This window comes from Hydra vulgaris, chromosome 07 (assembly GCF_038396675.1).
Source record: "Hydra vulgaris chromosome 07, alternate assembly HydraT2T_AEP".
Lineage (NCBI taxonomy): Eukaryota > Metazoa > Cnidaria > Hydrozoa > Anthoathecata > Hydridae > Hydra > Hydra vulgaris.
In genome coordinates this window covers 5324532-5396620 of record NC_088926.1, presented here as the reverse complement: position 1 = coordinate 5396620, position 72089 = coordinate 5324532, and the positions used below count along the sequence as shown (strand labels likewise).

At 27.7% G+C, this 72089-nt stretch overlaps 3 protein-coding genes across 4 annotated transcripts in view; 2 read left to right on the top strand and 1 right to left on the bottom strand.

Moving 5' to 3' along the window:
• LOC100207118 (uncharacterized) overlaps positions 1-2466 on the bottom strand; it is a 10556-nt gene extending 8090 nt beyond the window's left edge. The window contains exons 1-3 of the mRNA XM_065800867.1: positions 2323-2466; positions 2157-2208; positions 1907-2077 (exon numbers count right to left, since the gene is read on the bottom strand). Of these exons, the coding sequence (XP_065656939.1) occupies positions 1907-2077; positions 2157-2208; positions 2323-2331 (232 nt within the window). The 5' untranslated portion in view covers positions 2332-2466. The remainder of the gene's footprint in view (positions 1-1906; positions 2078-2156; positions 2209-2322) is intronic.
• Positions 2467-25136: 22670 nt separating this feature from the next.
• On the top strand, positions 25137-25472 carry LOC124806199 (PAT complex subunit Asterix). Its single transcript, XM_065801931.1, has one exon. The coding sequence runs from the start codon at positions 25137-25139 to the stop codon at positions 25470-25472; it is 336 nt and encodes a 111-aa protein (XP_065658003.1).
• A 2559-nt stretch (positions 25473-28031) lies between these two features.
• Positions 28032-67722, top strand: LOC100201438 (protein SHQ1 homolog). Of its 2 annotated transcripts, none has more exons than XM_065800866.1 (15): positions 28032-28188; positions 30045-30112; positions 31683-31747; positions 40406-40534; positions 40958-41061; positions 41204-41275; positions 41429-41541; positions 41861-41963; positions 42248-42282; positions 48331-48365; positions 59301-59354; positions 59436-59536; positions 59612-59665; positions 61334-61457; positions 67118-67722. In XM_065800866.1, the coding sequence occupies exons 1-15, from the start codon at positions 28114-28116 to the stop codon at positions 67648-67650; spliced, it is 1665 nt and encodes a 554-aa protein (XP_065656938.1). In that variant the 5' UTR covers positions 28032-28113; the 3' UTR covers positions 67651-67722. The 2 variants fall into 2 exon arrangements, with proteins under 2 accessions (XP_065656938.1, XP_065656937.1); XM_065800865.1 differs by having other exon boundaries at positions 59301-59358; positions 59440-59536.
• Positions 67723-72089: the final 4367 nt, after the last annotated feature.

The following is a 72089-nucleotide window of genomic DNA, read 5'->3' as shown; positions in this document are numbered from 1 at the left end:
ATAAACTTTTTTATAAATTAGCAGTCTCAAATATGAAGATCAACTCATTGCCTAAGGCTCAACAACTCTAACTAAGAAAAGAAAAATGGGAGATTTGAACTAGATTTGGTGTTGACAAGATAAAAAGTGGAAAAGGTTTTCCGTTTTTTAAATATTGTTTAAAAGGGTATTGCTTTAAATAGAACACAAAATTTGCTTAACATCCTTCAAAAAGAACATTTTCTTTTTAAAAGAATTGCAAATACATAGAACTTACTTCCGATTGAAGTTGTAACAGTGAAATCCGTTAATTGTTTTAAAGGAGCTCTTAGTTGCTACCTGAGTAGCAATCAAGCAAAATTGCTGTCGCAATGTGCACAAAAACACGCTGGCTAGCTTTGTCCTGCACAACATTAATTGTAATTACTATTACTTTTTAATTATATATTTATTAAAGTGCTCTGAGAATACTTAACGGTCATATCACTGAGCCTCGCGGAAGAGTGAGGACCAAAATGTTATGCAAACCTATAACCATGGAAAGAACATAACTCTAACCCCTGCGTCACGGCTGCAGTGGTTAAAGTTCTGTCTCAATACAAAAAAGCTACTGTTTTTATTGAGATCCACGTTAATCTACTTTAAAATCTACCATTACTTGAGTTTCAGCGCTACCATTACTTGAGTTTGATGCGACTTAATCTATATTTTTAAATCAATACATTGTTTTCATATAGTTAATGATATATATCTACCAAGATTTATTAACTCCTTGTCTCCTGGCCACCATTCTAAAAAATGGCGTGAGCATGTTACAAACTGTCTTCCAAGACACTATCATTTGTATAATAGATCAGGAAAATACTGGAACAAACTACCTGAGCAAATAGCTTTCTACATCACTTCACTTTCTTTCAAAAGTAGACTAGACTCCTGGTTGCAGAAAAAATTTTCGAACAAATATTTATAAAACTAGTTGTTTATAGTGGGGTGCTTTCCCTGCTCGCTATATGTATACATTATATATAAAATTACGGCTACAACTATGATAAATAATAACAATAATTGATAATAAAAATATTTTTCCAAAATAAATTAGAAAATTTTTTAATTATTTAGGGCAAATAACAGCCCTTAAAATCTTTTATAAGTTTATTTTTAAAATTCAGTGTCATTTTATTGACAACACATTATGGGGTGCCTAAGCATTATTTAAATTTAACTAAACTTTTTTTAACTGATTTAGAAATGTTGTTTCCGACAGAATCAGAAATGTTGTTTTCAACATAATTTTTTTAACGAATTATATTGAAAACAACCAAAATGATTTTAATGAAAACTTTGAATTTATTTTTATATGATTATGTTATTTCATTAACAAAAATCAAATTATGATGAATATAGCTCAAGTATAAATAATCTTCATATTCATTTTTCATGTTTTTCTTTTTGTAATAGTTGTTTTTTTTTTCCAAAAGATACAAGAACTTTATTAAAAATGCTTATGACAGGAAAAAAAAAATTAATGGAAAGTTTATTTACTTTGGAAATTTGCTAGTGTTGAAAGAAGTTAAAACATATTGACTATTTTGAAAACGATAATAAAACTTGAACTCTAAATCAGTGTTGGTATTCTTTCCATGTTTCCGAATCAATGAGTATTCGGTTATGGCTTATTCTTGCAGAACATGTTATACTATAATAGTTATAATATTTGAATAGCAAAATATATTATCTATAGTATTCTTAAAATATTTATTTATAATTAGTATAAATAATATATCTATAATATTTATAACAAGTTAAAGTTATAGCATAATTATAGTTTTAACTGTAATATATTGATAACAGTTAAAATTATAACATAATTATATACTACTTCCGTCACTTGTTGAACAGTTTTCATAAGATATTATTTTATACTTACAAGTTTCAGGACAAGGAACGTTTTCACAATGTGTGTTTTGCAGATTTTGTAAGTTAGGATCACACGTATCATTCGCTCCAGTTGAGTTACAAACAGTATAGTTAACTGTTCTAGTGCCTTCTCCACAGCTCGTCGAACATGGAGTAACCTGGCACGGAACAATCCAGTTCCCTTTTTGATAAAAACACAACAATTTACAAATTATTTTAAAAGTAATGTAAAATTAAAACCACTTTTCTATTTGTTTTACCTGATTCACATCCAATAAAGTTAGATGCAAGCACAACAGCAGAAAAAAATACCTTAAAAAAAAAAAAAAATTTTATTTAACCCTAGATGTACTTTACAATTATTTTTCAATATATTTGTTTTATAAAATATATGACATAAAATAATAAATGTTTGATTTTTATTACCCAATTCATTTTTACAACTATTATGTGATTCTTCGAACAATAACAATTTTCTTTAAAAATATTAGCGCAAACCAAACTTGCACAAAAAAAACTTTAAAATATAATCCTAAGATTACTCATCGACCGATTATACAATTTATATAGAAGTATTTTTGAAGGTTTAACAAAATAATTATCATTAATTCCTATAATATAAAATAACCAATCAGAAATATGTTAGCAAAACAACTCGGTCTAACAAAAACTGTCGTAATGTATATTTATATAAATGATAAACATAGTTTATAAAATAAAAAAAATTACCAATATTTTACCAAAATGTCTGTAAAATCATTATTCAATATTTAATATTATATTATTCTTATATATTAAAATTTATTTTATAGAAACTTATTTACAAAACCTGTAGTTTCCGAAATTCTGATCAGAATTTACGGATCTTACAAAGCAAATCTATATTTTAAGCGATATAGTATCTATAAAGTAAAGCTATAGAGACTTCTCTATTAAATGATCGTCATCAAATTAATAAGTTCAGAAAAAAAAGAAAAAAAAAGCAACTACTCTTATACAATTTGCTGCTATGGGCAGGATACTAGAAATAATCTCAGACTTGATCTTTCTAAATTCATCTACAAAGGTCACAAATGATGACATAAAACATGAAAGAATAAAAAAATGTGCAAACTTTGATGCGAGGAAATTATTGCGAAAAAAGTTTTAAAATGTTAAGAAATGTCTCTGTAGGACGCATCAACTTAACTTTTTGTTTTAAGAGAATCTAAAGAGATGTTAACTTCTTTTTCAGAGCAGTTTCTTTTACCATAAATGGCAATGAAGATGAACACAACCCAGTTGGAGATAAAGTTGTTCGCCATAAGTGCAACAAAATACATGATAAATAGATATTATAATATGACAATTAAGTTGCGCATTTGTGAAACATAAATGCTTTAAGATGCTACGCAGAATACTGATGCAGAGATAATTCGATGTGGTTCATTTCTAGAGGAGTAAATGTATTATAATTAAATATTTTTTTTCGATCCATTTATACTTAGATATCTACCCCTCGTAAAGCTCATCTAATTATCTTTTCACTAGTTGCATCATTATGTTGTAGACATTTTATTGGTGGGACGCAAGACCCAAAATATTCAACTAGGAGAGGTCCATAGTTACTGTTATCTAACATAAACATAAAAGATTTCTTGGCTTTTTATTAGGAAATGTATTTAATCAAAGGAGCTAAATGGTTGAAGAATACCAAATTTTACTTCAAATTTAGCGATATTTTAAAGCCTTTTTTGTTTAGTTTTAGGAAGAGATTTATACTTTGACCCGAGCGTTATCACTGTAGACATCTTTAATTGGAATATCGTTAAAATATGTAAACTAAGAGTATTTGCTGTAATTAAAGAAAAGCCAGTGTCAGTGACGATTGGGAGCAATATAAAACAAATAATAGTACCAAATAACACCAAATAATAGCCCCCATGTCGTGGAGGGTATAAAACACTCACATGCTCAAGATAATAAGGATTCTGGACTATCAATGTTTGGCAAATATATAATAAGTAGCCTATACTTAGCAGTTTTTGAATGCTTTGACTGAATTTCAGCGGAATTCAATTTATGATGTTGAACTTGTTAAATATTTTATCAACCAAAATAATACATTTTCCGTTTTTTTCAAATGATCTGATGAATAACTGTAACTTTGCTTTATCGGATAACTATTAAATGTGATGTATTTTCGCATATCCTTTATAGAAAACTTTGGGAAATCATTTATATCTAATGCGTCAACTGGTTCAAATTGCAATTTACTTTAGCTTTTTGTATTCAAAATGTATGATTCCAGTTCATTTTTTTAATTAATTTTATTTTTCGTTAAAATTGCAATATCTTTATGTCTATATTTTTTGTCTTTTTTTTTTATCGGATATATATTTTAGATAAAAACAGTTAATCAAATAAGCAGCTATTATTACAACATTATTTGAGGAAGCATTGTACTTCTTATTTTTTCCAAAGAATTAAAAGATTGTTTGAATGTACCATTAACAGAAGAACAATTTTAAAAAGTTTAATAGATTTTACAGTTCTAAAATATTAAATCTGTTTATTAATTAAATCTAACAAACTTTACAACTTAAAACTAAAGATAGTACCTAGGCAAATATACCCATTTGCATTTTGTAAGAAACCTAGTATGGATAGCTGTTAAACTTATAAACTGACTTTTAGAACAAGTTGGCATCTTGGTAAATACTTTATGAGTAGTTTTAAATTTATCAATGATATTTTTGAAATCTCTTTATAAAACTAATAAATCCTTAGACTCAACTCTTAAATCGCTTTTTGTTTTTAAAACACTTAATATAGTTGCGTCATTAATAGTTGCCACAAAAGGTCCATAAACATCAACAATAAAACCATTTGCAGTGCATACTACAACAGGCTAAACTAAATGTCTTTTAATAACTTTTTGCCCACTAAGCAACCTTTTTGACAGAATAAATAACTAACTTCGGCTATAATTGCAAGCTGTTTTAAGTCAAACATATCTTTGATCATATCTGTGTTTAGCATCCAACTTTTTCGTGATGGTGATTTTGCTCATAAATTTTTGCCTACAAAATCACCATTAAGCAAGGCTCTTATCTGATGGCAATATTTCTGAACTTTAAGCCGACATAACAAACCAAAATAACAAGCATTTAAATTTTGATCAAGACCAATCTTTAACCAAACGAGATAAACTACAATAGCTTGTTATTTCGAGCGTTTGAAAGAAAAAAAAAATATGCTTAGTTTTTTTATTGTTTTTAATTCACTTAGCATATATAGAGTTTTCATTTTTTGGTAAAACTTGTATTTTGGAGACAAAACTCAGTTGTTACTTTATTTAGATCACTAAGTTGTGCAAATATCGATGCTTATCGATGCTTAGATGATGTGATGCTGTTTTTAATATATAAATATATATATATATATATATATATATATATATATATATATATATATATATATATATATATATATGTATATATATATATATATATATATATATATATACATATATATATATATATATATATATATATATATATATATATATATATATATATATATATATATATATATATATATATATATATATATATATATGTATATATATATATATATATGCTATTTTTAAAATCTAGACAAAAAGTTATTAAAAAGCTTATTATTATAATTATTATTTAAGTTTTTTTACAATTGATATATCTTAATATTCATCATTAAGCCACTTACTATCAGTCAAAAAAAAAACTGAAAACACCGACTATTAATTGGTATTGGTATGTTTGTTTTAATGAAAACAAACATATCAATACCAATTGATAGTCGGTGAAAAACTGAAAACACCGACTATCAATTGGTATTGGTATGTTTGTTTTAATAAAATCATCGATTATCTCTTTATTTGGTATTCTTCTAAACGAAGTCAAACCAGATTCACATTTACAAATAAAAAAGATACGATGTGAATTTGCAATTCTATTGATTTCTATATTGATCGCATTTTCTTCAATAGATTGATCGCAATAATCACCATCATCAACATAATTGTAATTTTTAGAACCATTATCAGTACTCGTAGAACAAAAATCTTCATAATTTTCAAGAACAACATTAGGATTTAATTTATTGTAAGAACTATCTTCAACAAATGAAGTTAGTTCTGTGATTTAAACCAAGCAATGAAAGGCTTTATTCAAAAATTTTAAATTGTTCTAACAAATGATCTGATCCTGTATAAGATTTAATCGATTGTGTTTAAAATATTCAACAACATATTTTCATTTTTAATTTCAACAACGTTTTTTGAACCTATACTATCACCTCTCTTTTGAGAAACACAACAATATCTTTTATTATTTATATTTGAAGATATAGATTATTTAAGTGGGCACGAGTACGTTCATTGTACGTACAAAAGATGTCCGGACGGAACGTACAATTTTTGTTCAGAATTGGTTCAGATTTCTGAATTGATCGTACTATGTACGTCCAAATTTGAACGCCTAATGTACGTCTAAATTTGATAACAGAATTTACAATGCTAAGAATACTTATTTTTTACTACGTAAGGGTAGTGAAGTTTTGTTTTTCTTCTGCTTCAATGCTCAATTAGCCAGCACCAGTTTTAAGAGCTATGATGCACATAGCAAAATTTTATTTTTTCTTTTACATAATTATAATTTCTTCATCAATCAATTTACCTTTCCTACTTACTTCGTCAATTTTTAACTGATCCTCATTTTCTTTCAACATTGAATTGTGCCTATTGTATGCTAACCTACAGCTTTTTAAGAGGTCACTGAGAAGCTCATACTGATGAATAACAATGTCATTGGAATTGACGTGGTCATAAACTATTCTTCGGGAAACAAGAGATCACTCTTGCAGAATTTCTATTAACAACTGCTTTTTAACACTGAATCCTCGTTCTATACCACATTGGTCATGAGATAACACAAAAATGATAGCACAGACTTTCTACAATGCTCAATACATTTGAGTTTTGTGCAAATAGAAACCAAGAAAATTATCAACAGAATCAGTTAGTTTATTAAAGGACTAATTTTTCTCTAAATCAAACACATTTTGCACCAACAAATTAATTGTACTGTTGTTTTGCATCATCTGCAACATCAGTTGAAAGCCATTTTAATGCACTTAATCTCTCAGCAAGGCCCTTGATTTTCGGAGTAGAAACTTTCTTGTTTTGATTCTTGTTTCATTCGGAGACAAAGATGAAGCATTCCTCACTAAAGAATACTTCAGTGGACATCTTTCTTGTAATTTTAAGAAGATCTGTCTAAATTCTAATTTCTCTTCTGGTTTACAATGAAGAGAATATAGCATCTGTTTCAGTGCTGTTCCTATGTCAATTCGGTCTACTTCTTGGTTTGACTTCTAGTTGATTTCTCTACTTCAATTTTTGTTAAAGTAAATGCTGTTGCAGCTTTATTTAAAATGTTTGGTTTGAGAATCGTTTTCATCAAATTTCGCAACATATTTTTTAAAATGTTCAATGAAAATGCCACCATAGGTCTGTCTGTTTGAAATAGAACTAGAAATTCTTTCAATTTTTAAGCAAAATCTTTAAGCAAATGCATTTGCAAAAGTACTAACTTGTCAAGATAATGATTTAAAAGAGCCTCAAAGCTCTTGTTTTTGGAACATCTGTTTTTGTACAGTGATTCCCAATATTTAGTAATAATTCCTCAAAAAACCACAAATTAATCTTCTACCCAGCGAGTTGCACCGAAACTGTAAAATAACAAAAAAAAAATTATTAAAGCTGAATTACTCTTAATTAATGTGTGTATGCATATATGCATGTATGTATGTATTTGTAAATATATATATATATATATATATATATATATATATATATATATATATATATATATATGTATATATATATATATATATATATATATATATATATATATATATATATATATATATATATATGTATATATATATATATATATATATATATATATATATATATATATATATACAAATAAATAAATATATATATATGTATATATATATATATATACAAATTTTTATATATATATATATATATATATATATATATATATATATATATATATATATATATATATATTTTATATATACATATATATATATATATATATATATAATTGATTTTTTGACGAGATTAAATAAAAATAACTACATGATTTTTACTACTAAAAGTTTCATGCGTTTAGCAATCATCAGATAAAAAATGCATTGTTTTTTTCGTTAAAAAATATACTTAATAAACATCGTGGCGTTCAAAAACAATTATAAAACTATAACTATTTGCGAGCGTGGTTTGGTTTTTTAATCTTTGGGCTCGTGGTTGTCAAGCAAGAACTTGTTTTCGTGACGGCACTTAGAAATAATTTCTGTTTTTTTATTTAATAATTTTTGCGTACCTTTGTATGATATTATGCAAAGTTTTTCATGAAGGCAAAGCAAGCATTTTTTTGTTACGTTGCTGTAGGCGGGGACTTGTTTAATTATTGACCAAGTTAATTTTGGTGTTATTTTTAAGTTTTCTTTTATCTGCCATATATACTTTGAAAGGGTGGTTGAATTTTTCATCTTTTTGTTTGTGAATGAGTGTTTGTGGTTAGCCCATCTTTTCTTCCATTCACCTTCTGCTAGGCCAACATATACTTTTTCTGGGGTGTTAGGGGGGGATACTATACATTTACAAATAACATTAGAGGCTCTACATTTTCCTATTATAGGGCAGTTTTCTTTTTTTATGCAATTGCAGGGTGGGTATTCTTTTGGTCTTTCTGAACTAATTTTCTTGTTGTGGCTTTTTATTATACTTTCGATGGTGCAGCTGTAACTCAATTTGATGGTGTTTCAATTGAATAGTTTACTTAGGGGGTGGGATGTTGGAAAGTGTTTGTCGATTAAGTTCAGGAAGATATTTCCGACATTGTTAGAGACGCTTTTATTGTAAACCATATTATATTTCTTTTTCTTGTCTTTTTTTCTCTTTTTTGGGGGTTATACTTTAAATTAAAATTAGTGAAGCCATTTCTTCTTAGTTCATCTTCGTATTCTGGTATAGATAAACTAAATGTTTATTCATTCGAGGAATTTTGTGATAACCTGTTGTTGATAGAGATGGGGATTTGCTTTATTATTTGCGGAGGGTGGTTGGAATCAGAGTGGATGTAACGAAGATATTCATTTGGTTTTTTGAAAGGTTGGTAGGAGCTTTTTTCTAAGTTAAAGGATACATCTAAGAAGTTGACTACGGGTAGGTTTGTTTGGATCTCTATTTTAAAACCGATCGTTTTTATAACTCTAATTATGTTTTTTCGTATTCTATCAATTTGTGATCCAGTTTTTTTACGAAGTATCATCAGACCATCGTCACGATATAGTCCAACGTCTTCTTTATTTATTATTTTAGATAGTGAGTCTAATATATATAGGCCCACCAGTTCACAAACTTCTGCACCGTCAAAGCAATCCATTGTGACATCAAAGCAGTCGTGTGCTAAGTTTTTCTTCCATGTTTCGTTTTTAAAAAATAGCAAGGACTTTCTGCAATGTTTAATGACTCTGATGTTCTCTTCGCTAATACTTGTGTATTTTTTTGCAAACAGTATTGCATTACTTAGTATTTCTGATGTAATAGTGGGGTAAAAATGTCAAATTGAATAAAAACGCAATGTTGTGTGCTTGATGAAGTTTTCTGTTTTTTCTATCAGCTGCAGTTTAAAACTGGTTTCGTCTGGTACTGGTATATTTTTTAACGAGTAGTTAAAATTAATTTTCTCCATGATGACTTTTTGAAGCGGAAATAAAAAACTCTAATGGAATTGAAGAAAGGATAAACAAATAAAGAGGTTTCGAAAATTTTTGATATTCCACCAAACACTCTTTCAACATGGAAAAGAATAAAGATTAAATCTTTGACGCATTTTGTCAAGAAAATTTGACTAAACGGGTGAAAGTTGATTCGTATTACCTAGTAAACAAAGTTGTACCTATATGGTTCAAACGAATGAGAGCTGACAATGTACCAATTAGTGGCTTGCTGGTAAAATAAAAAGCTTTTTATTTTGCGATAGAGTTATACTTCAAAAATTTTCAAGCTTCGGAAGGATGGCTTGACTAATTTAAGAAAAAGCAAACTAATTTGGAGACAATTTGACAAAGGCTCTTAAAGATATAAATTGTGTCTTTGACATGAATTTACAAGCTCAAATCTACAATTACTGACTTTTTTTTTTAATTTAAAAGTTTAAAACACATAATATATATTGCTTTTAGGCCAAAGAATTACTATTTGTTTGATTTCTATTCGTTACTTTGAAAAAAATATTCAAAAAAAAGTCAACTTTCTATATTTGAAAAATCTAGAGAGATTGTACTGTATACATTTATATATATATATATATATATATATATATATATATATATATATATATATATATATATATATATATATATATATATATATATATATATATATATATATATATATATATATATATATATATATAATATTGGCAATAAATTTCCGACCTCAAACTGTTAGAGGTCGGCATCAAGCCGGCAAAAAAAAATTGAAATAAAGAGGTTACCATAAAACATAAAAACAAGCTCGGCAATTTTTTTCCAACCTCAAACACTTTTAGGTTACACAGTTTGGTCGGCATTGCCAAATACCAACCCTAATTTTAAGGGCTGCACACATGTATGTATAACCTTTGGTGTAACCTTAAGCTTTTGTCAAGTAAAAATTGCTTATGACTATCATGAGTCGTCCGTTGGTATTAACGGTACCATTAATTTTTCTATTGCAGTTTTCACAGAATAAATTATTTTTTAATTTATAAGATTTATAACTTATAAATCACAATATATAAACATAAGCCTTGCAATCCATCTATTAATTTCGTAAAACTTAAACTAAAGATGGAGGCCGATTAATCAAATATTTGGAATTCCATCATGGTATTTTCTATATGAGGAATGCGCTCTTCTGTTTTTATCACTATAACTAAAATGTTAACTAATTTTTAAAGTGGACAACCAAAAAATCGGTTTAACATAAATAGGTAACAATATCGTATATAAAAATAAAAAATTATTTGTGCCAAAAAAAATTAGCTATTTTAGTAACTTTATTACCTAACTTTTTATATTTGCAAGGGAGAAATTCTTTTATGCAAATACTAAGAATAGTTGTTGGTGAAGAATTCTTTCTTTTTTCCAAAAAAACTGTATTTAAGATAGGCTTTATCTTTCAGTTCCATAGTTGCGTTTGACATTCAGCAAGATCCGATCTAGCCTCAAAGCAATCTCCCATCTCTGAAATTGAAAAAAAAAAGTTAATAAATACTTCAATATTATAAGTAGAAAATTAAAACCAATATCAAAAAATATTGTTTGCATGATTGCAAGCCCGTAGGAACAAAAGTTATTTTGAGGAAGGGGCGGGGCAGGGGGGGTAACACTACTGGGAAAGTCAAATTGCAGTAAATCAAATCAAATCAAATCAAATCAAATCAATATATTTTCACTTTAATAATAACTGTATATATATACAATCTTGCGGGACATTTACAAACAGTTATAAACTAATGACGCGTAAAGACCTATGATGGTATAAATATAGCATAATAATAATGATAATAATAAAAAGTAATAAAAAATAAATAAAAATAAATAGTAATAATAATAGTGATAAATAGTAATAATAATATTAAATAGAGTAATATAATAAGTACTATCTATATATTTTACTATAAATAGGTATATATTTTACTATATATTTATCTATATATATTATAGTGATTATCATAAGGATAATGCAAAAAAAATAAAAATAAATAAAAAATATAAAAATCATAACAATATCAATAACAAAAAATATAACAATAAAAAGAAGGAAATAAAGGAAGTAGAGTCAAAGAAGTAGAAGTCATAGGAGTTTTGTTGTGATCCAGCATTTTTCAAGCATAGAAAAATTGAATATGAATTAAAGTAAAAGAAAAAAAAAAAAAAAAAAAAAAAAATTGTTATAGAGAATTAAGCGGGACGATTGCATAGAAAATAGTTTATTGTTTATTTATTACATGTTATATGGTTTAGTAGTGCCACAATTTTTAGAGCCATATAACTTTACAGGATGATGAAAATGAGGGTACTTGATTGTGACTAAATGAACATTTATATATTTTTATGTTTTATTTTTAGTTTTATGTTTTTATTTCTATTTTATTTCTATTTTATGGGTTTTATATTTTTATTTCTATTTTATGGGTTTTATATTTTTATTTTTATTTTTGGTTTTATATATTTATTCTTATTTTTATTTTTATTTATGAGTTATTTTCATTTATTTTTATGTTACTTTTATTATATTAAAAATTTAGTTATAGAGAATAACTAGGGGGTGATTGCATAACTGATAGTTCATTGATAATTTTTACTGAAGATAAAGTTTTTTACATGGGTTATAAAGGCATTTCTATTTGATATTTTGGAGAATATTTTTTTTAGTTTCAACAGGAAGAGAGTTCCAACATAGAATTGATTGATACTTGATTGACTTTATGCCATACTTGTGTGTTTGTTTTAAAGGCATAGAAAGACTACAATAAGATACAGACCTAAGTTTATAACTATGAACATCATTTGTGAATTTAAAATAGCTAGTGAAGCAGCTAAGCGTATTATGGTGGACAATGTCCCATACAAGAACACAGTTTGATAAGTAGATAAGTTCGTCAAGCTTTAAAATTTTAGAAAGATTATACAGTATGTCAGAACTAAAACTGTTAGGTTGAAAGTGAATTATTCTTAAAGATTTATTCTGGAGATTTATAAGGTTTTTTTTATAAATGGATGGACTTTGTCCCCATATCTGACAACCATAGCGTAGGTGGGAGTTAAAAATAGCATGCCAAATATTCACAAGGGTTTCGTAATTCACAAAATGCCTTATTTTGGTAAGCATTCCATTTGCTCGACTTAATTTGTTTGATATGGACTTAATTTGTTGAATGAACAAAAGATTTTCATCTAATAATATGCCCAGATATTTTATTTTATCTACAATATTTAGTTTTTGACCACTAATTCTAAAATTAAGTTTTTTGGTAATTTTTTTGCCTTGAGGTTTAAATAGAACTAATTCAGTTTTTTTGACATTCAAAGATATTTTGTTTGATCGCAGCCATTGAACCAGTGATGCCAGGTCATAATTTAGGTACTTATTTAGCTTTTTTAAAGACTTATCTACAATCAGAAGGTTAGTGTCATCAGCAAAATGATACACCTTTGAGTATTTAATACAAGTGTTTAAATCATTAATGTAGATAAGGAAAAGAAGCGGACCCAAAGTTGAACCCTGAGGAACACCTATAGATGTAAACTTAGTAGTGGATGAGATATTACCAATAGTAACACTTTGTGGACGATGGTTTAGATATGACTTAAACCAGTTCAGTGCAATTCCCCTTACACCATAATGATACAGTTTTGATAATAAAATTTCATGGTTGACAGTATCAAAAGCTTTTTGCAGGTCAACAAATACTCCACCAGCAAATTGCTTTTGATCCAAAGCCTCACGTATGGTTTCAGTTATATCTATGAGTGCTTGGTTAGTAGAGTGTTTCTTTCGGAATCCAAATTGCAGACTATATAAGCTATCTGATAGATTTAAAAAATTGAGCAGCCTGTTATACATAAATTTTTCAATTAGTTTACCTATATTTGAGAGTAAGGATATAGGCCGATAGTTACATGGATCTTGTTTACAGCCGCTTTTAAAAATTGGAACAACTTCTGCAACTTTAAATAAGTCAGGGAATATCCCTGATTGAAAAGATTGATTTATTATAATACTCAAGGGGAAGCTCAATTCTTGAGATGCTAAGGTCATTATTTTTGAAGGAATGCTATTGGGACCGGTGCTTTTTTTTGGATTCAAGAGGGAAATATAGTCATTTACTTCTTGAGGAGTAACTGGAGATATAAAAAAAGTATCAGGATTTTGATTTTTCAAATAGTGGCTGAAGTGAAATCTAGGAGGTATAATTTCTTTAGAAAGTTTATCTGCAATTGAAGAGAAGTAATCATTAAAAGTGTTTGCAATTATTTTCTTGTTAGTTATAGTTTTATTATTGATATTTAAACTATCTATATTATTGTTGATCTTTGATTTAATATAAATAATACTCCTTATTCCTTTCCAGGTATTTTTAAGGTTATTTAAGTTTTCATTAAAGTAGGTTGAATAATATGATTTTTTTGAGTATCGTAGTAGGTTACTAATTTGATTTCTGTAATATTTGAATTTTTGAAAGTATTGTAGCTTTAAATTCTCATTTTTACATTTTATAAACTTCTTGTGCAACTTATTTTTAATTTGTATTGACATAATGATTCCTTTAGTAATCCATGGCTTTGATAAAGATTTATTAGCTTTTTTGGTTGACATTTTAAAAGGGGTGTGATTATCAAGTAATCTTTTAAGTGCATCCAACAACTTTGAAGTAGAGTTATTAACACAGTAGTTTAAATGGTTTATTGAAAGCCAATCAGTTTCTTTAAGGTCTTTTAAAAAACTTTTTTCATCAAAATTTTTAAAACATCTACGATATAATTTGGGATGAGACTGTTTTAAGTTCTTGGATGGGAAGGATATGAACTGAACAAGATGGTCAGCAAGACATACTGTTAGGTTGCCTGATTTAGTATTTGGAGTGTGAAAGTTTACAAATATATTATCTATGAGAGTCTTTGATTTTGGGGTAATTCTGGTTGGTTGAGTAATTAATGGGAAGAGGGAGAAAGAGCACATAAGATCTAGAAAGTTAGAAACATCATTGCAGGAGTCATATTTTAAAAGATTAATGTTAAAGTCTCCTAAAAGAACTATATTTTTATTCTCTAGTGATAACTTGTCAAGTAAGGTTTGTATATAAGTGATATTAAACTCACTAGTGCTCATACATGGGTGGCAATAAATGCAACCTACAATAATATTTTTTTCTGATGGCAGTAAAATTTCAATAAAGGTTGATTCTAGTTCTTTGTTGTTCTGGATTATGAGGTCAGATCTTAAGTTATAATTTAATTCAGATTTTATGTATATAATAGTTCCTCCTTTATTAGAATGTGAATCAGTATGTTCAAAGACATAGCCATTTAAAGCAATATCAGTTCTAAGTGTTATGTTACGATTTAAGCGAGTTTCAGATATAGCAATGATATTAGGTTTATTATTCATAAGGGAAAGCAGAAGTTTTAGATCATCAAGGTAATATGTCAGGGATGATATATTTACATGTAAATAGGTTTTTGAATCAATACTAATAGCTTTGTTATACTCTGTTGTATCATAGTATTTACAATTAATATTATCATTGTCAAGTTTATTTTGAAAAAGATTATTTAGGTTAGATGAAGTGTCATAAAATAAATTATGAGTAGAAGTGTTTGCACCATTTATAGTGACCTTAAAATCCTTATCTGTAAGGGAAGAGTATGGTAGAGTGTTATTTAAGCAATTAAAACAGTACCAATAGCCAGTTTCAGTCATCAAAGAGTTGTAGAATTTTTTATCAACATTATTACACCTAATGTGGATCCACTTATTGCAAGAGTCACACTGTATAGCTTTTTGATTGCATGTTACGGTTTTATAACAAACACCACAAGGAGATTTAACAACCATATTATTCACTTCAGCATTTAGGATAATGAAGATGAGAAAAGGGTACTTGGTTGAACTAAATTTATATTTGTATTTTTATTAGGTTTTTATTTCTATTTTTAATTTTGAGTTTTATATTTTAATTTTTAATTTAAGAGTTATATTTTAATTTACAGAATTTTGTATTTTTATTTATGACTTTTATACTTTTATTTTATACAAGTTTTATTTTATTATTGGTATCAAATTTTAGTCTATATTTTAATTACAGATACTAGTGAACCCTATGCAATACTGTGTGTGAGATTTTGATGAAAAGTGAGAACGTGACAATATTTTAAAAGTAAAGTATGTAACCCTTTTGAAACTTATATATTCAAACAGAAATAATGTATTAAATAATTGTGGTATAAAATATAGTAACTTATAAGAATCAGATAATGATAAATAATATAATAGATATAATATAAATACTATATAAGCATTATGATACTGTATAAATAATCTTTATATTTAAATAATAAGTCTAAATAATCTAAGATTAAAGAGTAAAGTATAACTATAAGTATATAAGTTTAAAATATAAATAAGATTTATAATATAACTATACTACTATAGTATAAATATAAGTGATATAGTAAGGTAAATAAGATAAATATAAGTGATAAAATAAGATATAAATGACAAGATAAAACTTATATATACATATAAATATATACATACATATCTACACACACATATATATACATACATATACATATAAATATATCCATACATAAGTATGCACATATATATAATCATAAAACAAACATGCAATCAAAATATATACATATAATATAGATAATTTATATACTATGGAGTAATATATAGATCAAATTATGAGTATTTTAATAGAAGTAATAAAAGTTAATATTGAACAACAGCAAAAATTTAAAACTGGAGTAATTTTTAATTTTTATCTTGACTAATTGAAGGAAATTATTTATCGCCACAAGATTCTCTTTAACTGATTGAAAATGACTTGAGAAAAAGGAGAACCACTGTAATGAGTTTGTTGTGAAACAGTTGAATAAGTAAATAAAATTTGAATAAAGTAAATAAACAAAGTAATACTGCTTTACGTCAAAACAATACTTTACGCCAAAGTGCAGAACAGCCAGTCTGATTTGAAACAAAATATTAATGTAACTCTCTTAGCTTTCTGTAATCTCACTTCAGCGAATCAGTTTTAAAATCAAAGTCAAGCATCCAAAGCAATCACTGCACTATTTAGAATATTAAGGGTAAATAATAAACATAAAATATTAAAAATTTAATTTTTATCATTCTAGTCCGAAATCGAGCGACCTGCCGCCATTTTTTTTTCCCGTCAAAAAAAGAGCCAAAATTTGTTAAGCCAAAGTTTGTTGTCAAATAACAAATTAGGTCCTTTCGATCCTTTTGTTTCCTTTATTTCTTAATTTGTAACCGTTTGCTTTTTATTAAAAACTAACTTCAAAATTATTTATTTGAAAAACTAAAGGAAGGGGGGGGGGGGGGAGGAGAACAAATACCCCTGCTGCCTCCCCCTTCCTTCCCCCCCACCCTATCGTTGCTACGGGCCGGGATTGTAAAATTTTTTCGATATCTACTATTATATCACGCCCACTCAAATAAGAGTATAAAAATTTTGGTTTTTATTATTTACGAACAACCTTTTGTATACACAATTAAATGCAACTAAATAATTGTCATTTTTTACCATGCTACACCATTATCCTTTAGACAGCCATCGTTCCCAATATGGTAATCAATGTTAGTTTTCAATACAATGAAAAAGAGAGACAGCGCATATCTATTGTTTAGTAGTAGCATCAAGAAAAGCCAAGCTCATTTCATTCTGTATCAGCAGTATTTTTTTGGTATATATCTTGGTATACAAACGACAATAATTTGTTTAGATCTAGATCATTTTCTTCGGAATTGAATCCTCTCTAGAGTCTAAACTTGGTCAATCCATCTTCAAACTTTGTTTTCCATTTATTTATCATGGACAAAGACATTCTTGATCTATCATGGATTTGCAAAGTTTTCGTCTAACTATTGTCGTTTCATTTGCAATGGTCTCATCACTTGGAAAAACACGTTTGTTTGTCTTCCGCAGATTAATTTAAGAATTAAGTTATAAAAATTAAAATCGTATAAAGCTACAATTATAGTAGATGATAACGACGAATTTTATTATGTGTACGGCTAAGCTTATATAAATATTTTTAGTTTAGTTGCTATTTGGGTTCGATTTATTTAAAACTAATTTTAAAGGTTCATTTTAAGTTCACGAGCGGACGGACGTGCTTTGGATACACATTCTACGTACAATGAAAGTACATGTGCCCGCTGGGTTAAAACCATTTTGTAATATTATTATACATTTTTTTCATTTTTAGTAATATAAAAAGGAGGCAATATTTGATTATGTAACAGAGCTTAGTTTTTAATTAATAATTTGTTAAGTGATTATTTTTGCATGCTTACTTTGTAAAAAATAATACGTCAAATTAACGTATTTGCAATACTTTTTTCAAATTTAAAAAAAAAAAACTCAAATAATTTCTAAGAGAATTATTTTTTTATGGATTTAAAATTATTTTCAAGTTGAAAAGTGTAGTTTTATATTGTTTTCTAACATCATTGAGCGTAAATATATGTTTTAGAAAAAAGAAAAAAAAATTGGGCCAAGTATGTATGTAAGTTGGACAAGTAAATATTGATAAAACAAAAATTATTTAATAGTTTATTCCCCTCACGTTTGGGGTGCAAGGAATTTTCGGGGTATTTTTGCTTCCATGTTTAATAACTGGAGCCTAATCATTGCAGTTTTTAATATATATTTAAGAAACTTACATCGTAAACAAAAGACTATAAAGTTATACATTATACACAGTTTAGAACCTTATTTGGCTACATCTATCCTCATACATTCGTCATCATCTAATTCTAGATTTATGTTAACGTTGTCCACATTTAAATATAGGTCATCTATGTTCATACTACATCCATGTTCATACTACATGCGTTTAATGTCGAGATTCAGCTGCTTCTGAATTATTGATAATTTTACCACCATGTGCTAGTACATGTGCTGATTTATTGCAATTGAATGCTATGCAACCTAGTATTAATTTCCTGATCAATTTCTAAAGTTTTTCTGAGTAATTTAACATGAATAATTAATGTTGAATAATTAAACATGAATAACTAAGAATTTTTTTTTCCTCAATAATTTTACCTCAATAACTTTTAATAAATCCTCTTTTTTTTTCTTTTATATACTCCAGCATAATTGGTCTACAGAATCTACTGTTCTGTGACATTGTGCAATTCAATAAATTATTGTTTGGACCTGAAGAACGAGTGTTCAATAGAAATCAGTGAAATTTAAAAAAATGTAAAGTGGCTATTACTTTTTAAAATTTTAAGCTACCAGTTTAACAAAAATGTATTTGTATAGAGTATTTAGTATTTTATTAGTATTACCTTTAAACTTCTTCTACCAGTTAATTATTTCTGATTTTTGAATTTGAAAACGAATTGACTTGACTACATTTTTTAAGAGGTTCTTGTCAACTTTTTATGTGGCAGGAATTTATCCAAATTTGAAGTTGTTTCAGATATCTTGCCTGCCTATTTTTTGCATAGACGATTTTTTTCAAAATACTCAAAAAAATTGGACAACATTATGGTATGTTTGGCGGGTTATCAACTTTGGTCACATAATTTATGGAATTATTTTTAAAGAATGACGTCACTGTTTTAACATAATGCAATGAAACGAGGTTAGGACAAAATAAGTTTTAGTCATCTCTGTGATATTCTTTAATAAAAGACACTAATCGCTTTTGATGCAATGTTCCGAGAAAAGATTTTGGTTAACTACAAGGTCACAGAGAATAAATTGCGGTTTTAACACCCCTTTATCAGAAAAGCACAACTAGACGCAATTGCAGTTTTTCTATATTTAACCGCGCAGGAGTTTGTTCAATATTGGTTGAGTAAAAAAATATGATTGCACTTGGTTGCGCTGCGAGCCAAAGTAAAAGAATGTTCATCGTCAATGATGCACAATTTCCATACAAAATTTTGCTACAAACAATCACATCCTTTGCAAATTCTTTCTTTCTGGTCATTATTTTGCATCGTTATCTTTTTCGTATTATAGAAACGGATGCTGCTCTTTTTTTATGACGAGTAACTAATCAGTGCTTTGCTACATTTAAATTTTTGACCAGCTTCCTTTTGGGAAACCTTATTACGGTGCACAGTGGTTTGAAATAATCAAAAAGTGCCATTAATTCAAGATTTGTGAAAATCCGATAAAAAAGTTCTGATTATGCAAGATTGTTGCGAATTAGTCATATTTTCATGTTCTGAAAGAACTTATTTTTTAGACCACTTGGCTCTTCCCCGCAGATGCTCAAAGTTGCCATTTTTTAAAGAACAATTATTTAGTGAAAAAGCAATAATTTCAAACTTTTATTTTATTTCTTAAACCACACCTGTGAACCTCCATATATTATATCAATCGGAAGAATATTAAACAGGCTTTCAAAGTTTATTGTTAAATTATTTATAAAATTACATTTCATGCTGTAAAAATGCAGAGAAAGATAACTTTTTAGACTTGGAAATAATAGCATGTTTGAATGTGACTTTTATTAAATTCTGTATGTTTCTGTAAAAATCTGAATACGTATGGATAAACTTCGACTCTTCTTCTTTTAAGCCAATATAGGTTTTGATGCCGCCCGGACCCGCCCAAAGAAAACTATTTTCAATTTAAAAATGTTTCTACTTAAATTGATTTTTTTTTTTTACGTAAAACACGACTGTCATTTTCAATCAAATTGCATTATATTGTCATAAAAAGATATCTTTGTGGTAACTTAAAGACTTACTATTAATATAACCTTAAAATACTTCCTTTAAATTAATATAACCTCAAAAGCTTTTGCAAAATGAAAGAATTTACAAAAAATCTTTTTGTTAATTTAAAGTTGTGTAAATAAACAATAAAGTACAAATTGTCTTTAATGAAGTTAAAGAACAAAGATTTTATTTCTTTTGTGATATTAAAATGTCGGAATGTTTGCAATTTTCGGAGAAGAAGAATGTTATGAAAATTGAAGGTGCTCAAGATAAAGAATTAGAAAAAAAGTTATTAACATTACAAGCCACGTACAAACAAAATAAAGGATGTTCAATACTCCAAGTATAAATTTCATAGAAAGTTAGCTTCCTGGTTAGAACATGAATTTAATTTTGAATTTAAAGAAGTTATCTGGAAACTCTCAAACGTATTAGAAACGCCAGAATTAAAGAAAGGGCGGCAAACATTGCCTTTTAAAGACAAAGGAAAACGAGCTAAAAGAATAACAAATTCTAATCTGTCTGAAAAAGTTGATATGATACAAAGTATATACTCAAAACAGCAAGATACACAGCCAAACAAATAGGTAATAAGAACTTAGAAAAAAATCATGTGCATTCTACAAGATTAACAATTGGCGTATAATATCAATAAAAACATTGACAAAGAAATAAAGAAAATGTCTCCAGAAGAGGGACTTGCTTTTCTATTAAATTATGATTTTACTAAATCTTAGTACATGGCGATAAGATTAGAAAGCAAAGAGAGAGGTGCAAATATTTATCCGCTTTACAGCGATATTCTGGAATCTAAAAAAAATGTAGACCGAAAAATATGCACATCTCTGACAAGGAGGCAAATGTGCCATTACGAAATCTTCTAATGCATACTGTTCAAAGAATAGTAGAATCACAAGAGGCGCAAATTGTATCTAAAATTACTAATAAAGAAAAGGACATGGTTGAGTTGATTTTTGTTGTAAATTGGGGATTTGATGAAGCCAGTAATTTTTCCCAATTCAATCAAAAGTTCGATGATTTACTTGAAAGTTTATCAGATGATTCGCTTTTTTCTGTTACCATTGTACCTTTAAGACCTCAAACATATGACTGGGATGTGTTTTGGGCAAATCCAACTCCTAATAAAATGATTTTTCAGACCAATGATCTTAAAGTATGTAAAAGAAAGTAAAGAACTTATTTTCGAAGCAAATCTTTTTGTTGAACGACAAATAAATGAACTTTCTGATATCACAATATGACTACCAAATGGAAAAGTTCTTAATACCAAAAACTCTGTATTTTTAATAGTCAAGCGGAAATCACTGAAACACGGTCATAACAATTGTGCCGCTTTGTAAAGCAACACCTACGGAAATGAGTCACATTGGAAACTACACAAATAAATTATTTAACACTGAGAAAGCATTTTTACTCTTTGGAATAAGACCACTTCATTGTTGGATCCGTTTCATTGAAACTCTCCTTCATTTGTCGTACAAATTAGATATTAAGCAATGGCAGGCAAAACGAAAAATAAATAAAGGTTATGTAAAAGTTCGAAAAAGTCTTATACAAAAATCATTTTGGAAAAAATTAAATTTACAAGTGCACAAACCCCGTCCAGGTGGCACTGGTTCATCTAATAATGACAATACTGCACGGCAAGCTATTTCTGATTCAATATTGTTATCAAAAATTTTGGATATAGATATAAATCTTATTGTCCATTTAAAAACAATATTAATATGTTTGTCTTGTCAAATTTCAATTGATCCAATCAAATTGTCTAAAAACAGTTTTAATTATCAATAAGAAATATAATCATGGTATAATTTTCCTACTTGTGTTCATAAAGTGTTAGCTAACGGAGCTCAAATTATGGTTGAATTAATTTTGCCAGTTGGAACTTTTGCCGAAAATGCTGGAGAAAGTCTTTGCAAATGCCATAGAAAAGATCGTATGGATCATGCAAAAAAAACCTTAAGAATTAACAACTTAACTGATTTTTTTTGTCGAGGTTTAGAAAAATCAGATTCTTATATTTACAGCATTATTTTGAAAAGTCGTTTGAAGTCTGTATGTAAATCAGTACTACCAGAATAGGTATTGCCACTTTTATTGATTGAAAATTCCACAAGAAGTAAGGATGTCGATTAAGAGGTTTTACCTGAACTAATTCATGTTTATCGACAATTAGATTGCGTTGATATTGGAGCCGATAGCAGTTTATCCGATAGCGAATAAATACTCAGCTATAACTACGAAATTTACTTTTAATTAAAATCATTCGAAACCATTATTATTAAATGATATCAGTGCTTCTATTTTGCATGTTTTTTTCTTATTCCACAAGTCCCCATACTTAGGGAAAATCTCTTTGTACTTTTTAAAAAAAATCAATTTTTTTGATTATATTTTTAATCTAATAATTTTATTTTATGTATGTTAAGGAATATATGAGAAATAAAATTAGAGAATCATTTTTAGCACTGAATGAAAATGACTATCATGTTTTATGTTAAAAAAAAAAAAAATTCATTTTAAGCAGAAACATTTTTAAATTGAAAATAGTTATTCTTGGGCGGGTCCGGGTGGCATCACAACCTATATTGGATTATAAGAAGAAGGGTCGAAGTTTATCCATACGTATTCAGATTTTTACAGAAATATACAGAATGCGGTTCATATCAATCCCTACGTATTCAGATTTTTACAGAAACATACATCACAGGTGCGGTTTAAGAAATAAAATAAAAGTTCGAAATTATTGCTTTTTCACTAAATAAATGTTCTTTAAAAAATGGCAACTTTGAGCATCTGCGGGTAAGGGCCAAGTGGTTTAAAAAAATTAATTCTTTCAGAACATGAAAATATGACTAATTTGCAACAATCTTGCATAATCAGAACTTTTTATATCGGATTTTCACAAATCTTGAATTAATGGCACTTTTTGATTATTTCAAACCACTGTGCGGTGATCAAACATGATTTTAAAGTGCTTAATTTTTTTTTCAATATTTTGAAATTTTATAGGCAGAGCCAATTTTCATACGTTGTATTATGTCGTACTTTTTTTTTCTTAAAGTGGTCAAAGGTAAACTTTTTTTCCTAAATGAAAGTCGTAAATTCATTTCCTGCTCGCATTTTGTTTTTACATCTATTTCTTAGAAATGCGCAACTTTTTTAAGGTATTGTGGTTTATCCTCCTCCGGTTAGTTGGCCACATACCAAGACCCGCAAAAACAATTTAGCTAACTAAAGAGCATCATAGATCGAAGCCACACTTCACAGGGTAGCTAGTAAACACTACCGACTAAGAAAATATCAAAAAATATATAAAAAACAAATAGGAATACTTTTTTAATTTCAAATCAAAGTTGAATTTAGTATTTTTGTAAAGAGTTTTTTACTATTAATGCACAAAAATAGTAGTAATAGTAGTTTTCAGATCATTTTTTTATTTTTACTTTTTAGCAGCCAATATTATAACCTCTCCAATGATGTATGGATTATCTTTTTTTCATTGATCAATTTAATAATTTAAAAAAAAAAAATTAATAATTACTAAAGCTTATTAATGTACTTAAAAAAATATTCTTACAATATTTCTATTAATATATAAATATTGTAAGAATATTTATTAAAGTACATGAAAGAAACTACGACTATGAAGTCAGTCACATTTAAAATTTCATAAATTAGAAAACTTGAGTGAGGGTGTTAGTCACAAAACCCACTATCAGACACTGTTTGTAATAAGAGCTCACCTATAAATTACGCAACGCTCTAGGGGAATGGGTGATTTTGTCACGTCTCGTCGGGGCTTGTTACTTAAGAGTTACGATGTTCTGACGAGAGAGGGGGAAGGGGGTCCAAAATTGCATGACTTAAATTATAGACGTCACTAAGACGCTTTTGTGATTTCCAACTGAACCGTTCAAATGAGATTTCTTTGTAAGGGAATCTCATTAGAACCGCTGATCTTAATGATAATTATTATAGTGATCATTGGTATAATCGGTAAAGCTTCCGTAAATTGCGCGTAAAATGTTGGAGGCCGACGAAAGTTGTAAACAATAAGTGTCGCATTTGTTCAAAAAATTTACAGTAATTGTTATTAGAATCAAGATATTTATCTATCTGAAGAACTATCTTTATTTATAAATAATATAATTATATATTTTTGTATATCTCTTTTAAATGTAACCTATAAAAAGCTAAGGATAAAATCAAAAAGCTTTATCATATTTTATCATTCATTGGACTATTTTTAAATTTAAATTTAGATTCAAACATGGCAATTATATTGGAATAATATTTTGTCTAAAATATAAAAATTTGAGACAATTTTCTATTTTAAAATCTTGGTTGTGAAAGCTAAAAATTGTTTATTAGAGATAATAAAACATTTTTTACCCCTATTATTGTCTTACAACATTTTATCAACTTAAATCCTTAGTTATTATAAGAACTAATCCCATTGCAGATACCTGATTTTAATAGATATCTTTAATGGATTTACCATATATAAATTATATATATATATATATATATATATATATATATATATATATATATATATATATATATATATATATATATATATATATATATATATATACATATTATGTATTTAAGTATAGATAAAACTACAATGAGCAATCTGTCAAGCGATCCAAGACGTCCAAATCGTATTTATCGTTACAAGCCTTCCTCTAATAAACCTGGTGATGACCCAATAGCTGACTATCTCAATCTATTGGGAATGGTTTTTAGTATGTGTGGTTTAATGATGAGACTGAAATGGGCTGCATGGGCAGCTGTGTATTGTTCGTTTATTAGCTTTGCAAACTCAAGAGCTTCAGAAGATGCTAGGCAAATGTTTAGCAGTTTTTTATTATCTGTTTCTGCAATTGTGATGTCATATTTACAAAACCCACAGCCGATGGCAGTTAGTTGGTAGCAAATGATAAATCAAATTATTTAATGTCAAATCAATTTTATGTATACTTTTAAATTGAATAAAAATTCATTTTGATTTTTTTAAATATATTTGTCTATTTTTCTAATATTTTTAAAACTTTGAATAAAGTTTATAAAAGCAAGTTTTACAGCAAAAATAATAAAGTTGCTGTTAAAGCAATATATGATTGTTAAGTTGTAAAAACAAATGATCATATGTTTGCAATATAAGGTAAATATTATTATGATAATTGAAGTATATACAATATTTCAATTAGAACACAATAAAATTCAGCACACTTAAATTGTTTATTAATTAAAAATAAATATAAGATTATAAAATTTTTTTGCGCAAGGAAGTTAATGTGTTAATGTTTAGTTGTATTAATGTTGAGTATTGGTTATCATTGTTATCAGGTTAAATAAGTAAATAAACATTAAATAGAGAAAAAATTTCAAAATTACTGGTGTTGCTCAATCTTCAGTTAGATTTATTTTGTATTGATATAAAAAAACTTAATTCTATTGAAAGAAAAGCAAGCAGAAAAAAATCATTTGCTCCATCAAACTAAAATTCATGTCATTTGCAGAGAGATATAACTAAAGTGCAGAAAATTTAAGTGCGGCCAAGCTTTGATAAGCTTGATAAAAGACATAAATATCAAGAATATCATGATTCAATACCAAAGCATACCATAAAAAGAAAACTCCAAAGCTATACATTGCTGGAAAAATTAAAGCAATTTTTTGTTAAAAAAAATGTATAAACTTTTAAACTGAGAAAGTTTGTGTATTATTGAAGACAATAAAACCTATTGCAAAAATCATTTTTTACTAATTACAACAACAAATTTAAGTATATTTAGACTGAAATAAAGCTGCTTTTGTGTTTAAAAATCGCACCATGCATTATGTAAGATAAGAATTCATCTTACATAATTCATGGTTACAACACTATATCTAAGGAAGAAAGTACTCCAAATTGTCCTGAGCAAAGAAGTCTTGAAATTGGTCAATTTAGGCAAGAAATTAGATTCAGATGAAGATTTTAAGAAAAAGGAGGAAGCAGTTTAAAAAAAAGCAACTTAAAATACAGATTATGTCAAGTACTCACAAAAATATTCAATTTTTATCTAAGGGACCACAAAATGGGCCCTTAAATAAAAACTGAATGATGGGTTGATGGGATGGGTTTAGATAAATAATTTAGTCAGTTTAATTGTGTAAAAAGAAATTAAAAAAATCTGTTCAGTAGTTTTTTTGACTAATAGTTAAAGGGTGCTGAATTTTGTAATGAAATTTTGTATTCAGCAGATAAATATTTTATACGATAACAATCCATTTAAATATTTATTAATTTATTATTTCATTTAACTTTAGCTTGTTATTATTATTATTTTTGTTCTTTAACTTTTTGTGTGAATACTTCTACTTTTTTGCATACTGTTGTGATTATTTATACACTTCAATAATGGTAACTACTTTAATAAATTATGAATACTTATAAGTTAAGTTGTTGGAAGTATATAATAATAATAATAATAGTAATAATAATAATAAAAATAATAATAATATAATATAATAAAAGTATATAATAATAAGTTAATTAGATTAATAAGTACAATTCAAAATTCTTTAAAAGTTGATTAAGTTTTTGGTTGAGAAATTAAAAAAAAAAGAAATTTTTTTTAGATATTGTAAAATTTTGCACTTTTAATATTAAATTCTCTATAATTAAAATATAATTTTGATATAATTACAATATAACTTTTTCAATTTTAATTTTGAATTTAGCTTCTATTTATAATTTCTTTAATAAAAAGTCAATCAAAGTTGTTAACTACATACACACACACACACATATTGTTTTCAGAAATAATCTAGTCTTGCGCAGAGAAGTTTACTTTTGTTTGTCAAGAATTTAAAATTTTAATGAAGTGTTTTAACGCAGACACATCCCAAAGTTTTCTATACTGCTGATTAAGGGCTTTGTCATTTTTCAATTTTGAGCAATGACAAGCTTTTCGTTAGCAGGAATAGCATTTCAACAGTTTGTTTGATGGGCGAATAGTTTGTTAGCTTATCAAATAGTACTATTCGCTTATCAAATAGTACTATTTGATAAGCGAATAGTACTATTCGCTTATTGAATAGTACTATTCGCTTATCGAATAGCACTATTCGCTTATCGAATATCACTATTCACTTATCGGATAGCACTATTCGCTTATCGAATAGCGCTATTCGCTTATCGAATAGCGCTATTCGCTTATCGAATATCACTATTCGCTTATCGGATAGCACTATTCGCTTATCGAATAGCGCTATTCACTTATAGAATAGCACTATTTGCTTATCGAATAACACTATTCGCTTATTGAATAGTAAGCTATTATCTTATTTTTAGATCGGTAAATTTTAACAAATTGTACTATGTGTTGAACTTTATAACCCAAATTTAAAAAATTGCTGTTCAGTATTCCCTATTCGTGTATAAAAACACTATTTGCTGATGCTGATGATTATGATTATGATGATAACAAATAACATAATTATTTACGTTTGTAATTATCTATGTAAAGTAAAATTATTTTTAAATGTACTTGTGCTAAGAATTTTATTGAAGTATTTATTTTACAAAAATGCTGACTCCAAGTTTTGAACTTCGACAGAACAATGAATTCTTGATTCTCACTATTAAAGCTCCTTATGTGAAGGTAGGAGTTCTCTTTTTCTTGGATTCTATTTTCTTTTTGACAGTAACAAATGTTTTATTCAAACAAAAGTTCAGAAAATGTATTTTAATTGAAGAGCTGTTTTTGGTTTTGCATTTGCAAAGTAAAGATAAATTTTTATTTTTTTGTAAAAGCCCTTCACTTGAAAGAAAAAAAAATTTATGTCGACTTAAAATATGGTGTTATATAGCATATTGCTAGTTTGAATTTAAGTAATATGACTTTTAATACCATTTTTGTCATAAATTTTTTTAAAAAAAATTCAAATAAACCACTTTAAAAAAGGGTGTCTTCTGCGTGTATTCGTTTTCTGTAAAGATAAGTAATAATGGGCATGAAAAATGTAAATCTGCATGTAGAGAGGTAGCAGCTTTAAGAGAAAATCATAGAAGTAAGAAAAATTAGAGAGTGTGTTAAATATTGTATAAAAATTTTTTATACCATATGTAACACACTCTCTAAGTTTTCTTACTTCTACGATTTTTTCTTAAAGCTGCTACCTCTCTACACTTATCTTTACAGAAAACGAATACACGCAGAAGACACCCTTTTTTAAAGTGGTTTATTTGAATTTTTTTTAAAAAAATTTATGACAAAAATGGTATTAAAATTCATATTACTTAAATTCAAGCTTATATATATATATATATATATATATATATATATATATATATATATATATATATATATATATATATATATATATATATATATATATATATATATATATATATATATATATATATATATATATATATATATATATATATATATATATGTATATATATAGGACTCATATATGTTGTCCGAAAGTTTTTTCCATATTTTGTTGACAAAAAGTAAAAATTAAAATGCAAGACCGGAATTTTTTATTTTTTTTAATTGATAGACTGCCTGCCCCAACCAAACCCTCAGTCGATGTAGCAGCACTCCCTTGCGGGTCAGGCTAAAAGATAGTAGATGTAGCAGCACTCCGTTGCGAGTCAGGCTATTTGTCAGTCAATATAGCAGCATTTCCTTGTGAGTCTGGCTACTTGTCAGTCGATGTAGCAGCACTTCCTTGCGAGTCAGGCTATAAGATACTCGATGTAGCAGCACTCCGCGCATGATTTACAGTAAAAAAAATAAAAATAAAACATTTTATTAAAAAAATTAAAAATAAAAACATTTTATTAAAAAAAATAAAAATAAAAACATTGTTTATATTGTTAAAAACATTTAGAATGTTTTAAAAACATTCAGAATGTTTTTAAAAACATTCTGGTCAATTAAATTTGCGTTTTGTGGTTTTTTTAAAAAACAATTTATTTGTAATTAAATTAATGGTTTTTACTTTTGTCCAACACGAAAATGTTGGACGAAAGTCAAAAGTAATTAAAAGTGATGTATGTGTTGGCGTAAGAATCACTTTATTTCTTCCGTGCTTCCCAAATGCAACAAACTATAGAACTATATATATGTATATACATACATGAATTTCAAATAAAAAATAATATAGTTTTTAAAGGTTTTAAATAACTTATGCTAGTTGCAAATTCAGCCTGGCATTGGCCATCTTTTATCAAACTCAGCCTTGACCCCATTTAAATATAAACTCCAGTTGCTTACTAGTTAGGAATAAATTTTAAACAGTTGTGGCACAATGGTTAGAGTTCTGGCTAACATAGGTATAAATGGAGTTGTGAACTGCCTGGTTAAATGTTCTTTTTCAGTGATAAAATTGCTTGGTTTTCTTGGGGTACCTTAATAACTTGAAAAAAAAAATTTTAAAAAATTTTAAGATTTAAATTTTATAACTTATTTTTTTCTTTTTGTTTTTACTTATTTTTCTGTTTCAGGCAAATGAGGTAGAAATGTATATTGATGAATATGACTTTAAATTCTACGTGAAACCCTACTTTCTTAGGTATGTAAAAGTAAATATTTATAGGAAATTACTCAGTTAAATATTTAAAGGTAGTTTTGTGAGTCTACAGTAGCATAATGTTTGATCTAGCTTGTTTCACTGCTGAGAAATTTATATTATGTATTTTAGATTTAGAAAACTTCATTATGATAATGTACAGTATGTAATATGTAGTGGATGTGCTTTAATTTTATCCATGATGTAATAGTTATATTTGTATCTGTTAAAATTTATTGATATCAATAGCTGTGATTTGCTAATATTAGTTTTTTTGCCAATATTGGTTTTTCTATCTTGAATTTTTATGAAATTTTTTATCTATCTTGATTTTTTTTTTTAATTTCTTCTTTATTCTCTCTTATATTATCCTGGATTATGACATTAAACTGATCATGACTATAAACTGTTCCTACACTGCTTCTTAGTTGCAGTGAAGGTAGGTTTCCTTGAAAAAAAATCTTCAAATTATTTATAGGTTAAGGTAAGAGGAGCTTGTAAACTTAGGTTGCAATCCTCCTTGTGGTAGTAGCACAAAAAAAAAAATTAGTCTGCAAAATAGGTTAATGCTATGAAGAGTAGCAGGTTGTAAAATAATAATATTTTATTTTAATCAGAAAATGGCATTAAGAAAAGATTTTGAAACCAAACCACATAAGTGTGAATCCATGGAAGATAAAAATGACAATAAACTTTTAAAATGTTGATTTACAAATACTAAATTTTTTTTGAATAACTAATTTATCTATGCTTTACTCAGAAAATTAAATACAATAGAGCTCAAAAACTTATTGCAATTCTAAACAATTATTGTTTTTATTATTTTTTTTTTATTCTATGTAATTTATAAAGATAAGTTTATTTGTGCTTCTTTTCGCTGGTAGACAGTATGATTGAAGAAAGAATAATTTGTTTTTAATTGTTGTTTATTCTTATACTTTTTATATTGTCATTAGTTTATTATATTTTCTTGATTTGATAAGTAATTGACTTCTCTCAAATACTTTTCTTCTCTGTTTTCTCTTTTGTTCTCTAAATTAATATTTAAAACTTTAGCAAACTTTTGTATATATTAATAATAATCATAACAATAATTTCTCAGTTTTCTCTTGTTCTCCAAACAATTATTAAGTTTTCTTTGATTATTTTTTTTTAATTTGCCTAAAGTAAGGTTGTTTTTTTTGACTTGTGTTTTCTATGTGTGTAACATAGAAAACACAAGTAAGGAAGGTAATTCATCGTTATACAGTTGTGGGTTTGCAATATTAAATTTACTTTATAAATGATCTAAAAAAAAGTTGTAAGATGGATCAAACTATTATTTTTGAATCTATTAAATCTGGTTACTTAAATTACCTCATTTGTTTTATCTTTATAAAATTATTTTTATAAAGATAAAACAAAAGAGGATTTTAATTTTTTTTTTGTCAATTTTTTTTTTATTAAAAAAATTTATTTTATGAGAATACTGTGTTTTTTTTTTCCTATTTGTTTTTGTATGGAAATAATTGTATAATTTTTCATTTATATAAGAAAAGAAGTTGAACAAAAAGTTTTATCTTTCTAAATATAGATTAACCTTTCCATGTAAAGTTGTTGAAAATGGTAAAGAAAATGCATCCTATGACATTCACAAAGGTTATTATTTTGTATTAAAATAGTGTACTGTAGTGTACTGAAGTGATTTACATTTTACTGATCAATGTCAATTGAAAAAAAAAATCGTCTTTTGATTGTTTAACTAATTGACAATTGTTTAACCAATTGATAAAATTTTTAAAAACATTAATTATAGATTTTTCTTAAATAAAACACATTTATATGGCGTGTTCCATTTTTAACTTACGTTACACTTGCAACAACTTTATCAAAAAAAAATTTATTGAAACCCTTAATTAAACTTTTAGCAATTTTGTTTGTAAGATGTTATTCTGGATAACAATATAGGCTGAAAATTTTTGATTCTGGCAATAAAATAGCAAACTTATGACCAAAAATGTTATTTAACTTTTTGAAAAGTTTCATTAAAGAAGAGCGACTAAAAAAAATTGATGGTTATCTTAATACTTACATTACATCATTTACATTACTGTGCGATTGTTAAGGACCATTTCTTACAAAATGGGCTCTGCAACAAAAAATACAGTTCAGCTGATAGATACATGTGTGGCTATGCTGCATTATATGATGGCTGAAGGGGTGGGAAATTGTTGGCATGTCTTTGTATTAAATGCCATGTGTTTCTCCTATTTAAGGTGTATATGGTAGTTTTATTCAATTTAAAATGCCAGATCATAAGCAATGGATCTGACCTTTTGAATTAAATATATATATATATATATATATATATATATATATATATATATACATACATACATACATACATACATACATACATACATACATACATACATACATACATACATACATACATATATATACTCTTGCATAGTGGTAACATGACATAAAATGTCAGTTTTAGGTTTTTTAAAAAAAAAATTATTTTAAAGACTGGAAAAAAATTTTTTTTATTATTATTTGATAAACTACCTGCCCCAACCAAACCCTCAGTCAATGTAGCAACACTCTGTTGCAAGTCAGGCTATAAGATAGTCGATGTAGCAACACTCTGCGCATGTTTTACAGTAAATAAATAAAAATAAAACATTCAAAATGTTTTTATTTAAAAAAATAAAATAAAAACATTCAGAATGTTTTTAAAAACATTGTGGTCTTTTAATTAATGTTTTGTGACTTTTTAAAAAAATATTAAATTTAATTAGTTTCCTCAATTAAATTAATGCGTTTTGTTAAAATCAAACTTAAATTTTGTCAGTCAAAATACCTTAGATAAATGAAAAGCTTTTTTTTGTACCACAAACTGTATATCTAAGCCCTTTACTATAGGTATATATATTTACATGCATATTTATATAAATTAGTAGAAATCACTAATAAATATTTTTTCATTTTACATGATGTTTATCAATAAAGGCTCTTAAGTAATGAATGCTAAAATTAACACATTTTTCAGTTTCATCTTGTTTGATAAAGAAATCCGTGACAATAAAAGCAAGATAAGATTTATGTTTCCTTATTCCAAATCTGAACTCATATCTGATCTTTTTCAAATGTTGACTGGAAACAATGCTTCAGTAATAAAAATGTACAAGAAATGTTTGATGAACTGATTTTTACTGAGTGAATGATTTTCAAAAATGTAGTATGTGAGATTAAAAAAGTAGGACCAAACTTTGAATTTAATTTGGTAAAAAGACCCACCAAAAATCCAAATTCAAAAGATATTGCTGATATCTTAAACAAAATTTTTCAAGTTGCATTTGTGAAAGATGATGGTCTACTGTCCTCTTTTGATTTAAAAACTACTTAAACATTTATTATGACAAATAAACATTTTACATATAAAGATATCCATATGAGTGATATATTGGTCTAAATTGCACTGGCAAACTGCCAATTAATTACTACAATTAATTATTACAAGAAATTACCAACCTGTATCACTTATCTCAATTGCATACAAAATAATGGAAGGCATAATTATATGTAAACTTGAAACTTTTCAAATTCAAACTAATAGCAAGCAACAGCACAGTTAAAAATAAATCATGCTCAACAGATCTGCTAGAAACACTTGATTTTATTTCAAGCACCTTAGAGAATGGTAAACCTGTTAATATTGTTTTTTTGAATTTTGCTGGAGCATTTGACACTGTGCCAAAAAAAAATTGTTGCTTAAACTAACAGTTTATGGAATATCTGGTCTGACAATACAATGGATTGACGCTTTTTTAAAAGAAAGCAAAGTGTTATGATAGACAAAAATGTATCCTCTTGGGCAGAAATTACCAGTGGTGTGCCACAAAGGTCAGTAATTGGATCACTCTTATTTGCGCTATTTATAAAAGATTTGCCTGAAACTCTAAAAAACCTAACCAAGCTGTATGCAGATGACACCAAACTATGAATGAAATGCTTTCCAGTGCATCGACTCTTTCTTTGCAATCATATCTTGATTTAGCTTTTAAGTGGATTCGAGACTTGTGAAATTTAATATTTCGAAATGTATGGTCATGCACTTTGGCTGGAATAATAAAAAATGACCCTCTTTATGACAATGAATAAAAGTTAAGCATAACAGAATCTGAACATGATCTTGGAGTAATCTTCTCAAGCAATCTGAAATGGAAAAATCATGTAAAAAATGCATAGGCAAAGCCAAACAAATGTTGGGTCGGATTAGAAAGTGCTTCATTTGTTTAGATATTAGACTCCTGAGAATACTTTGTTTCTTTTCTGCAACCACTGTTAGAGTTTGCAGTACCAGTTTGGTCACCTATTCGAAAGGGTGAAATTGATTTATTAGAAAGAGTCCAACATCGTGCAACTTAATTAACATCATTTTTAAAAATCAACTATGAGAATTGTCTTAAAGCTCTTGACTTAATTACCTTGACAAAAAAGTGACAAAGAGGAGACATGATTAAACTTTTTAAATTCTATAACAGTTTTAACGATTCGAAATCAATAAAAAAAAATCAGTTTTCAACAAACTCAAACAAGAGGTCTCCACTTTAAATATGTCAAAGAAGTCACTAAGCAAGCTTTGAAAACTTTATATTTATTAGATCAGCCATGGAATAGCTTGCCAAGCGAATTGGTTAATGTACAATCAGTTTAGAGTTTTAAAGCAGGTCTTGATTGCTGGATGAGCAGCAATTAAGCAAATCCGCTGTCATAGTGTGTTAATACCACACTCACTGGCTCAAATCAATTATAGCAATTACTAATACTAATATTAATTCATTGAATGCGGGGCACATAGTAGTATGTTTTTTGATGATTGATGCTAAAGCGCTGGTCACATACTTGTACATTTTCTGAAAGTTGTTACTTAAGCACATGTCCCATACTGGTACGGGTTAGTGTAGCAACATGGTTTTTTTTGTGTGTTTCTGTATTTCATCTGTATTTTAGTGTTAAAAAAAATCAATTTAGATTTAAAGTTAACCTTATTTTTTACTTGCAAAGCCGCTCTGAAATGTACCGCAAGCAATGTGTTTATAAGCATCAGTTTATACCAAAAATTAAATCACAAGAAGTCGTAAATATTTCAACTGTAATATTTTACGCATCTGTAGAGTATGTTAAAACTTATCATTAAAAGAAAATTCTTAAAAAATGTTTATATAATTCATAATTTCAGACTAAAATTTGACCCCTGATAAAAAGAATGCATAAAAGCAAAGTAGGTCTAAAAAACATAATTTGTTTTAACCTCCCATATATCAAAAATGTTTCCACTAACCTTGGAAAAGCATTTTTTAAATTTATTGGATTAACACTTCCCACCCTCTAATAAATTGCACAAAATTGTTAACTGAAGTAAAATTCAAGTTGGCTACAGTTGCATAAAAAAGATAGAGAAAATTATTAAAGATCAAATAAAAGCAAATTTAATACAAATTATTATTAATAATGAATATTAACTACAAAATTAATAATGCGTTGCTCTACAAAAACATCATTCTTAATAAAAAAGTAACAGAAATTTAAAAGACACCAACCTGTCAAAATACGCATGGGAATTATTTTTTGTATAAGTTGAAGCCATTAATTAATAACATAAATATCAACATAAATATTAACATATTGGCAAAACATTGTGTGAAATAAAAATATATTTATAAGTGATTGCTACTAATTTATTATTGCACTTTTTTAAGAATTTTTAGACCCTCTATTTTTATAGTGTACATTTGAATTTTTCTTGTAAAAATTTTTTTTGATATTATTTATTGTGGTTACAAGCCTCTCTCATCTATTCAACTCTAAAACACAAACCATGACAAACAAAGTTCCTGCGAAAAAATAAAAACAAGTTGAGTGAGGTACTACCAGGGAATGATGGGGATAAAAATCGCAAAAACCACTAAATAACTACTTTTACTTTTTCTTTTAAATTGAACAAACTGGTAAACTACCAAAGTTGAAGCCATGCATATGCTCAACATGTATATCACAAGTCTATATTACACCTGATTCAGTTTAACAAAACCTAAAGTAATTAAGGCCAAACAAATCAACCAGTTTTGATGGTTTATAATCATTTATGCCATTTAAAAAAAAAAAAAAAAACTCCTAACTTTTTTTGCTAAACAGCTTAATCTTGTTTTCTATCATTCCTTACACACAGGTTCAATATTTCAAAGCTGGTCGTGACAGCAACTTTTTTTGAAAGATGCATTGGCTTGAAAACATGTTATTAAACTGGTTAAACAAGCAAAAATAGATTAAAAAGATAGCATAGCTTTATCTCTGATGTCTAACTATTCAGCTCTGCCCAACTTTTTGTAGAATAACTGCATGGTAACAAATGTTCCAAATCTATTTCTTGACTTTTATGCCTGTAACCTTGTTGACCTGCAAAAAATAACCACTACACTAATTAACTACTTTTACTTTTTTTTTGAAATTAAACCAACTGTTAAACTATCAAAGTTGAAGCCATGCATATGCTCAATGTGTATATACATGCCTACATTACAATTGATTGATTTAAACAAAACCTAGAGTTATTAAGGCCAAATGAATCATAAAGCTGATTTTGCTGGTTTGTGACAGCTTAGGCCTAAAAACTGTTCTGCTTTTTTCGCTTAGTCTCATTCACATCTTTTAGTCTCATTTTCAATCATTTGTAATCTTCTCCAAACCATTTGATAAGTTTCCCCATAAAAAATTACTTATTAAGGTCAAAGCATATGGGGTTGTAAAGAATTTACTAAAGTAGGTGGTTATCTGAGCACACACAAAGACTATTGGTCAATATAAATCTAAATAAAAAATGTCTTCAGTGGCATTCTTTTTGGAATCCTTAGCCCTCTCCTTTTTATTTTATATGTTAATCTCTTTTTGTCTGTTAGAGGTTATAGTTAGAGGTGTCTTATTTACTTTTTTAGCCCGCCCTTAATTTACTACCTATATATGTTTGTCTGAACTTCTAGCGCTGTGATCATCCACCCATAAGTTCCTATATATATGTTTGTATTCTGTCTAAACCTCTGGCATGTTGTTTGCTCACCCATAAGTTACTATATATATTTTTGTATTCTGCTTAAATCACTGGAGTAATGTTAGCTCATTTACTAACAATATCGAAAACTCAGTTTAATGGTTTTGAGGCCGGCTAGTAAGGTTTTCCAAACTTTGTGGCAGCTCTCCGAGTCATCAACATCTGTAAAATATTAGAGTATTCATGATATTAGAGTTATTATATTAGAGTTCCATGTTGCACATAGGTATCTCTGTTAGTGCTTTTGGTGCGCATTGTCGAGGCCACTTAAGAAGCCCTAAGGTATGACTTTGAGTTAATTAACAGGGCTGCGGCAACTGCATCGTTCATTGCTTGGGATGCCAGTTCAAGATATTTGAACATGATCTAAGTAATCAAAAAATTTTAAACATAAACCATCACCACTACCTAACTGTTTCAATATATCTTTTACAAACATTTGTGGTCTTCAAAGTAACTTTCATCAGCTGAATCTTATCTCTTGCAAAATTCACCAGATTTTTTTGGTCTTTGTTAGACTAATTTGAATTCGGCTGTTTCTTCTTTGTATCTCAGTATTGATGGCTACTATCCTTTGATTCGCGAAGACTCCAATAGTCACATGCTTGGCTTGGGCATTTACTTATGCATCAGTTCATCTATTTGTCAAAAAATCAGGTTTAAATCCCCTGACCATTCTTTTATGTGCTTTCGCTTTGCACTTCTTCACTCAATCACCTTTCTCTTCTTTTTTATTGTTCTCCTTTATCTCAAGACTTCACTTTTTTAGATTTAGTTTCTTATAAGATTGACCAAATCCTTTCCCTTTCATCTCTTTGCTAATATTATTGTTATTGGTGACTTTAATGCTCATCACACTGATTGACTTGGCTCTAACACTACTGACCCTGCTGACTTAAGCTCATAACTTCTGGATTTTTCAATCTCTTACTCAGATTTACTCTGACACTTGTGTTCAACTTCTCCTTGTTCTGCTTTAGGTGGCTGACTTTAGGTGCAATGATTTCTATAAATTTTTTGTCTCACGCTTCTTCTTTGGACTTACCCTATCATTGCACTACTTACTACTACCCTAAAGCTGACTGGGATTCTTCTCTTGATTTTCTTCATTGCTGTCATTGGGCTGATATTTATGTCTTTTTACTAATAAATGTGCCTCCTACATAACCTGCTAGATCCAGGCAGGTATGAAAGCTTATACTCCTTCTTGTCGGTTTCAAGTCAAGCTTTATTTTACTCCATAGTTTTCATCTTCCTGTGCAGTTGCTATATCTAATTGTAATAATTTTTTTCATTTTTTTCTAAAAACAACTTTTATCAAAACAAACCCCTTTTTTTATTGCAAGAAATTGATGTAAAAAGGTGATGTCTGATGCTTTGCTCTATTATTCCCAGTTTATAAAATCTTGTACCTTTTGGAAAATTTTCAACAGTGTCATTAACAAAGATCGAACATTCCATCTCTAATTAATAGGTCTGATCTTATTACCTCTTCCAAGGATTAGTTAGAACTATTTGCAAAGAACTTTCCCTCTAATTTGACTTTTGAATCTTATGGCCATACTCTTCCTGCCATTCAAGTTAAACATGGCAACCCATTTTTAGTCATCCAAATCACTGCAGCTTCTGTTGCTAAAGTCATTTCTCAATTAAACTCCTTTATGACTTGTAGTCCAGACATCATTTCTGTGATAGTCTTTCAAAAGTGTTTTCCAGAACTTTCTTCAATACTTTATAAAATATATAAGTGCTTAACTGAATTTCCCTGCCCGATGACAAAATGGCTGTGTTTCTAAATTTTTAAAAAACTCTGAACACTCTGACCCCTCCAACTATTGTCTTACTCTATGACATTTAATGCTTATTCCAATTCTTTCTCTCTGCAGCTGATTTGTTAACTTTTTTACTAGAAAGGTTCCATCATTCATTATATGAAAACAACAAACAAAAGGCTATTGCTTTTTGGCATATCAAAAGTTTTTAATAAACTGATGTTTCTGTGAAAATTTTTAAGATTATCCAATCATTTCTTTCTAACTGCAGTATTAGAGTGGTCCTTAAAGGGCTATACTCTTCTTTATTTTCAATAACTTCTGGGGTACCTCAAGGTTCTATCCATGGTCATATATTGTTTCTTATCTACATTATTGATCTTCCTGACAATCTTACATCTAAAGTGGCTCTATTTCCTGAAAAGTATAAATTTGAGTCAATTTATACTTTTCTTGACAAAAAGTCTTCTATTATTAATCACTTAGAACAGGCAGTTGATCTTGAATCTGATCATTCTTCTTTAACAGTTTGGAGCCTGCAGTGGCCTATGAATTTTAACTTCAACAAAACTAAGTTATTTACTGCAAACAACTATTGCAATATTATCGACAAAATTATATTAATGAATAGCAACACTCTCAATGAGTCCTATTCTTTATGTCTTCTTGGATTACTATTCACTTTATCTTCCAAGCTTGAGCCCCTCTCCTATTGTTTTAAGGTTGCATTTCTTTTTCTTTTCCACAAATATTATTATAACTGCTACTGTAAAAAGAGCTATCATCTCTAGTTCCATCAACCAAATCTCATTTTTGCTCGATTTGTCATTTTGCATCCTTTTACTTTATATGTCCTTTAATGCTCTAAAATTCATCTGGTTTTTTCCTTGCACTTCAATGTCTTAGAAACTCTTCATATTTTCCCAGTTTCAATTTTTAAAAGTTTCAATTTTTTAAATCTTCTGTTATTTCCTTGCTCTTTAACTCTTTGTTTTCTACTTTATTAACTCCAAACTTTATGGTGTTTGCTTGAAGCCTTGCTAGGAGTAAATTAGATTAAAGAAAAAAAAGAAAAAAAAAAGGCATCATATTTTTCTTTATGCCCATATATTTCTTATGATAGTAAAATTATTGGAGTTCTTGAATCACCAGATAAAATTTAGCCAAGAATTTAAATCATCAAGTTTGCTTTACGCTAACAGAATTAAATAATGAAAGAAACTAATTAAAATTTATTGTGTTTGAAAAAACCACAAAAATTTATTATTATAGAATATATTCTTTCTATCATTTTTGTTATATTTGTTTTTGAAAATTTTTTTTTTAGTTTTGGTTATTTTTGTTATTTTACTATATTAGATTTTTTTTTTCTTGTTTTGATTTTAAACTGTTGAAAAGGAGAGTAAAAGTTGTCATTTGTTAATTTTTCAGGTGTTTTTACAATTAATATACCAAAGCTACAAAGTGGAGAATTTTTTCCAAATCTTGACATGCTAACTTTACTTTTGGCTAGCAAGAAGAAACAACCAAATAAACCACTGGTTGAGGTTTTAGCTGATGGTAACTTTTTTTTATATGGTTTTATTTTTTTCATAACCTAAGCGCAATATTACTACATCTGTAGTGTTTTTACACGTGTACAAATAAATATGATCACCACAGAATAAATAAAGACTGCAACGAATGCCAAAAATGTTTACAATGCATACAAGCCACTCATTTCATTTGTCAGTATTATTAAGTGTAGTTTAAAAAAAGTTTTAGCAAAAACCAATATATCTTTTTCAATTAAAAAAATTTAAATAAAAGACTATTGGAAAAAAAAAAAATCTTTTAAATAATAATTTATAAAAATTTTTGAGATTTTGTTTTATTGATTTTTTTTATTATTGTTCACTTTTTTTAATAATTTTAGTTATCAATAATTTAGATTATTAAATAATTAAATTTGTTTTTGTTACTGTTTTTATATAATGTTTTCAGAAAATTCAAATAACAATCAGAATGATGATAAGAATGAAAATGAGGTGGATGTTCCAGATGATGAATTCACTTGGGAGATAGAACAAACATTAAGTTCTGAATCTGTGAGACATACAATTTTAAAGATTTATGCATGATCTCTTTGTGATTGGTTTACAAGTTGCAAGCAAAAAAAGAGATCTTGGATATTGTTTGGAAGTTTATCATGACAATCCTTTTTGATTTGATAAAACTTTTTTGCTTTAGACATCAGATAAATGCTTTCAATACAAATATGGTTTCGGCAACAAATATTATGGTTTATTCTCAAGTTTTAAGGTTTTTAAATTCCTTGTTTTGTTCCTGCTAATTTTTTCTTTCTTTTGTTTTTTTAATACTTAAAGCATTATAATTTTTTATTTATTTATATTATATCTATATATTTTTAGGGTACTAAAGGTACATTTAAAAAATATATTTCATGTATTATAGGGTGAAATGTCTGAAGTTATTGATCTGGACTCTCCTGACGAGACAACACCTTCGGATAGGCAAAGACTAAGAAAGTTAGCAGATGCTGAAAAGTTTGATAAAGATCATTACATGTATTGTTGTTAATTTCTTTTTAAGAGAGATGTTAGATGGGTGTTGATATAGAAAGTTGGGGGTGGGGGTGGGTTGGAATGATAAGATTTTTTTTATTGGGTATCATTTAAATATTGTAATTGATTTTCTGTAACCTGTACAACTACAATTTATACAATGTTTATATACATAGTTAATAAACTATTTATTTTATTAACTTGTTTTATCAAATGTAAATTATTTTTTCAAATACAATTTTCTTAATCATGTAAATGTGGTTCAAAGTTTAATGTGATTTATTGGGGTAATCATATTTTTTCAAAATTATTTTAAATTTAGAGCAGACTTTTTGGACGAAGAACTAATCAAACCTCTTCTAGAGTTTTGTCCATCATGGTTAAATTATAAGGAGAATCACTCCCATCTTGAGGAAACATCACCGGTATTATTAATTGGAGATTGTTTTTAAATTTTATTTTCTTCTTAAATACTTAAATTTACTGATTTTACATCTAAAAGACAAAAAAATTTGAATTTTTTCAAAAAAATCTCTTAAAATAAAATTACATTTTTTATCTTTTAAAAATCTCTTTACTTTCTTATTCTTTTGAAAACTTAATATTATAACATTTTATATATTTATTTTTATATTATAATAGTTTTTTTTTTGATAATGATAGTTTACTGTTATTTAATTACAAAAGAAAGTTTTTAATTTTTTTTTAGAGTTTATGTCAGCCAGATGGTTTAATCAAAAATAGGTATTTCTTTTGTATGAAATAATTTTTTAACATTAGTCAACTTTTGTTAGTATTTATTTATTAGTACAAAGCATGTGTCAGGTCATCTTGATTTATCACATCTAGTTGCAAAAAAAGGTTTTTTTTGAACCCCTTTAATCTAATCCCTGGCGTTGGTTTGCAGTTAGGGGGGTTGCTTTAGCAGACCTCGGCGGGAGTAAATGAGTGCAAGAGCAAAGAAAAGCTCTCCTAAAACAAATATCGCGAGGCATGCAAGCTGCTCCTCTAAACAGCTTCTTACAAGAGCTTTTGGTTTTTGCATGAGTTATCTGTTTATTCATTAAAAAAATTGGTTTATAAATACAAACTTTGGTTTTATACTTGTTACTAGCAAATGTTTGTAATGTTAATGTCACAAGAATATATTTATAACAAGTGTCATTGAGCTATGAAAAAATTCTTTAGAAAAGTGTTGTCTTTAGGTTTTCACATTAGCTATCCATTTATTTAATTATACTACTTATTTGATAAGTGATGTTAGCTAGCTCTTTAGAGCAGTGCCCATTATAGTATTTATAGAAAAGAGAAAGAAAAGCAACATTACGATGATGTGATAATTGTTGGAGGTTGGCTGCAAGAGCATGTCCAACTATTTTTAAATGCCTTTTTGTACCTTGTCTTAAAAAGAAAGGGCATCATTGGAAGATTCGTCCCAGATATGGCAACAGTGTTCCATACAAGGACGGATTTAAGGTTTATAAAGATAAAGAGTAGAGTTCTGTATGAGGAAGTGGCGAGCACGATAAAGAGATGCAACCTTAGCAGACGCTAATTTTGCAACAGAGTTGATATATGATTTCCAAGAAAGATTGAGTTAATCCAAGAAGATGAAGAATAGATTACTCATTAAGCACTTTACCGTTTATAAATATAGAAAGATCTAGATTATTGCGATTACGATTAGCTAAAAAAATTGTTCACGATTAGCTGAAAAAATTTTTAACGATTAGCTGAAAATTTTTTTTGAGTTTTGTCTGAGTTAAAGTTCACCAGCCACTGAGAGGTTCATGTTGTAGCAGAAGTGAGATCCATTTTAAGCTCAAATGTCTTCTCCAAGCAATCAGAAAGTGTTGGCTTCTTATCAAGATAATAATAAATGGGTAGTATCATAAGCGAACAATGCCGCCTTAGATGTGAGAATTTCTGGGAGATTGTTAATTTAAATTATAAAGTATAGGGCCAAGGATAGGAACTTAAAGAACCTCTGAAGTTACCAGATATGAAGAAGAGTGCTGTCCATCAAGGACAGCTTTTATACTACGATTGATAAGGAATGATTCAATAATCTTAAAGATGTTACCTGATACACCATAAGACGAGAACTTATTGAGAAGACCAGCATGCCAAACTTTATCAAAAGCTTTAGAAATGTTGAAAGTGATAACCTTAGCCTCTCCACATCAATCTAATGCAGAATAAAACCTATCAGTTATTACCATTAATAAATCAGCAGTAGAACAAGAAGATCAAAATTCATATTGATGATCAGAAAGAAATTTATTAGATTCAAGATGAGAGATTTAGTGTTTGTTAATTAAAGACTCAAAAACCTTGCTTATGATAGTAAGAAGACTAATGGGGCTGTAGTTAGACGAGTCAGATTGCTCTTCAGAATTTTTGAAAATAAGGATAACAGATGCTGCGTTCCAGCAGGCTGGAAAACAAGACTCTGATAAGACCTTGTTAAATAGTTTTGAAAGTATAGACGACAGCTCTGGAGAACACTTCTGCAAGACTATAACAGGTATGTTGTCTGGACCACAAATTGTTGAGGAGTATAAGCAGGAAATCACTTTAGATACTAAAACTTGAGTGATAGGAAGGTCAAATAATAGATCAACCTGTTTGTTGGCTATATTAGGTAGAACATGACTTGGTAGTGGAATCAAGAGCTGATATTGAAGTTCTTAGAAACAATTCAGCTTTGTCTTTAGGTGAGGTGACAAAATCTGAAACATACAACCATACAGAGGGGTGGAATAACAGATTAGCCCTTATTGTAGACACTGTTAAAAATTCTCCAGACGTCACAAGGGCCTAATTTTTGAGATGAAATATGAGATTTTGTGACCTGAGAATAGCGGGCTTTGGCGTTAGACAAAACTTTTTTACAATGGTTTCTAGCAATATTAAACAGACGTCTTTTTTCAAGAGAAGCCTGAATCCAAGAAGTTACTTAAAAAATACATTTGTCAGCAGGAAAACAAAAGATTCGTACCCAGGGGCCATCACGAAAAAAACCACGGAAAGAGTCGCAGTCAGCCTTAAGGTAGTTTTAAGGTATGATGATAATGGGATACTGATGATGAAGAAGAATGAGATAATAGCTTTAGAGAGATTAAACTGTGATTAGAAGCACCTTAGGGTGAATGTGGAAAAACTGAGCACTGAGTAGAACGGGAAACAAGACGAAACTTGAGTAGAGAAAGTAAATGATTCGGATTGTCTGAAAAGCGAGTTGGAAAGTTGACTATTTGTGTTAGAGATTGAGAAAGGCAAAAGTTGTGTGTTTTAATGCTTGCAGAGTCACTGACACTTGAGCCAAGCAATTCTGTGTAATGAGCGTTAAAGTCATCAACAATAACAATATTGGCTGAAGGATAAAGAGAAAGGCTTGGTCACTTTGATTAGAAATAATTTTATATTTTATTGATATAGTTTAGAGTGTAATAATTTTACATTTATCAGTTAGCCTAATGTAATCAAAAACATTTGCATTTAAATCTGCGCTCTTTTTTAATTTTTTTTTTTTTTTTCAACAACCGTGAAAAAAAGCATTGCAGTTTATTATGTAATTAATTTTTAATAAAAATGACTTTATGTATTTCATTTTAGTTACAATGGTAATTATACTTTTGAGATAAAAAAACTGTTTTAGGGGAGTGTGGGCAAGAGCCCACATGTAACTTTTCTTCTGTTGAGTCTTATCTCTTGCAAAGTTCACCAGACCTACTTGCTCTTAATAAGACTAATTGGAGTTCAGCTGCCTCATCTTGTGATCTTAGTGTTGATGGTTATCTTCTTTTAATTCATAAAAACTCCAATATTCACATGCTTGGTCTGGGCATTTACATTCGTAACAGTTCACCCATTTGTCAGGAAACTAGGTTTGAATCCACAGACTGTTCTTTTATGTGCTTTCGTTTACCTTTAAGTGCTTCTTATCACAGTTTGATCTCTCTAAAACTATTATCTCATTCTTCTTCATCAACTAAATCCCCCTATCATTGTACCTCTTACAACTACCTTGAAGCTGACTGGGACTCTTTCCGTGATTTTCTTCTTGATGGCCCTTCGGTAGAAATCTTTCGTCTTCCTGTTGACAAATGTGCTTTTTACATAACTTCGTGGATTCAGGCTGGCATGGAATCTTTTGTTCCTTCTCAACGATTCCAGAACATGCCACACTCTTCTCCATAGTTTTCCTCACATTGTGCTGCTGCAATTGCCAATCAAAACCATTACTTGCATATCTATCAGCAAAACAATTCTCCTGAAAGCAGACGTCTGTTTATTACTGCTAAAAACCATTGTTAAAAAGTTTTGTCTAACGCCAAATCTCTATTCTTAGGTCATGGAATCTCATATTTCATCACAAAAATTAGGCTCTCGTGACTTCTGGGGAATCTTTAATAGTATCAATAATAAGGGCAAATCTGTTATTCCACCCCTCTTGTATGGTTCAGATTTTGTCACCTCACCTAAAGAAGCTAAATTGTTTGCTAAAAACTTTTCATCAATATCATCTCTTGATTCCACTAGTTGCGTTCTACCTGATACAGCCGTCAAACAAGTTGATCCATTGCTTGACATTCGTACTACTCCAGCTTCCATATCTAAAGTGATTTCCTGCTTAGACTCTTCTACAGCTTGTGGCCCGGACAACATACCTTTTATAGTCTTGCAGAAGTGTTCTCCAGAGCTATTGTCTGTACTTTCAAAACTATTCAACAAGTGTTTATCAGAGTCTTTTTTTCCAGCCTGCTGGAAAGTGGCATCTGTTATCCCTATTTTCAAAAATTCTGGAGAGCAATCCGATTCCTTTAACTACCGTCCCATTAGTCTTCTTTCTATCATAAGCAAGGTTTTTGAATCTTTAACTAACAAACACTTAATCTCTTATCTTGAATTTAATAGTTTACTTTCTGATCATCAATATGGATTTCGATCTACTCGTTCTACAGCTGATTTGCTAACAGTAATAACCGATAGGTTTTATCATGCATTAAATAAAGGTGGAGAGGTTAAAGCCATCACTCTTGACATTTCTAAAGCTTTTGATAAAGTTTGGCATGCTGGTCTTCTCCATAAACTTTCTTCTTATGGTGTATCTGGTAACATCTTTAAGATTACTGAATCCTTCCTTTCCAATTGTAGTATAAAAGTTGTCCTCGATGAACACCACTCTTCTTCTTATTCTGTATCTTCAGGGGCTCCTCAAGGTTCAATTCTTGGCCCTATACTCTTTTTAATTTACATTAACGATCTTCCAGATATTCTCACATCTAAGGTGGCTTTGTTCGCTGATGATACTACCATTTATTCCTGTCATGATAGAAGCCAACACTCTCTGGTTACTAGGAGGGGGCATTTGAGCTTGAAAAGGACCTCACTTCTGCTACAGCATGGAGCTCACAGTGGCTGGTGAACTTTAATTCAGATAAAACTCAATTTTTTTCAGCCAATCGTTATCGCAATAATTTCGATTTTTCTATATTTATGAACAGTAATGTTCTCGATGAGTCATCCACTCTTCATCTTCTAGGAATAACTCTTACTTCTAACCCTTTTTTGGAAACCATATATCATATCTGTTGCAAAATTTGCATCTTCTAAGGTTGAATCTCTTTATCGAGCTCAACACTTTCTTACTTCAGATTCTATTCTCTATCTCTATAAATCTCAAATCCGGCCTTGTATGAAATACTGTTGCCATATCTGGGGTGGATCTTCTAATAATGCGCTTTCTTTTTTAGACAATGTGCAAAAACGCATTGTAAACATAGTTGGACCTTCTCTAGCAGCCAACCTCCAACAATTATCACAAGGTCATAATGTTGCTTCTCTTTCTCTTTTCTACAAATACTATAATGGGCACTGCTCTAAAAAGCTAGCGTCTCATGTGCCATTAAAATCAATTCTCGTGTTACTCATCATTCAATTAATTGTCATTCTTTTTCTGTGACTGTTCCCAAATGCTCCAAAAACTCTTATTCGTCTAGTTTTTTTTTCTCAAACATCAGTCCTTTGGAATTCGCTTTCTTCATCTTACTTTCCTGATTCATCTAAATTGCAATCCTTTAAGTTGTCTGTCAATCGTTATCTTGCTCTACAATCTTCATCTTATCTCATCCAGCTTCCAGCTTCAATTAGTGGTTGCTTGCAGCCTTGTTGGAAGTTTATTATTTATACTTAACCATCTACTATTACTACTTTGAAATAGTTCAATTTGTAGTCTAGTATACTAAATTTGCGGCAGTAACTTTTTTAAGCGAATTTAAAATTTAATTTAAATGATTATCTGGCAAACTTCTACATAAAATTTGGAACGCAATTTAGTTTTACTTATTTGCACATTTTATTTGAAAATTGATTTGATAATTTTACTTATCAAGTGGAACTCATTTTAATTTTAATTATATAATTACTAATTAATTTTAATTATGATTAAATAATGTTATTATAATGATAACAATAATGTATCAATGAAAAAATTGCAAGAGACACTCCATCAAACCTAATATGCTCACTGGTCCACAGTGCAAAGTATTATTGTTTTAAAAAACAACAAAAGCATATATATCATGCTGCTTTTAAATGATTGATAGTTTTTTGTTTTTTTTTAAATAAAAATTAGTTATGGTTTTCTAATCATTTCATAAAAATAAAAAAAAATAAATGGTTTTGTCATTTATTTTGCCCACTGTTTTTTTTTTGCTTTGAAGACAAGTTGCAATTTTATTTTTGATTTTTAAATCATTCTTTACATTGTTAAACTTTTTTTTTTAGCTCCAAACTGCCTTGTACTGAGAACAGTTGTAAATGTTAGTATGTTAATTATGTTTTAATTTTTATATTAAATTAAATATATACATAGATATAATATTCTATATAAATATGTTTAACATATATATATATGTATATATATATATATATATATATATATATATATATATATATATATAATAATAATTTATTATATTACTTTGCTCATGCAATTATAAAAAATATAGCGTCCGTTTTTACCTACTGACCATGACCTAAATTAATACCTCCGTTTTTAGGTCTGCATTTGTTATACTGAATTTCAATTGATTTTTAAATTTTTCTTTCAAGTTTTTCAAGTTCTATTTTCAATATTTTTACTTGCTTCCATTTTATATTGCATGGACATTTCTTGTTATGACGCCCAATTGCAGGTTGGTCCCATTTTTCTTCTAATACAAATGATGAAATACAGGTTTCTTATGGCGTTATCAATTTATACCCACCAATCCATCTGGAAGAGAGTTCACAAAAGTTCTTCTTGATATGTTAAAGCTCTTCCCAAATATAAATACATTAACAAAACTAAGCATCTCAAAAATAAAATCACTAATAGAACTGTGTTTATATAAATTTTATTTTTTGTGGAATGAAGAAATTTGCCAGCTTTTGGATTCAGGCCCAATAGGGCTTTTACTTGGGGTAACACTTGCAGAAGGTTTCCTGCAGTTTTTCAAAATAAAGCAATTGACATGGCGCTTCATTCTAATCCACCGCTAGAAATAAAGTTGTTTTTGAGGTATGTAAATGACAGCCACTCAGGATTTACCAATAAAGATAATGCCATTAAATACACAATCGAATTTTAAATTTTTTTAATATCCAAATAACCAACAATTAAAAAGGTAATTATGATTTTAACATACATTGAAAAGAAGCAATAAAAAATATTCAGGTTAAGCTCAATGCAAACAATGATCCAAAAATCATAGAAAGAAGATTTAAGGGATTTATCCATAGAGCATTATTAATTTCCTCCTAAAAACCTTGCAAATATTGTTATAAAAAAATGACACTGAAATAATGAAATAGTCTCATCTAGCAATGAACTAAACATGCCAACTATATTGCTACTGTGGATCCCAATATTATCACCAAATCTTTGAAAATTATTTAGGAAAGCAGGCTGCAAGACTGTACTTTAATTAAACACAAACCTTAAATCTTTGCTAACATCACAGAACAAAATAAAAGCACTATCAATATTAGACCAATCTGCAATCATAATAACAAATGTCCATGCAATATAGTAGAAACTAACAAATTTGAAAAAAAAATTTGAGAATTAATTAAAATTCCATATAACAAAAAATTCTAATCTAAATACAGAAGTATGAGTTTAGGCCATAGTCAGTAGGTAAAATTGCTATTACACTTACATAAGCTCATATAAAGGGAACTTTAGGGAAGCCATTAAAAAGTGATATTACTGTTTGTTTATAATTAAATGTAATTGTTTATAATCAAGTTGAAAATGCTAGTATCAAAAATCAAGCGAAAATTTCTTAAATTAATAAAAAGATTAGTATTGAGAGAACTGGTATTTATTAATGTTTATATATTAAAGTATATATGTGTAATATTTAATTTTTACCATAAAATTTTAACTTATTTATTTAAAAAATAATAATAATTTAGAAGACTGGAAAAAGTTTAAAAACTTTAAAAAGTAATTTTTTTAATTGATAGATTAAAAAAATTACTTGCTCAAACCAAAGCCCTTATTTGATGCAGCAGTACTCCTAGGGGACACTGGGGCTAGTTGTCTTTGCTTTTTCTCTTTGAGCTCTGTAGCCCTAACAACACATTTTTCTGTAAACATTAAGGTGTAGTCTTGAAGAGTATGAGTTTAAGTGTTATTTTAAATATTCGTTATTAAAAAAACTCCTTCGGATCCTGGTTGCTCCTGGGTGTGGGTTCACAACATTTTTTTAAATTAAAAATTTGATTAGCATAAGTTTTGCTGAAGTTCAAAGTTAGGCAAAGCCGTATTCACAAATCTTTTCCACACAAAAATATAAATTTCTTATGTATTTACATAAGTTTTTACTTACCCAAAAATTACTTACCCATTCATCTTTATTCGATAAAAAGTGATGCAACTTTTATCTCCTGTACAAGTACCTCCATAGAGTCTTTTAATATTTAAAAATTTAAAAATATTTATAGTTATTAAATGAATTTTTAATGCAGCCCCTCTTTCTCTTCACAAAATACTCTTAAACAAGTCAATACATTTTGACATTCAGTTTGTTAAGACAATATTGCAGTTTCATTAAGTTTAGACAACTTTGCAATAACATCTTTTTCAAATTAAAAATGTTTTTTTTTATTTTCCATTTTGTTTTTGTTATACCTTTATAAGTAAATCAAAAAAACATAAAAGTTGGTATTTTTTTGTAAGCTATTGCAAACAAATTTTTTTAAATTTAGTCAAATTAAATAAAAATCAATTTTCCAGTTTCAAAGACTAATAATTAATTAAGAGTGCACCGAATATTATCTGTATTTAGACCTGTCTTTAAGAAATGTAATATTGGTCAAGGGGTCGTCCATAAAATATGTACGCTTTTTTTCATTTACACCACCACCCCCACCCCACCCGCATTTTGCAATACGCTTTTTTGAGTACCCTCTACTTCCCTAAAAGTACCTATGCTTTTAACTTATTTAACTAACATTTTATAATATTTTTTAAAATTTAGTGTCTCCTTTCTTTTATAATTGACCCACTGCCCTCCCATCTCATATACGCCATTTGCAGACCCCCTTTTCCCCTCTGAATGTATGTACCTTATGGACGATCCCTAAAGTACAATTTTAAAAATTATAATATCTAATATTCTATCTTTTGATGCCAATAAATTTTTTCATCAGTCATCTACTAGTTCATAGTCATCAAGTAATTAAGAAAAATTGAAAAAAAAAGTAGTTAAATGAAAAGTAAAACTTTTTTGCCAACTTTTTTGCACACTATGGATTTTATACCTAATATTTTTTTATTAATAGTACTTTTCCTGTAATCAGTTAGTAAAGAATTCAAATTGTTTATTACAGCAAGGAGACAACTATTGCATTGATGTAGTTCTAAATTAAAAAGCAAGACCGGAATTATTATTTTTTATTAATTGATAGACTGCCTGCCCCAACCAAACCCTCAGTCGATGTAGCAGCACTCCCTTGCGGGTCAGGCTAAAAGATAGTAGATGTAGCAGCACTCCCTTGCGGATCAGGCTATTTGTCAGTCGATGTAGCAGCACTCCCTTGCGAGTCAGGCTATAAGATAGTCGATGTAGTAACACTCCGCGCATGATTTACAGTAAAAAAAATAAAAATAAAAACATTTTATTAAAAAAATTAAAAATAAAAACATTGTTTATATTGTTAAAAACATTCAGAATGTTTTTAAAAACATTCTGGTCAATTAAATTTGCGTTTTTGTGGTTTTTTTAAAAAACGATTTATTTGTAATTAAATTAATGGTGATTTATTTGTAATTAAATTAATTGGTCTTTTGTCCAACACGAAAATTTCGGACGAAAGTCAAAAGTAATTAAAAGTGACGTATGTGTTGGTGTAAGAATCACTTTTTTCCTTCCGCTCTTCCCAAAGACAACAAACTATAGATCTATATATATCCATATATATATATATATATATATATATATATATATATATATATATATATATATATATATATATATATATATATATATATATATATATATATATATATATATCACCATGATCAGTTGAAATTTGGACAACTTAAAATTGAATTTTCTCAAAAACCACTTAATCAATTGTTATGATTTTTTTATTATGATGCTAACATAATTAGTTTTCTTGTGTGTGAGTGTAGTTTTGTTTACTCCTCATTAGTGTTTGCAATGTTGAGTTAAGAGTCAGAAAATCAGAAAAAAAATTTACATAGAAAATCCATCATTCTCATGTTCCATGATTTCATGTGAAGTTCCAAAATTAACTGTTGGAATTATTATAAAATGTTATAAGGAAAACAAAACTGTAAAATAAAATTGGGAAGTGGTGGAAAATCAAGATCTATTTTTAAAAAGAAGGCAAAAGCAATAGTCGACTTAATTCAGCAAAATCTGACTCAGTCACAACAAGATTTAGCTACAAAGTTCAAATGCAATAAAGCTTTCGATCAACGAGTATTTAAAAAAGAAAATCTGAAAGAATATTACAAGAAAAAAGTACCAAAAAAGTTGCTTGATGGAAAAGTCAAGGAAATTGGATTAGGTAAAAATTTGCTTAAATTAATTATGAAAAAAATTTTATGCATTTTAGAAGATGACGAAATTTACTGTAAGAAAGATCACTCAATGCTTCCAGGTCAATACTATTATCAGTCAAAACGTTATAAAGCTTCTGACAAATTTAAGTACATTTAAGTAAGAAAATCACTTTCGAGTTTCTTGTATGGCAGGCAATTTGCAGTTGAGGTTTTAAAGGTCTCCTTTCATAACAAATCAATCTTTTACACCAGATCTATATGTAAGTGAATGCTTGAAAAAACGACTTCTTCCTCTAATTAAAAAGTACAAATTATCAACTTTATTTTAGCCAGATCTAGCATTGATCCACTATTCCAAAAGAGTAAATCAGTGGTATAAGAAAAAAAAAGTCAATTTTGTTCCAAAGGATGCTAAACCACCAAATTGTCCTAAACAGCGAGTTATCAAATCTTACTGGGCAATTGTGAAGGGAATATTGAGGAAAAGAGACAAATGTGAAAATAGTGTTAAAAATTTTCAAGATTTATGGATTAATGCTACAAAAAAAGTGGCACAAAGCAAAATTGTGGAGACGATGTACTTTATAAAAAATTAAATTACTTGCATGTCGTGAAGTTAAGGCTATATTTATTTTGATTGAATTAAAAATAAATTATGTAAGCATCATTATAAAAAGAAAATCATTACAATTGGAGAAGTTGTTTCTGAGAAAAGTCAATTTAAAAGTGTTCAAATTTCAACCGATAATAGTGATATATACATTACTGCCATGGTTAATGGGTTCAGCTCCACCCCCTAAAAATTGTTATTAGGACCCCAAATTTTTTTTTTTAACGCATTAGTCTTATGTGAATTTGATGTCATAAAATTCTCTTTAATTTTTTATTTTTTAAAGACATTAACTTTTAAATTACTGCCATAATATTAATTACCGCAAAACAAGTTAAATATTATTTAACTCTTTTATTATTTCTATTAGGGAATGTTTATTTTCTTTCAAATTTTTTTATATATTAAATTTATTATTACATTTTTAGAAATGTTTGATATAAACTAATTTCTTTTTTTTTCTTGCCGTTTGTATGAATTAATTAAAAAATGATAAATTTTTTAATATTATTATTTCATAAATTTTTAATTGCGGCTTTGCAACTAAAAACTATTTTTTATTTTAAAAAAAAGTTAGCGAGTAACAAATAAAAAAAATTTCGTTAAATTACTTACTAATTTGTAATTTATTGAAAGTATATTTTTTTTTATTAGCGATTTTGATGTGGAAGCAAAGATTATTTTTCCAAACACAATTTTTTAAAGTTATATTGTTATATATATCATTCATTAAAAAATAATCACTGAGGTTTAACTTACAAAAAAAAGTTTAACCTACATTTAGTGTTTAGTGCAAATTTTTGATGCAGCCTTAGAACACGTTTACAAGGAATTTAATATTAAGTAAAAAAAAAATGTTTAGATAACAAAACTGAAAAATATTTTTAATATTTAAAAATAAATTTGACAGTTAAGTTAACTCAAGCATTAACTTTGATTTTAACAAACTTAAATATATACTTTTTAATCAGATATAAATTATATATTTTTTAAATCAAAATTTAATTATATATATTTTTTATCAGAATAAAATCATATATTTTTATTAAATTAGTTTTTTTTTTTTTTTTAAACATCTTTACTTCAAACAAGGCTGCAAGCAACCACTAATTGAAGCTGGTAGTTACTGGAAGAGAAATGGTGAAGATTGTAGAGCAAGATAACGATTGACAGACGACTTAAAGGATTGCAAATTATATCAGGAAAGCAATACGAAGGAAGTGAATTCCAAAGAACTGATGTTTGAGGAAAAAAACTAGACAAAGAAGAGTTTTTGGAGCACTTAGGAACAGGCACAGAAAAAGGATGACACTTAATTGAATGACGAATAACACGAGAATGAATTTTAGTAGATGGCACAAGAGACGCTAGCTCTTTAGAGCAGTGCCCATTGTAGTATTTGTAGAAAAGAGAAAGAGAAGCAACATTACGCCGATGTGATGTGATTGGCTGCTAGAGCAGGTCCAACTATGTTTACAATGTGTTTTTGCACCTTGTCAAAAAGAGGAAGCACATTAGAAGATCCGCCCCAGATCATTAGAAGATCCGCCCCAGATATGGAAACAGTATTCCATACAAGCCCGGATTTGAGATTTTCAGAGATGGAGAATAGAATCCGAAGTAAAAAACTGTCGAGCTCGATGAAGAGATGCAACCTTAGCAGATGCTAATTTTGCAACAGATTTGATATATGGTTTCCAAGAAAGATCGGAAGTAAGAGTTACTCCTAGAAGATGAAGAGTAGATGACTCATTGTGTACATTACTGTTCATAAATATAGGAAGATCTAAATTATTGCAATAATGATTGGCTGAAAAAAATTGAGTTTTATCTGAATTAAAGTTCACCAGCCACGGTGAGCCCCATGGTGTAGCAGAAGTGAGATCCTTTTCAAGCTCAAATGCCGCCTCCAAGCAATCAGAGAGTGTTGGCTTCTTATCATGACAAGAATCAATGATAGTATCATCAGAGAACAATACCACCTTAGATGTGAGAATATCTGGAAGATCGTTAATGTAAATTAAAAAGAGTATAGGGCCAAGGATAGAACCTTAAGCAACCCCTGATGTTACAGAATAAGAAGAAGAGTGCTTTCCATCGAGGACAACTTTTATACTACAATTGGAAAGGAAGGATTCAGTAATCTTAAAGATGTTACCAGATACACCATAAGAAGAAAGCTTATGGAGAAGACCAGCATGCCAAACTTTATCAAAAGCTTTAGAAATATCAAGAGTGATGGCCTTAACCTCTTCACCTTTATCTAATGTACGATAAAACCTATTGGTTATTACTGTTAGTTGTAGAACTAGAAGATCGAAATCCATATTGATGATCAGAAAATAAGTTATTAGATTCAAGATGAGAGATTAAGTGTTTGTTATTTAAAGATTCAAAACCTTGCTTATGATAGGAAGAAGACTAATGGGATGGTAGTTAGACAAGTCATATTGCTCTTCAGAATTTTTGAAAATAGGGATAACAGTTATCGCTTTCCAGCAGACTAGAAAACAAGACTCTGATAAGCACTTGTTGAATAACTTTGAAAGTATAGACGACAGCTCCGGAGAACACTTCTGCAAGACTATAACAGGTATGTTGTCCGGGCCACAATCAGAATTAAGATATATTATTATGATCTTAGCTTCAAGCTTTAAGTATTTTCAAGCAAAAAAATCAATTATTACAATAAAATAAAAACAAAATAAAAAATAAAATATCATAATATAAAAAAAAAGATAATCTATAAGAAAATTTAGGGTTTTTTTATTATTGATTTATTTTTTATTATTAAATAACTATTAAAGTAAAATTTTTTTTTATTGCAATTAATAATTAAATGTGCTTTTGCTTGCAAGATGATTAATAAAAGTTTTTATTTATATATATTTCTTTTTGGTTTTTTTTTTACCTTTCATTTAATAAATTTGTTTACAAAAAAAAAATTTGGTTGTTAACTCTAAACAATTTTGTTTTCTGCTTCTAAATATTTTAATATAATAGTTAAATTACCAGAGATTAAGTTTTTGAGGTTTTTAGTTTTATTTGAGTTTTTTCTGATTAGTAAATAGCACTTATATCTAACGCAATTGTCATTCAAACTTTTGTAACAAACTTTTTTACATATTCATCACTTGAAAGTGAAATAGTTTTTTATTAATTTAATTATTTTTTTTAACTTACCGCTTATAGAATAATTTAAAAGTTAAAAATGATGAAAAAGTTGCTTAATGAAAGTTGCTCTAGGTGTACGTAAAATTGTTTTACATGTATGTAAATTGCCAGCAGCTTAACGCTTTAAAACAAAGCCTGACTAGGGAAGGCTAATGTTCATCAGCCATTGTTGACCTATTTAGAGATTCAGAAAAATACAGCTTTATGTATTTTGTAAGAAAACAAGATTTATACTGATCTATGCTATACTATACTATGCTATACTAGATTTATACTGATGTGTAAAAGGTTAGTTTTTGCTTTCTGAAGAATTTTTTTTGTACATAGTTAAGGTAGTCATTATAGAGTATTTTTTCCGTCTGTACAACTATGACAAATCGTTTCAACTCCTCGCAATCTATATCACCAAATTTTGTTGACAAACTTTTGCAATATGCAGACAGAAAATATTCATTAAACGCTTTGATTAGACTCTTAGAGCGGTAAAAAAAGTTATAAAGTTTTGTAGGCCATATAAGGCCATACCCTTATATATTCTATCAGGAATTATTTCACCGATCAATATGTCAAATGCGGTTGTAGGAGGCTGAAGAAGCTTACTTGATTTGTTGATTTAAAATAAAAGGTCGTACCAAATAATGATCAATGATAAGAAAGGCCATATCCTTATATATTCTATCAGGAATTGTGCTTCTGTGGCTGCTACCTTGAATCTATTTTCTAAAGCATACTTTTCCATTCCGTCGAGTGCCTCTAAGATTTCCTTTAAATAATATTGAAGTGGTTTAGCACAGTTTATTCTGCTTTACCATATTGTATCTGATTGTGGTTTGACAGAAATTGCTACACACAATTTTAGTATTATCCATTGATGAGAAGACAATAAAAAGAGTATATATAATCTTGAAAAAATGCAAAAAAGAAACAGGTTACAGTGCACTATCAACAAAAACAAAATTGAGTGAATGGTTTTACAAGGAACATATAAGCTCTTAGGATTCATTTCTAGAAGCCTAGCTTGAACAGCTTTTGATTCTTATTTCATGTTGTTGATTGAGCTGTCATGATTGTTAAGATTTTTTTTCCTGATTTAAAAGCATTACCAAAAACCTTTTTCCAATGGTATCATTTTCTGTAAGATATCCAAAGAGTTTTTATTGGAAATGTCTATACCTACTCCAGGAGTACATGTTATTAATAGCATAGTTATGTTTTTGATAGCATAATTATGTCACTGATTGCATAGTTATGCTCATTTATTCTTTATGTAAAATATCTGTGGTAGCTTGATTTGCTATTCTTGCAATGTTAAAATTGTGAAAAAAATAATAAATTAGTAATAAAAAGGTTAACAATTACAGCCTAATCATTTTTTTAATAAGTTAAAAAAATCATTATTAACTTTTTTGTATTGTCAGAACAAGAAATGTTCTCTGTGTGTTTAGTATCCTTTAAGTGTTTTTGTTAAGCCTTCCCAAATATTCTTTTTTTTTTCTGTCCTTATGATTATATAGTAAAAAACCAATTATGCAAGATGAATGAATCTGATGAATGAATAAAAAATGCAAAATTAAAGTGCATACATAAAGCATTGCAGTTTTATGCTTCACATTTGTTTCTTTAAAACAATACCTTTGATTAAATTTATACAAATAATTTTTTTTTATTATTTCATTTAACTAAAAAAAATAATAATATAGCATAGTAATAAAATAAATTTTTACCATAATAAAATGCGAGTTATTAAAAACTGTGATTTACTAAAAATAAAAAGTGATTTATAGTTTATAAATATAAACCTTGAAATATGAAATTAAAATACAAACTTTTTTTTTTTATTCGGATATAATCATAAAATAAACCACAAACCACATTTTCTTAATAAAACGCAAAGTTTATAAAAAGATAAATTAAAGTTTAAATTAGGGCTTTTGAAATGGTTTCCTTTACTTTGCATAGAACTTTTTTTTTCACTTTTCAGCGTGCATAGTTTAGTTTATATAAAGGATAAAATCTTTTTTTTTGGTAGTAAAAAAGCAGTTGAACTTTTTTTATTGAAAAAAAATTAATGAAATATTTATTTTCTTATATTATAATATATATTATATTTATATTTGTAGAAATGGTTAATTATGAAAATTTATCACTAAAAATTTAATAAATTGTTTGTTTTGGATAAATAAACTTTAAGAAAAGAGAAGTCAAACTATATTTAAAAAACTAATTAAAAAATCTGATAATTTCTGATGAGTCCATATTGATGAAACACAGTGTTAAATGAAAAATATTTGTTAAGTGATTTTCTACTAATTTATTATTGCTCTGTTTTTTTAATAACATTGAGCACTCTATTTTGTAGAATACATTTTATAATTGTTTATATATATATATATATATATATTATATATATATATATATATATATATATATATATATATATATATATATATATATATATATATATATATATATATATATATATATATTTATATATAAATATGTGTATATATACTTATATATATATATGATATATATCATATATATATATATATATATGTATATCATATATATCTATATCATATATCTATATCATATATATATATATATATATATATTTATATATATATATATATATATATATTTATATATATATATATATATATTTGTGTGTGTGTGTATGTATATATATATATCATATATATAATATTTTCTTTTTACTAAAAACTGTCTGCATTCGAAATGTTGGCATTTAAAAAGTTAAAGTGAACAAACTATATTAGTTTCAAGAACTGAACCTTAACTAGTAGTTAATATAGTGGGATCTAATCTTGTAAGTTATTTTTGAAAAAATTCTTAAAAAGAAAGTTATTTTAAATTTAATTTTTTTTTTAGTTGAGTTCACCGAGGATGAAAAGTACCAATTAATGCAGCTCGCTCAGAATGATCATATCTTTTCTTTTTATTAAGTGAATAGTCTTTTTTATAAATGTTCATTTTTTAAAGCTACTTTCTTAACATTTCTTTTACATATTCTTTCAAAGGAAGATGAAACTATGTGTTTTTTAAGTTTAGTTGACATTTTGTTGTCTTATTGTTATGACATCAGAACTACAGAAGCAGAGCATACGGTTAGTTTTTTTTTTTTTCATTCAGAAAGAATTTTAAAAAATAAAAAATTGGTTTGACATATCCTATTTTTTTAGACTTGTTCAGCATGGACGATATCAAAACTAAGTTCTACACTGTCTTGGCTTGAAGTATTTGTTAATTTTTATCTTTTTATGTTATAATTTTTATTGTTTTTATTATTGCTATGGTAGAATAGGTTGTGTCTATTGTTTTTTAGGATTTTTTGTTTTATAGTCATTTTAAAATTGTGTTAACAACATCGTAACAACAATTGTGTAGTGTATAAGAAGCTCGGTCCTGGTTTAGTGTAAGGGTAGCTCAGTCTTGCGTAGTTTAGTGTAAGTATAGTTCAGTCTTACATAGTTTATTATAAGGATAGTTCAGTTTTGCATAGTTTAATGCAAGGGTAGCAAGTGAGCATAAAAAGTATCAAAATATCAGGCAGTAATATTAAAAAATCAGGCTAGAAAAGATTTGTTAAATGGAAAGAAATTCTAAAAGAAAAAAGAAAAAAAGAAATGAAAAAGATTATTTCTTTATATTTCTAGTAATTTTTCATATAAATTTATTTTGATTCAATTTTTGAAAATTTTAATTTATAAAAAAAACAACCTTTTTTTATTCTTTTTAAAAACTTGTATTGGGAAATATACTATTCTTTTTAAAAACTTGTATTGGGAAATATATTATTTTGTATTGGGAAATATACACTATCAAAGTTTACAAATAATAACCAATAATTACACAATAATAACCAATAAATACACAGTTATAGTTTATTACAGTTCATTGAGTTGCCAACTACAAGTTGCTTAAGAAGTTATTTTTCAGTATATTAGTTTGATTAGAAAGTTTATATTTACTTTATAACTCTAAACTTTAGGCAACAGTTGGCTTATTAGTAAAAGTAATTTGTTTGAGCAAAATCTGTTTTGTTCAGGTCTACTAAAACAAGGTCATGAGACCTTGTTTTAGTAGACCTGAACATCTAGCCACTGAACTTGGAGCTTCATTTTCAATTGCAACAAAGACATGTTTTTGTTGTTGGCAGAGTTATGTCTAATGATTTTAAGTTGTTGCACTCGATCAACATTAGTAGCCGCTGCAACTTTTTCAGCTGGATGATCCTTAGGGAGCTGGGTTATGAGTTTCCATTTTGTGACACTTTAAAAAAGTGTTTTAAGCTCTTAACATGAAGTAAATGTTAAGAATGTAAACTATCCTTTTGAGAAATTGCAAAAAAACTGTTAAACTTTTGGCAATAGAAGTTTAAAAAAATTAAATAATTATTTAATCTAAAACTTTATTAATAGGAATACAGTTTCTTTTTTGAGAAACCATTTTGAATGAACTTTTTCACTTGAAGCTAAAAATTATGTGTTTACAACACTTCGTAGACAGACAACTGTTTCTGAACAGCTAAGCGTTACCCAAAATTTTGCAAAAGAAAAAATTGTTAGTTTTAAAAAAAGAACTTTTTGTTAAATTTGGTATAGCAAGAAAAGGTTTTTGTTAAAGTTTTGTTTTGTCTGGTAATGAATTGAGATTAGATTTTCAACAAGATAGATTAGATTTTTTCATTATAACAAAATAATAATGATAAATTAAAAAGTAAATGAACGACTTTTGAAATAGGCTGCTTATCCTCAATATATAGTTAAAAGTTTCTTTAAAGGAGATATTCTTACATTTTTTGTGTTGCATTTTAAATTGATCCAAAGAGTTCATAAAAAAATGTGGAGATAAAGATATATTTTAAAAGAAATAAATGTTTTCTTTTTTTAATTTTTCATTAGGTGCACAAATCTTTAAAAGATGTTTTGGTGAGTTTTGCTTCTCGCTGTTTATGCTATCCCCTCTATCGCAATTGGGATTTATTTGTCAAAGTTATAGATGATGCAAGAAACTTGTTTTTGCTTGGTAATTTTTTTTTTTAGTTTTTTTTATTACTCTTATTGATAATTTGTATTGTTTAAGTTTGTTTTCAGTTTATAACATTCACTTTATGTAATGTTTTAATTTTGTTGTCTAAATATTAGTTTAATTCAGCTGCTTAGTTATCTTGTATATTTTAAATACACGGTCTATATTATTACATTATATATTATATATTACATATAATATATTATCATTACATTATATATTAGAAATAACATTATTAGCTTGTGCAGAAATGCACAAGTCTATAGTGCAATGCAAATCCCTTTAATAGGTTAAAGGCATAAACAATAAAGTGACTATCTCAGAATTATGACTAGAAAAATAGTGAGTCCTTTGAAAACTGTGAACAAAAGGGTGATAAACAAGGGCGTTCATTACCGTTTTTGATTTTTTTGTTTAATTTTTGTAATGTAAATTTTGTAATAGTAATTGTAATTGTAAATTTTGATTAATGTTTGTAATGATTTGCATATTTTATAGTAGCAGATTCAACAGGGTTCTGGAAATAGCAAATAGAAAATTGAAAATGTATCCGCAATTATTTGGACACAATAAAACTTTTGTAAAACAGACGTTGAATATATTTGACAGTTTGTAGTAATAGGATATCGTTTCTCTGTGCTCAATAATGGTTATGTGCTTGTTTGAATTTTTAGACTTATTTAAAAGGAAAGGCCTGCATATCTTCTAATGTAATGTGGAAGAAGACCTAATGGAATCAGTATTATTAAAAAATATTTTTTACTTTCCTATTCAAGTTCACCTCATTATTCCTTTGTTTCCTATAAAGAGACAAAGAAATCTCTGATTTATCAATCTGCTTCAAGACCATTTTTTTAATTTACAGCTTAATATAAATGGCTTATTATTATTAAGGTACAAATAGATTTAGAGTTTTGCAAAAAATATTATTAAGTGGGAAATATCATCACAAAATATTGTAGAAAACACAGGATACTGTAGAAAAAGATAATTACCAAATTATTTCACTATAAATTTAATGAGTCCATAATAAATTCATTTAAAGCAAGTTGTTTGATTAAACTACTTCAGTGTTTAATCAAACTACTAAGTTAAGCCATTTAAATTCAATTTAAATTTAAATTAGGCTAATTTAAATTTCAAAGGGTAAAGTTTTGGCATAATCATAAATTAGTATTTTTGTTGATATAAAAATACTTTGATATAAAAATACCACCACTTTGAGATCAATTCGATAAGAATTTTTATTACCTGCATATAAAAACTGATCACTAGGGAAAGAGTCATTTAGCTTAGTTTCGCCAAAAATAAACGCATCATTAGTTTTATTTATAAAAATGGTTACATCTGTGAGTTTATTGCGAATAGAAATAATATTGATAAAAGTCTTGCTTTTATCAATATTAGTTCTATTTTGAAGATACTTAACCATTAGTTTATATAAATCAGACTTATGACAGTTTTCTTTATTGGGATTATGCAAGGCTTTTTTGTGAGCTAAAGTCATAGGTGAGTATTAATTATTAAAGAGAGATCATAATGTCCAAGGTATTCTTTATTTAGATTAGAATTATTAATAACATTAAAATGGAATTCTTTAATTTTTATCGCTATATATTTAAATGTCAACTGGGCTTTAGCATTGTTAAAACGATAGGTTGGTGTAACAAGATAATCAAACACGATGGATTCCAACTTAATATATGTCCGACAATGTCTCTAAGTTTGTTCCTTACAGTTTCAGATAAATCGTTGACACAATTATTTGTTCCTATATGAAGAATTTGAGGGTTCTTTCTTTAAAAGTGGAATTAAATTTTAGCACATATGATGGCTCCTTTGAATTTAGTTTGAATTTAATTCGTTGAAAAAAATCACCATGTTAAAGCAATACCATGCGGCCATTTATAATTATTTGTCTCTTATGCAATACCGGTAAAGATATCTTTGCTGGAATTTCCTTTATTGACATTCAGGGTTGTTATCTGTCAAATATGTCTGAGACATATTTTCTGCCGACATAAAATTTGTCCCACATATTTTCTATCGACATATTTTGACATAATTTTATGTCTGAATTATTTTCTGCTGACATAAAATATGTTAGACATATTTTCTATCGACATATTTTGACATAATTTTATGTCTGAATTATTTTATGCTAACATAAAATATGTCAGACATATTTTCTGTCGACATATTTTGACATAATTTTATGTCTGAATTATTTTCTGCTGACATAAAATATGTCAGACATATTTTCTATCGACATATTTTGACATAATTTTATGTCTTAATTATTTTCTGCTGACATAAAATATGTCAGACATATTTTCTATTGACGTATTTTGACATAATTTTATGATTGAATTATTTTCTGCTGACATAAAATATGTCAGACATATTTTCTGTCGACATATTTTGACATAATTTTATGTCTTAATTATTTTCTGCTGACATAAAATATGTCAGACATATTTTCTATCTATGTATTTTGACATAATTTTATGATTGAATTATTTTCTGCTGACATAAAATATGTCAGACATATTTTCTGTCGACATATTTTGACATAATTTTATGTCTTTGCAATCAATTTTGCTTCATAAAACTTTTACTTTAAACCCTATAAGCAAACATCAGTTGTTTCATAAAGATCTTTTTCTGCCCTTTTTAGCAATGTATCATTTGATAGTATTGACTAATATTGGCATTTATTGACTTATTTATTGATTATGACTCTTTTATTGATTATGACTAAATTGACATTAATAGTATTGACTAATATTGACATTTGATAGTATTGACTAATATTGACTAGTATTGAGGCATCATTTAATAGTATTTGATAGTATTGATTAGTATTGATTAGTATTGGCGCTTTCCCTTATTAGAATGTAAAAACCATCTCAAGCTGAGTTTTTATTACTGAAAGTGGTTTTTATTAGTATGACTAAACTTAAAATATTTCTTTGATTAAAATAATAATAAAAAAAAAACTTTTACAGTTATTTTTAATTATTAGTTGATCCTGAAATAGATTTCATTATGAAAAATTGAATTCAAAAGATTCTATAAAAAAAACGGTTCACAGAATTTCAAAAAATTCGTGCCAAATTAAATTCATTTAAGCTGAAGAATTTGAAATATTTCACAAAAGTTATATTCAGCTCATTAAATTCATATTTAGAAGACTAACCGGTAATAGTTTATAATTAATTACGAATAATATACTTTTAGTTATAATAGTTATGATTTATTTAACAATAAAATAGTTGACAATTGCATTATAACAGCATAATTAACTACCATTAACTTGCATTAAATGTTTTGAGTGAAATGTATATTGGAATCATTATTTTTTTTCGTTTTCCTTACGATTTAAAGTCAAAAATGGAAAATAATTTATTGAATGAATCAACTATTAGTTAAAAATGACTAAAAATGTTTTTTTTTAAATATATTTTAATCAAGAGAATGATTTTAAGTTTAGTCATATTAATAAAAACCAGTCTTTTGCATTTTTTCAAATAATTTTTTTGCCAAAAAATTTTAATGAAAAATTTTTATGTTTTCTAAAATCTCTATACTATCTTCTAAAATACGCTTTTTTTGAGACCCAAGTTGACATACTTTTGAACAACTTTTTTTTTGACAATATTAGGGACTTTACCCCAAATATTAAAAATCTGAACCCAAATATCTTTGCAACTTGACATGATGGTAAAAAATGAGTTGCATATTTGAAATCAAAATGTGAAATGCAATCCAAAAAACAAATTGTTTGCTCGGCACCAGAAAAAAAATTTTTTTTTGTTGACCTTCAACTATAATTGATTGCAAAAAAGCAACAAATTTGTTAAATTATTTTTACTTAACTCTGTAAATTAAGTTGAAATGCGCAATAATTTTGTTAGATTGATTTTTTCTTCAAGAATATCAAACAGCAAATAATTCAGATATAAAACTAATGTCAAAATATGTCCATAGAAAATATATCTTACATATTTTATGTCAGCAGAAAATAATTCAGACATAAAAATATGTCAAAATATGTCGATAGAAAATATGTCTAACATATTTTATGTCAGCAGAAAATAATTCAGACATAGAATTATGTCAAAATCTGTCGACAAAAAATATGTCTGACATATTTTATGTCAGCAGAAAATAATTCAGACATAAAATTATGTCAAAATATGTCAATGGAAAATATGTCTGACATATTTTATGTCAGCAGAAAATAATTCAGACATTAAACTATGTCAAAATATGTCAATCGAAAATATGTGGGACATATTTTATGTCGACAGAAAATATGTCTGAAAATATGTCGACAGATCTGCCAGACATATTATGTCGTAACAACTCTGTTGACATTTTCAACTATTACTTATAGTTACTTATAGAGTACTCCAATCCACGTTCCATAAAACTTTGATCGTGCAAATTGGTTTTATCATAATTTCCAATGTTACAAGGTGGAATTCCTTTACGCTTATGTTTAATGTTTTTAAAATATGCTTTTAGTTGTTCTTTGTTTATAACTACACGTTTTTTTTTTCAATGTTTGATGCAATTTTTTGGGTTAACTGTGAACTCTTCATAAAAGACCTAATTGACACCTAATCATCACCGGTAATTATATTTAATAAGATTTTTACTGTGCAATGTTTTGATTTTAAATAAGCAGCAACTAACATTTTGAAATTAAGATTATTATTTTTTTTTTTTTTTCATTTTTCCAAAACACGAACCTCGACGAACAAGTCGCTGCGCGGAGAAACAAGTTGAGCCCGGTACAGGGACGTGGTGGGAATCGAACTCGGAACTTCTCGCTAATAAGGCGAGCGCTCTACCACTACACCACTACCGCATATCTAATGGAAATACTCAATTACACATAACTTATGTACAGATTATAGTTGAAAGTAAATGCTCCTCATCATGAGTGTATATGGATGGTGTACCAATGCACTTTTTATGCTTTAAATTAATTTTATTATGTTTACTACGTCTTGGTATAATGAACCTTTTTGAGGCCTGACGAGTAGACATTCCTTTATGAATTGCTTTCAAATACTTTTAAAAAAGAATGGTGTTAGAAAAAGTTTTCCTATATTATGTTTGTTATATTTACGAGATATTATACTTAAAAATGAGCCCTTTAGATGCATAGTGATATAAGTCACTCATATTTAGTTTTGAGAAGTCTGACTAATATCACTATGGCTGTGAACAAAAACAGCTGTTTAGTGAGGAGCATTACAAAAAACAGTTCCAGCATCATTATCGATATCATTAGACTTATACCACTCTGCCATGTAATAGAATAAACAAAATGCTAACCATTGGTGGCAATAACTCACAATATTGAAAAAAGTGACTTATACCACTATGCATCTCATGGGATCAAATAATAGTAAATTTAAGTAACACAAACAAACTCTACAATTTGTACTTGAAAATGTGTTAACATTTTTCTGGTATTTAACAATAGTTTATATAATATTCAATTTTGTTTTTTTTTAATCAAATATATTCGGTAATAAATAAATATATAAATTTTCGATTTATTTTTAATAACTACTTTTAAATTATTCTACCTATAAACTTTCTTTGCAGACAAAAAGTCATCAATTTTTTTTTATTTTAAGGGAAATCTCATATTCTGCGATGTCTTCTTGATATGAAAAGAATTTTTCAAAAAGATGAAAATAGATATTTATTAAACGAACTTTATATAAATGATTACTGCGTTTGGATTCAGAGACAGAGTAACGTTAAAATTACATCTCTTGCTACAAATATACAAAATACCAAAATATGCAAAGCCGATGTTCCATTTAACTTGAGAGAAATAGAAGAAGAAGCTTCGAGAGATTATGTTGAGTATGAATCACCGCTCAATAGCTCAATTGATGAAGATTCGTCGGCTAACGACTCATCTTTAAGCGAAATTGACTCTGATGATACCGAATCCGAAGATGACAATAATGCTGATATTAGCTTTAATTTAACAGAAAAGTTATTTTTTAAAGTCACAGATATTAAAAAGGAACAACTCGATGTGGTTAACGCTGATGGGTGCTCTGATGAATCAAAAAAAGATTTAGAAAACTGTGAAAATCGGTTTAACGCTGCAAACAATGATTTACAATGCATAAGTACGGGTTTAAAAAATCTTTAAAAATTGTTCACAAGTGTGAAGTGTTTAATTTCTTTAACCGTGATGGTAATAAGTTATCATAAACTAAAAATACTATTGTCTATTCTTTCTCTTTAAACTTAATCGCTTTTTAGCGAAAGATGAAATAAAAGTTATAACAACAATCAATATATTAAGGATACAAAAATCAATTAACGTAATTGTAATTAGAGTTCTGGCTTCAAAACTAGAGGTCCTTGGTTCGAAACCGGTTCTTGTTATATATGCATCATTGGAAAGAGGCGTGAACTTTCTGGTTAAATGCTATTCCGCAATCCTCTGTGATAATATCGTTAGAACTTCTTTAACCGCCTAAAAATAATTTTTAAAAAGTTTACTTAATTCTTGAAAATCAATATAGTTAATGCTAAAGATTGCAACACTTTAAAATTACCTTGGAAACCTGAAACCGATATTGATTCTAATATAAATTAAAAAGTTCTTCTTTACAAAATCTCTCTTTGTCTTTCTAAAGGTTCCTAGAAGTCTTTGTCAATGTCAATGCCGATTTCTGGGCTAGAGGCGGCGTCGAACTTCGGACCTCTTGGTTTTGATTCGGAACTCTAACTACTGTCCCAAAGCTGCAAAATAAATATACCCTTCATTCATCAGTAAGGGTGTCGAAAATCGTAAAAATGCCTGCCCGGGTGCCTATTTTGAAACCCTATACAGGCTCAGAATAGGCAGAAAAATGAGCAATCTGATTCGCTGATTTTGAAAGAGAGGCAAGTGCGATTTTGTTGAAAAATAATTAGAATCAAAACAAACAGATTTTTGCAATAAATTTCGAAGTAATGATATACTAAGTTTATCAATACAAGTCATGTGTTACTATCAACTTATTTAAAATGTTTCAAAATCTATATTTTGAAAATATAGACTATATAAAAACTATAATCAAGAGAATTTTTACTCGTAAAAATCTCAATAAAGTTTATCTTGGTGATAAAGATTTTATCTATTGTTAATTTTAAGAAACGAAAAAAAAAAAGTGTTAAAGTAAATTTGAAAAAATCTACAAATGTGTTTCTCTTAAAATATGCTCTTGGCCTTAAAGCATTCTCAAATACATAGTTTATATAAGTATGTTGTACGAGTCTAATAGTGAAGCACTTTTGCATACAAAGTTTATATGCAGTTTTACATGACTACTGGTGAAGAACTTTATTTATAAACTGTTTATATGTTTATTATAAAGAGTTGAAAATTAGAGTTTTTTTAAAAAGAAAATTTGTACTAAGTGCAAGACTAGCTTACATGTTCCATGCCAATATATGAGCTCTGAGGAGATTTTGTTTTCATGCTTTGTTTCAACCATAGTTTGGAGGAGGCTGATATATTTTTTTATTACGTAACTTTAATAAAATATCGTGTTAAACCATTAAAAACTTTTTTTAAATTTTGGCAAGCTACATTAAGTTATAAAATATTTGAAAATTTAACAAAAGAAGTGGTATTTATGTTTGTCTACAAAACATTAATTTTTGTACAGTTACATATAAACACTGACACTAAAAGCAAGAAAAAGTATTGAAGTCAAATAAGTTAACCAAATAAAAGTGGATAATGGCATAAATATAAGTGGATTATTGCAAATGATTGTGGCATTTTTTGTATTGTATTAATTGAAAAAAAAAAGATTTAAAAAACTAAACTAAGTGGTTAAAATCAAACATTTTAATGAAAAAGGAGTAATAAAAAAAAATAAAATAAAATTATCAAAAAAAAGAACTAAATAAGTTGTCATGCTATGAATATTTTTGCTATTATAAAATGTGTTTTGTATGTATAAACTCTTGAAATATTTCACTTGAATTTGCATGTGTGCAATTTTACAAGATTTCTAAATATGTTTCTCATCAAATATTATGTCCGTGTTCTATAAAGCATGCTCGATACAAAGTTTATATGCAATTGCATCAGACTACTGGTAAAGTACTTAAAATATGCAAAGTATAAACTTTAAGCTGAGGTAAAGGTTGTTCTAAGCTCGTTACTGCATCTTTATACCAACTTGTTAATTATAAACAGTTTAACATTTAAAATTTTGGAAAAAGAAAATTTTTACAGATGTTTTGCCAAACTTGCTTACATGTTCCATATAAATCCAAATAAGAAGTTACTGTTCAACCTAAATTTTGAGAAGGCTGATAAGGCGTACATCAATATTTTTCTTTATATATATTATATAGAATGAAAATTGGATATTAATCTAATGGAAATAATTTGAATAATAAATTGGATAATAATCTATTGGAAAATTTAAAAAAAAAATGTGATATTTGTTTTTTCACTGAACATTAAAACTTTACTGAGTATTAAAGTCAAAAAATTTAACCAAATAAAGGTGAATTATGGCAATTTTTGTAATAAAAATAACTTCATCAAAATTAGCTTTTACATTTGAAGAAGCAAGGTTTCGAAAAAATTATTAATATTACATCAAAATAAAACATGACGCATCTCTGTTTTTACATTAATAAACAAGAGATATTCACAGAAATTTAAAAAAAGAACACTTGTTTTTATTGGTTATACCAAAAATTACATAATGAAACTATTCATAAAATTTGTAAATATGAAGTACATTTTATTTAAGGTTTTTTTCTATTTTTTTTAGAGCAGACATTTTCTTTTTCTTCTGGAGTATATAATGTAAAATAAATTATTAGCATTATAAATATATAAACTTTATCAAAGTTTGCTGCTTTATTTAATATTATTTACCATCAGTTGCTATTAAAGGATACACATTTTATATTAATTATAGAATACAATAACGAGTATTTTGTTCGGGTTAAAAGCTATATATCAACAAACATGTATTGAGTTTTGAAATTGAAATAAACAACAACATGAACTTGCATGTTTCCAATCTTTCTTGTTTCTACCTTTTTACACTTAGTTTTTCATAAAGGTGTGGTAAGTTGAGAGTTACTGCTTTTGGTAATCAGTTTACTATATCAAAACACACTTGTGAACATCAGGTTATAGATTTTTTCTAATAGCTTATTATGCTACAATGCTTTGTGATCTTTTATTACTATACATTACCAAAGGATATCTAAATTCCCTCTTGCTTACAATTGCTTTTAATTTAAGAGTGTTCCAAATCATCTGGGCTAACTATAACAACCAATAAGCAATATTCTCAAACTTTTTTTAGTGTTGTATATAATTTATATATGGGAGTAATAAGTGTAAAGTTCTAAAAAGAAATTTATTAGGATATTTTTTAAAAATACTTTTCTTGCTAAATGATTGGATAAATGGGAACTTAATTTGAAAAAAATTATACCAAGTTAATAATTGTCTATTGATATTAGTAAGTAAATTTTAAAACTGTTTTAAAAAATCTATTGTATGAGAATCACAGCATAGTCAGGTTTTACCATCTGGTTTATAGTTTGTTACAATGGTTGTCTTTTTTATATCTTAGAATTATAAAAACAATTAGAAAAACAAACTAATTATTTTAAATCTTTATTTTTAAGAAAAAATTCTGAAAATCACGGGTGTTTTGAGTTGCGAGGGTTTGTATAAGTATTTGTACTATATTGCACAAAATTGGATAGAAAAATCATTCTTTTTTTTACTATTATTATTTGGTTTTTTATGAAATTACTCGAATTCACTTGTATATATTCAATACGTTTTTTGACATGTTTTGATTTAAACGCGCAAAAGCCTCTCTTTCAAAATCAGCGAATCAGATTGCGCATATCTCTGCCTATTCTGAGTCTGTATAGGGTTTCAAAATATGCTGCCCGGGTGCCTGTTGAACAAGCGGGTACACAGACACCCGTTAAAAAAGATATTTTATATAAAAGTTGCACTTATCTTAACAGCCAATAAAAACTTCAATCATCGATGTCGTTTGTTTAGATTCTAACTTTTTCACGTATATCTAAATTTTTTTTTACTTCAAGTGTCCAGGTTGACAGAAGTCTCAATTACGGTTCAAAAGTACTGATATGTCCTCTGTTTTGTGTGCCAAATATACGCGCCTTTAATTGACCGCATGCCCATCAGTTTAAATAAGTATACTAATGGCACTAAATCAACAATGATTCCAAAAAGTTTGATGCAAAATTCATTCTTACATTCTAACCATTCGTCGGCTGTGCACAGCAATGTCTGTACATCAAACGCGTTCTGCTTCAATAAATCTGGTTTCAACTGACTCCGTGTTCGCTTTAGGAGCGTCTTTAGCTCTTATTGGCCCCTCGGCATTTCTAAAAAATTGGCTTTTTAGAGTGCTGACTTAGGAAGGGAAAATTCCTTGGTAACGCAGTTTTAGATTTTACCCAATTTTTAGGAGGATTTTTTTTTACTGTTTTCTTTTTATGGTAATACGTTAGTTTAGGGTACTTGCTTTAAATTAGCCTCTTAAAAATCTCTTATTCGGCACTAACCTCTAG

Bases quoted from the DNA above. Each gene is read 5' to 3' on its own strand.
- LOC124806199 (XM_065801931.1), top strand. From the start codon at position 25,137: ATGTATTTAAGTATAGATAAAACTACAATGAGCAATCTGTCAAGCGAT.
- LOC100201438 (XM_065800866.1), top strand. From the start codon at position 28,114: ATGCTGACTCCAAGTTTTGAACTTCGACAGAACAATGAATTCTTGATT. The intron at 40,535-40,957 runs GTAACTTTTTTT...TAATGTTTTCAG, and splicing joins GGTTGAGGTTTTAGCTGATG to AAAATTCAAATAACAATCAG. The intron at 59,355-59,435 runs ATATCTTTTCTT...CATTTCTTTTAC, and splicing joins GCAGCTCGCTCAGAATGATC to ATATTCTTTCAAAGGAAGAT.